Source organism: Juglans regia, chromosome 8 (assembly GCF_001411555.2).
Source record: "Juglans regia cultivar Chandler chromosome 8, Walnut 2.0, whole genome shotgun sequence".
Lineage (NCBI taxonomy): Eukaryota > Viridiplantae > Streptophyta > Magnoliopsida > Fagales > Juglandaceae > Juglans > Juglans regia.
The window spans coordinates 29,106,715-29,178,409 of record NC_049908.1 but is presented as its reverse complement, the minus strand read 5'-3'; the positions used below and the strand labels follow the sequence as shown (position 1 = coordinate 29,178,409).

At 34.8% G+C, this 71,695-nt stretch overlaps 8 protein-coding genes across 12 annotated transcripts in view; 7 read left to right on the top strand and 1 right to left on the bottom strand.

The window, feature by feature from the left end:
* The window catches only part of LOC109006822 (signal peptidase complex subunit 3B), a 5,402-nt gene extending 538 nt beyond the window's left edge, over positions 1-4,864 (top strand). Inside the window, exons 3-6 of the mRNA XM_018986226.2 lie at positions 3,702-3,764; positions 4,065-4,118; positions 4,362-4,448; positions 4,555-4,864. Of these exons, the coding sequence (XP_018841771.1) occupies positions 3,702-3,764; positions 4,065-4,118; positions 4,362-4,448; positions 4,555-4,680 (330 nt within the window). The 3' untranslated portion in view covers positions 4,681-4,864. The remainder of the gene's footprint in view (positions 1-3,701; positions 3,765-4,064; positions 4,119-4,361; positions 4,449-4,554) is intronic.
* Positions 4,865-6,291: 1,427 nt separating this feature from the next.
* LOC109006823 (nuclear transcription factor Y subunit C-3) lies at positions 6,292-9,518 on the top strand. Of its 3 annotated transcripts, none has more exons than XM_018986228.2 (3): positions 6,292-6,370; positions 6,570-6,610; positions 8,464-9,518. In XM_018986228.2, the coding sequence occupies exon 3, from the start codon at positions 8,474-8,476 to the stop codon at positions 9,233-9,235; it is 762 nt and encodes a 253-aa protein (XP_018841773.1). In that variant the 5' UTR covers positions 6,292-6,370; positions 6,570-6,610; positions 8,464-8,473; the 3' UTR covers positions 9,236-9,518. The 3 variants fall into 3 exon arrangements, with proteins under 3 accessions (XP_018841773.1, XP_018841772.1, XP_018841774.1); XM_018986227.2 differs by having other exon boundaries at positions 8,439-9,518; XM_018986229.2 differs by having other exon boundaries at positions 8,436-9,518.
* A 1,258-nt stretch (positions 9,519-10,776) lies between these two features.
* Positions 10,777-23,016, top strand: LOC109006825 (alpha-crystallin domain-containing protein 22.3). 2 transcript variants are annotated; one of them, XM_018986231.2, is made up of 3 exons: positions 10,777-11,010; positions 21,575-21,945; positions 22,416-23,016. In XM_018986231.2, exons 1-3 carry the CDS (start codon positions 10,994-10,996, stop codon positions 22,649-22,651), a joined length of 624 nt encoding a protein of 207 aa, XP_018841776.1. In that variant the 5' UTR covers positions 10,777-10,993; the 3' UTR covers positions 22,652-23,016. The 2 variants fall into 2 exon arrangements, with proteins under 2 accessions (XP_018841776.1, XP_018841775.1); XM_018986230.2 differs by having other exon boundaries at positions 21,575-21,969.
* Positions 23,017-25,846: 2,830 nt separating this feature from the next.
* Positions 25,847-27,501, top strand: LOC109006761. The gene is made up of 2 exons (XM_018986136.2): positions 25,847-27,261; positions 27,360-27,501. Exons 1-2 carry the CDS (start codon positions 26,094-26,096, stop codon positions 27,434-27,436), a joined length of 1,245 nt encoding a protein of 414 aa, XP_018841681.2. The 5' UTR covers positions 25,847-26,093; the 3' UTR covers positions 27,437-27,501.
* Positions 27,502-38,112: 10,611 nt separating this feature from the next.
* On the top strand, positions 38,113-40,146 carry LOC109006763. Of its 2 annotated transcripts, none has more exons than XM_018986137.2 (2): positions 38,113-38,181; positions 38,412-40,146. In XM_018986137.2, exon 2 carries the CDS (start codon positions 38,419-38,421, stop codon positions 39,943-39,945), a length of 1,527 nt encoding a protein of 508 aa, XP_018841682.2. In that variant the 5' UTR covers positions 38,113-38,181; positions 38,412-38,418; the 3' UTR covers positions 39,946-40,146. The 2 variants fall into 2 exon arrangements, with proteins under 2 accessions (XP_018841682.2, XP_018841683.2); XM_018986138.2 differs by lacking the exon at positions 38,113-38,181 and adding an exon at positions 38,215-38,288.
* Positions 40,147-46,673: 6,527 nt separating this feature from the next.
* Positions 46,674-47,866, top strand: LOC109006826 (uncharacterized GPI-anchored protein At5g19250-like). The gene is made up of 2 exons (XM_018986232.2): positions 46,674-46,932; positions 47,211-47,866. Exons 1-2 carry the CDS (start codon positions 46,848-46,850, stop codon positions 47,720-47,722), a joined length of 597 nt encoding a protein of 198 aa, XP_018841777.1. The 5' UTR covers positions 46,674-46,847; the 3' UTR covers positions 47,723-47,866.
* A 1,341-nt stretch (positions 47,867-49,207) lies between these two features.
* LOC109006764 (uncharacterized GPI-anchored protein At3g06035-like) lies at positions 49,208-50,402 on the top strand. Its single transcript, XM_018986139.2, has 2 exons — positions 49,208-49,408; positions 49,665-50,402. The coding sequence occupies exons 1-2, from the start codon at positions 49,321-49,323 to the stop codon at positions 50,162-50,164; spliced, it is 588 nt and encodes a 195-aa protein (XP_018841684.1). The 5' UTR covers positions 49,208-49,320; the 3' UTR covers positions 50,165-50,402.
* A 1,473-nt stretch (positions 50,403-51,875) lies between these two features.
* LOC109006827 (heat shock cognate 70 kDa protein 2-like) lies at positions 51,876-55,016 on the bottom strand. The gene is made up of 2 exons (XM_018986233.2): positions 54,682-55,016; positions 51,876-54,317 (listed from the first exon to the last, which is right to left on the bottom strand). The coding sequence occupies exons 1-2, from the start codon at positions 54,893-54,895 to the stop codon at positions 52,174-52,176; spliced, it is 2,358 nt and encodes a 785-aa protein (XP_018841778.2). The 5' UTR covers positions 54,896-55,016; the 3' UTR covers positions 51,876-52,173.
* Positions 55,017-71,695: the final 16,679 nt, after the last annotated feature.

The following is a 71,695-nucleotide window of genomic DNA, read 5'->3' as shown; positions in this document are numbered from 1 at the left end:
GAAAATTTGCGTTAAAGATGCCTCAGATGTTTAAGGGAATTTTGTGGGATTGGGTTCTTTTTTACTTTTTGTTGTTAATTGGTGAGTAAAGCTTTCAAATTTGCCCAAAATATGATGTAGTTTATAATCGATTTTGAGAATCCCAGCTTTTGATCCTAACTGTTACTTTTCTTCATTTTTGGTTGATTTATCCGGTAGTGTCAGATTTGTTTTTCTTTTAATAAGTAAAACAACAATTTTTAGAAGTAAATAGGCATAGCCCAAGTACGCAAGAGGTATACAAACAGCATATACCTAGTTAAATAAAAAGGGGCTAGAAAGATATACAAGAAAGTCATTGAAGCAAGCTCCATAACAAGAGGATGCCCATATAAATAAAGTATGGAATAAGAAACTTCTTAGCTCATCCGGAGAACGCTCCTTTATTTTTGGTCAGATTTGTTTTAGTGTAATGGGCGTTAATGGGTTTCATGGGATTTGACTATTTGAGTCATATTCATGTGAATTGATCGTGTAATATATGGTTGAATCCAGCTACATTGTATTGTCTGTGGTGTTTATGTACATGTTAATAAGATCTCTCTCTCTCTCTCTCCCATAAGCTTCAAGGGAGAATGCCATAGAGGTTGGCTGTTTCGCTGGGCATACCTACATAATATAAACAACCTCGCAAGGAAGGATGAGCTGATTTATTATAGTTTCTCCCACATTTGGTATTGATGCATATGTGAAAATATAATCACAGTGGACTTGTTTGTTTGCAACTTTTTAGACCAGGGATTTCACATATGGCAATGCTTTATTTGACCATACAATCTAAACAGATTTACTGGAAGCAACTGGGAAAAAATTATTTTGATGAGTTTGAAAGCAAAGAATCATAATATTTAGAGATCAAGGATTTAAATTGAGGAAGAAAGAAGGTTTGAGAGATTTTTGGAGGATTTTAGAAGAGATGGGATTCTTTTGCTGCTTGTTAGGCTTATGATATGTTGGTCAATCCTGTTGTAACTACTGGAGGATTTTATTGTTTAGTGCAGTTATTGACAATGTCAAATTTAGGCCCAATGATTTTGATGGATTCAATGAATTCTTTCATTGTATTTCTGATAGAAAGACAACTTTATACATTTTTTTATTTTTTATTTATAATTAATAAGAATTTTATTATCACGAATAGGCATAGTCCAAGTACACAAGAAGTATACAAAGGAAATACCTACTACACTCTATAAAGCAGGAAAACTAAAACAGAAACAGGTTCAGTACATTCTCATCATTCCTTACAAAGATCTTAGCCCACAAACTCAAAGTAGAAAATAAAAAGTTTCGAAGATATTCAAAAGAGCGCTCCTTGTCTTCAAAACATCTCCCATTTCTTTCTAGCCATAGACACCACATTAAACACAAAGGAATCATTCTCCACCTGGCAGCAACATCTTTCCTCACCTCACAATCACGCCAACATGCAAGAAGCTCCACAACTTCCTTAGGCATCACCCAAAATAAACTTGTCTGACCAATAACCTCATACCACAAAGAGTTTGCCACCTCACAATGTAAAAACAAATGATTTACAGATTCTCTACCCTTCTTGCACATGACACACCAATTGGCTATACACAAACCACATTTTCTAAGATTATCTGTAGTCAATACTTTCCCTAGAGCAACCACCCAACTGAGGACGCCACCTTAGAGCATTGGCATTGGATTATGCAAATCCAAAAAAAATGAAGAGTTTGGATAATAGAGTCTAAAAATACACTGCATTGGATTATGCAAATGTAAAAAAAATAACTTTTAGCTACAGTAAATTAGTGTTGTGGGTCGTATTTGGATTTAACTGTAGCTTGACCAAATGAAATAAAAAAATACTTTCTCTCTCCCGATTCTCCCTCTCCCTAACTCATTTCTCTCCCGCAGGTTTTCCCCTCCATTTCTCCTTTCTTCCTTTCTGGGTTTCTTTCATTTCTCATCACCAATTAAAATCACTGCCTTTCCTTTCGGTTTCTCTTCCGTAGTCTTTCATTTTTTTTTTCGATCCCTCCTTTTTTTGATCCCCTCCTGAGTGTTCCAAGTCCATAATACAAATCACGCTTGAACTCAAGGAAATCTTCAGGTACTTTCCTTTTCGGCTTTTCCTGATTTCCACTGTCCTTTGGTTGAGATAGTTGATTCTAGGTTTTTCTTTTATTGGATTATGCTGGTGATTTGTGTTTTTTTTTTTTTTTTTGTTTCGAGTTTTGGGTTTATTTTGTGTTGAGGTAATGCAACCCTTTTGTTTGGTTGGGTGAAAAAACAAAGGAAAGAGCGGAAAATCGGTTGCATTTTCCAGGCCAAAGGGTATTTTCTTGCATTTTCTGAGGACCCAAATTGAGAGATAATGGGTTGACTTCGTATGAAACTTGAATCTTCGTGTGTTTCGTTTATAGTTTATTGAGTTATTGGTGGAAGTGAAAATTTTCTTTCGGTGGAAAGGAAAAAGAAAAGGAAAAGAAAAATGTGGGCAGCAGCTTCATTTGGAATATCAGCTAATTGTAAAGGATTAAAATGTTTACTGAGTTACTGAGTTATTAGTCAGCAGCTAATTGTAAAGGATTAAAATGGAATATTAGTTGTTATCTTGAATTACATGCTTGTTCCCAAATTTTGAACTCAATGATTCTGCTGTTTTGGAAGGAAGAGAATTGCAACCAAAATATATAACTTGATAATGGCTAGTTGTAGCAATGAGATTGATAATGGAAAAAGCAGACCCGAGAGCTTGAACTAAACTGATTTATGAACAACTGCAGATTTTCTTCTTGATTTTTCTGTTTTGCTGTTTGTGTGCTTCAATTACAACTGTTGTGGTGGCTGAGATACCCTTTTGAGTGGTCTAAAACAAGGTTAATCAGTGACTAAGTTGGTGAGAGTTGAGAAGAAGGAAGGTTGAATATTTTCCTTGCTGCTACAACAAGATTTTCTGCACTGGTTTGGGAGTCATGTGCATGTTGATCTATTGCTCTTTGTATATTTCTGAATAAGTTTTAAGTGGAATAGCCAAATGTAAAATCATGTCATATTATGCAAATTTTGCATTTGCATTTGCATAATCCAATGCCAATGCTCTTAGTAGGTACCTTCACCCTCCAAATGCTTTTCCATGGAAATATACTGCCAGAACGACAATTAAGCACCTTATAATAAGAACTGACTGAAAACCTGAAATTTCCAGCATAGTCCCACAATAGCCTATCCTCTCTTCCCTGCATCACTTTTGAATTATAAATCCTTCCAAAAAATCTGAAACAACATAATGTGATGGAATAGGGGAGGAGGTGAGGAACTTTAAATCCTCTAGACCAAGATTTCTTCTATGGCAGATGACCTTTACCTTGAGAGATCAAAACTATATATGATCTGGAATTAGAAGTAGGTGCATTTTTGTGTTTGTCCCATTCTCTTTAATTACACCCTGTTATCCTGCTAATTTATATTTTGGCAGTTTCCTTTTAAATCTATTGCTATTACTTATAAAAATGTAAATAATTAAATGTCTATATTCTCTCTCTCTCACACACACACGCGCGCGCGTATGTGTATAAATATGTTAAACATACAAGTCCGCATCTAGGTCTGACATGTATACTCTGGATTGTCAATTCATTTGTTTGCTTTTGGCTGTATTTGATGTGATGTGTCTTCATTTCATGCAGGTCAGCATGCAATTGAATATATCAGCGGACTTACAGTCATTGTTCACATGGAATACAAAGCAGGTTAATTATTTGAAAAATTCTTGTATTTCAATTTGTTGATGATCCTTATTACACCATGGACTCTGATGATGCTATTGTGAGAATTATGAATATTTTTCCGTCTAAGAGGATTGGGGCATGCCGTTCTAGGTGTCCCATGAATTTTCTTAAAACACTCGGTAAAATACAACAAAATAATTTATGTAAGTAGGATCCTCTATTATTTTTTAATCTTCAGTGATTTTTCATCGAATTATTCTTAAATATTAAGGTGATAAGTTTAAAGATGATTTAGGTTTTTAATTTGCTACATATTGGCAGGTTTTCGTATTTGTAGCCGCTGAGTATGGAACTCCAAAGAATTCCTTAAATCAGGTAAGCTTAGGCTTTTTGTTGTATTGAATGTTTTAAGTTCCTCCATATCTTGTAGTGCTGAAAATTTGCTTCGTAATATTTTCATTTTGGATTCGTTGGTCTCTTACCTGTTCCTCATAAAATATATCTATGCTATTACAGATTGTATATAATGTGCCTTTGCTAGTGTCTCGTATTCCAGCTTTTTGCTGCACATAAGTTGTGTCCAATCAATTTAACTGTTTTTGAGATTTCATTTTGCAGATCTCCCTTTGGGATGGCATCATTCCTTCTAGAGAGCATGCAAAGTTTTGGATTCATACCTCAAACAAGTACCATTTCATTGATCAGGTATGCCGTTTTCATATAGCAGTCTTAACAGTTACATTTATTGCATGAAAGTTACTCAACCATTTGTTGGCTTAAAACAGAGTTAATATTTCCCCCCTCTGAACAGGGAAGCAATCTCCGTGGTAAAGAGTTTAACCTGACATTGCATTGGCATGTCATGCCCAAGACTGGCAAAATGTTTGCTGATAAAATAGTCATGACCGGATACCGCTTGCCAGAAGAATACAGATGAGATTTTGTCTTGTGTATGTTATTGTTATAACTTCTGCCCTTTTTTTATATGGACCTTTAATGTTCAGCTGAATTAGTAGGCCAAAGCAGGCAAAGTTACATGTTTTTTAGAAAACGAATATTGCTGGAAATTTTAGACCCACAAAAATATTATTGGTAGTTATAGATTTCTTGTTCTTGCTTGAGAGGACTTCTTCCCTATTTCCCATCAGACATACCCACAAACCTTAGATGCTGGAGAGGCTTTTTATATATAAACCAAGATTGGTTAAGCGTTACGAAATTTGAAGCCAGAAAGAACAAAAATTAGCAAAGCAAAATTTAGAAACCCATGTACAAGTTTGTTTCTGCAGACCTTTATAGCCATATAAAACCTCCATTGCTATTTAAAACATGGTATTTTAATTGGCAGACTTATGGTTTGGATAGCTGTCTGGTGCTGGCTTTCTTCTGTAAGCCAAGTTTCGCTAATGGTTCCAATGTGAAACTGTTCCAACGAGTGAAGTTGCTGTTGCAAACTACTATCACAGTGGATTGGTCCCGGCCATTGTGACACGAATTATGTGAGAGAAGATGAGAGATGCTGACGTGGATGAAAACAAACTATATATTATAAATAGATAAGCAATTAAAATACAATAAAAAGTAGTAAAATATATTGAAATTGTAGACCAAGTTTTGAAGCAAATGTTACCTTTAAAAATTGAGTGAATAGAACATGGTAGGAATAAGAAATTGACAAATGTACACATGCTAGCCGGATTGGTTTTTCCTCAGAAAATATACGGTCGAGGAATATTATGTATCAGTTACTATTCATTCTCACACTTCACACTTATAATTTTATTCTGAATAGTGGTGTGAGAGTGAATAATGGCTGATGAGAATAATTTTTTTAAATATAATGGATTAAGACATAAAATGCCTAGAATCATAAATTTTTGGCCATTGATTGGTTGTACTCAAATGGTAATTACTGGCCTATGCTTTCATGCTTATCCGAGCTTAGTTTGGTTGGTTTGCCAAACTGGTCACTAACTTAGCCTAATATATGACCATTATATTGTTATTTAACCTTTATCACGTCTTAGTAATAAAATAAGAGTGAATGTGATATATAACATATCCAATCAAGAAATCCCATTCCAAGTATTTGAAAAACTTTTGGATAAACAAAACTTTCACCTTTAAATTATACATAAGTTCTTCATTTTGCATTAAAAAAATATAAAAATTGACATATTACATCTTCAAACTATCACAAACTAACATTTCAGACTTACCTTCAATTATAACCATTGAGATAAATGAAAAATAAATAAAATGATACAGTCGAGTAATGTTATTTGAAGGTTTTTATACTATACACTATATAAATTTATTTTTAAAATTAAATTATATTACGTGAACGGTATGTAGTGTAAAGATTTTCAAATAAAATTATTAATTGGATTTATAGTTTGATTCTCAAATGCTATTTGAAACAAAAAACATCCTGTCAAAAACTAATAGCAATAAAAACCAATGGTAAATTAAAAAAAAAAAAAAAAACCAATGGTAAAATGGAATTTTAACGAAGGGCAACATTGTCAGAAAGGCACCCATAAAAGTTAATGGATTCCGACTCCCGACAATGCAACTCAGAATCGCAAAAACAGACCTTTTCGTTTCTTTGTTCCTTCCTCTCCTAGGTTCGTTCGTACCCAGGAAACAATCTAAACATTTCTAGGATTTCAATTATTTTTTTTCACGAACACTATATTTCAGATAAAGAAATTTGTGATCGTTTGGCTACGGAAAAATCCCCAAAACTAGCTTCGACTTGAATGCATACATAGAACGGATCTCTGTGAAGCTTTTCTGATGTACTTTTTTTCTTTGTCCTTTCAGGCCTCATTCTTGCAAAGCAGAGGAACGCCCGTCTGAAAAGGGTATCGAATTTCTCTCTTTCTATATATACATTATACATGCACATATATATAGCGTATGCATGTTTGCTTGTGCATATTCTTTGCGACACGCTCTTTTTCTCACATTTATTAGGAATATCTATTTTTATTACTTTTTTTTTGGGAGGGAAAGAAAGAGGGGGGGTGGGGGGGTGTTGCACTGCTAAATCTTGTAGCTTTGTGTTGCTGGATTCAATAGCTATGTAATTACTAATTATCAGCGTTAATTTCATCATAAAATCGTCTGCTTCTCTTTGTTGTCTAGTTACTCTGCCTTTTTTTTTTTTTCCTTTTCATTATTATTTTTTGTTATAATATGTTTTTCTTCTTACAACTTAGCTTGGAGACGATATGGTAATTGTGCCTAGTGTTTACCCTTTCGATTCGGTTTCTTCCCTCTGAAATTTTAACATGATGATACTAATGCTATTTTTTATAGTCATTTTGATAAGTAGACAGGAAAAGAGTCCTAGTCATTTTGAAAACAAGTTTCTTGATTATGGTGAACTTTTTGGTTGAAAGAACAAAACTTGGTCTTCTTTTAGAGAAAAATCTGTGCGTGAGAGCAAAAATTGGGCTTACAAGAACATATAAACGTCTTATTAAATTACATAGCTGTCAAACATTTAGGTCTCGTTTGTTTTCGCAGATAAGATAAGATGAATTGAGATAAAAGTTAGAAGTTGAATAAAATATTGTTAGAATATATTTTTTTAATATTATTTTTGTTTTGAGATTTAAAAAAGTTGATTGTTTATTATATTTTGTGTGAGAATTTGAGAAAGTTGTAATGATTAGATGAGATAAGATGAAAAGTTTTGTGAAAGTTGTAAAATGCAGGGATGGAAAATCCTCATTGATGGAGCTGTTTGCTCTATATCAGATCTCGAGAAATTTTGGGGTGGTACCAAGTGCCTTTAAATATGTGGGTGTTCAGATATATAAGAATTTAATCAAGTTGTAAGGCTACTGGTTTGGGCCTTGGCTTTGTGATGAGCAAGGAATCATTTAGCATTACTCCTGGAATTCTGCATGATTTTTTTTGGCGAGTGTTTCAACTGGGTTTGCTTGAGTTTGTATTCCTCAAAATATCCAACAGGGCTGCCTATGGCTATACCATCAAGCTACTTATTTTCATGTTCTATTTGTTATCATTAGGACATTCTTTCAATTGACGTGAACTTTCATATGTGTGCAGAAGTTTCTAGGGCCCAGATTATCAAACTAGAATCTTGGTCTTGTCATGTGAGAAAACTTGATGCAAGGCTTTCATAGGTTCTTATTAGAGAATAAACTGTTCTGGAACCAATGTTATAATATGTGCTTGAAGCATACCTCATGTGAAGCTGGTGTAAGACATAGATTTTCTGAGGGAAGTTCATCCTGGTCTGAAATGAAGGTGTAGAAAGGCCCTTTTTATATCATGTTTTTGCTCGTTGGGGATGAATTTCTGACTCGTTATTGCCCTTTGTATGATATAATTGGTGTTTATTTCCCTGATCTGAAGAGCTTGTTTCTTTTAATTCTACCTTTAATTATTACTGGGTTCAGAATTATAAAGCAAGAGGTTCTGCTTTAGTTTGACGATTTTTCTTATAATTTGATGAACCCTAATCAAATCTTAGGTTGTTCTTTCTCAGACATATTTGGTAGCATAAAATTAGACTTTATGTGCTCTGTTACTGTGTTGACTTGTAGTTGATGGTGCAATAATCATTCATGCATTTTATATTGAATAACAACTGCAGTATACTTTCTATGTGTTACAAAAGATGTGCCTGACTCTTACCTTCTATGCAATTTAAAGCAGAGGCATAAACTTTTTTGTTATTTAGTTGGATCAGAATGGATCAGCAAGGGCATAGCCAGCCCCCACCAATGGGAGCAGTTGGTGGTGGATCCCAATTGCCATATGCCATTAACCCATATCAGACGAACCAAATGACCGGGCAGCTGACTCATCCATCTGTTGGGGCTCAGCCTGCTGGAGTTCAGCTTGCACAACACCAACTTGCTTATCAGCATATCCACCAGCAACAACAACAGCAACTTCAGCAACAACTCCAATCTTTTTGGGCAAATCAGTACCAAGAAATCGAGAAGGTAACCGATTTCAAGAACCATAGCCTTCCTTTAGCAAGGATAAAGAAGATTATGAAAGCTGATGAGGATGTAAGAATGATATCAGCTGAGGCACCAGTAATATTTGCCAGGGCATGCGAAATGTTCATCTTGGAGTTGACATTGCGATCTTGGAATCACACAGAAGAGAACAAAAGGAGGACACTTCAAAAGAATGACATTGCAGCGGCAATCACTAGGACTGATATATTTGATTTCTTAGTTGACATTGTGCCAAGGGAGGATCTGAAAGATGAAGTACTTGCATCAATCCCTAGAGGAACAATGCCTGTTGGGGGGCATGCTGATGCTCTCCCTTATTGCTATATGCCACCTCATCATGCACCACCAGTTGGGACTCCTGGGATGATCATGGGTAAGCCTGCAATGGACCCAGCTATGTACGCTCAACAGCCACATCCCTATATGGCTCAACAGATGTGGCAACAGGCACCAGAGCAACAGCAATCGCCTTCAGATCATTAGTAGCTGCAGCATAGAAGTTGAGAAGTGTAAATTTGCTTCTTTTTAATTTGTCGCTGGGTGCTTGTTGAAAACTAGAATGGTGAAGGTGGCCATTTAAATGTTTTATAGGAAAAGATCAGTGTAGTTGCTTGACTTTCACTTTTCCTGCCTTCTCTTCTCAAAGTTTGTATCTTCTGTTTTATATTTAGTTTGTTCTGGTTAAAGTAGGTGATGATGTAGATAACCAAAGCTAATGCTTTACCCACTTATTCTTTGTGGTATATATGCCTTTTCATTGATTTTAGCATTAGCATCATGGCTGATTCCATGTCCAATTCCTATTCTTTTCATTGATGTTTTTCTTATGAGAGAGATGCTAGTCATAAGAAAGTGCAATCAATATTTGAGCTCAAGATAAGCAGTCTTTCTTTATATGGCATGCTTGAAATGTCAGAGAATCTTGATTGAGCTGGTGTTCTTTCTTGTTTACAAACCTCTTTTTTTCTGGTTTCTTCCACCTTCGATGAGCACAAATGAAACAGTAGTTTTTATGCGTATTATGGAGATGATGTCTCCTTCTTCCCCAGCTTTACCCATGCAATCTAATCTCATATCTGGTGAATAGCAGTGGTTCAGTTTGTTACTTGTATTAGTAAAAAAGAACAGTTGCTCAAGTTGTTAATATTAGGAGTATTGTCATCTGAATGAAAGAAACATTATTAAAGTTGTGGACGATCCCGGTAGAGTGCATACAAGGGGCCTCGTATCTTTTAAGATGTGCTGGCATCTTTTAGATCACCACAATCCGTGAGAGAGGAGGTGTTCTTATTCCAAACCATTATACAAATCAATTACTTATTTTCCATTAATTCCGTTTAGTTGTTAAATTTATATGAGTTCAACTCAATTGAGTCTAATTTTAAATTAAATCTAACATTTAAATATCTAACTCTCAAATTATTAAATTTATCTTAACTCAAAATTTCTTTACGCGTGGGACATATAAATTTTTTCAATTCAATACTTCTTTATACGTGGAATTTATATTTTTTTTTTAACTTTCTATAAATACATCTAAATTCATCTTATTATTCAAATGTATTTAAACTCATCTTAGGTAGACCTCACAAAATTTACTCTATCATCTCAATTCACTACTATTAATTAAGAGCTCAATTCAACTCAACATCTAAACACACTCTAAAATTATTTTCTCCCTCGAGTGAAAACATATTCTATATTAAAAATTAAAACAAAATATTGTACGTACACGTTCTTTTTCTTAACGAATCTTTAAATATCCACTCTTAATTATTTTGTTTATAGAAGACTATTCTAGATGATATGAGATGGGAGTAATTATTTCATTATTTAAAATATGATACAATGAATGAAGGTCTGAATTAATTTTGAAAGCACAATTTGAGTTGTGAAAAAAAAATTAAAATTAATTAATCTCCTTGAAAAATATATTTTTGAGACATGCCAAAACTAATATAGTACCATGATCGTGACGCGTGGCAAAATTTTGTCTAACCCTCAAAGGTCAAAGACTCAAAACTTCACGGTGTCTTCACCACCCGGACCGAACATTTGAAGTTTTGAACCCAGAAGTAGCGTTCTAGTGACCAGTTCCAAGTTCCAACCCCAGCTCTTTATCCATAACAAAAGCCAGCCTCGTGAAAAAGAAAATCCCCTAGATTTTCTGGTTGTAGAATCTTTCAGAACCGCCGAGAAGATCGCCAGTGCAGCTAACAATCTCCGCTCCGTACATCTCTTATGGCTTCCCCTATTAAGTAAGAGCATACATAATTATACATATACCTCGATAAAAGAATATGCTTTTGAATGCCCAACTTTATTCTATATGATTTGGGGTTGGATTTTTGGGTCTTCTCAGTGAATGCTTGGTCTGTGGTACTGATTTCAGTGATGGGTTTTATTTTGTTGTTCTTAATAATTACAGTCGCTGCACTTGATGGGTTCTTTCCTTTTTATCCCAATTTTTATGTTGTTCTTGTTAAGAAAGCATCTATATCTCGAAGATCTCAATATTTAGTATTGTTATTTTACTGTTGATGTTGTTGATTCTATACAGAGCAATTTTCAAAAATTTTATTTAGATAAAAAAAATTGATTTTATTAGTGTTGTTATTACTCGTAAGGGGATTAGTAAATGATGCCATAAGTGTTTTTGGCGGGTCAAATTCGGAAATTGATTTTTATAGTTATGCAAATGGTGCCCATTTTCGGGGAGACTTGGGGCTTTTTTAGCATTTTAAAAGAAAATGAAGAATCCTCCTTACCTGGTGGAAATAAATTTTACATCATCATGTCATTTTTGGATCCAATGCTTTGGTTAGTCGGACATAACATGCAATCCTGGTAGAGAATACAATCTTGAAAGAAGAACAGCAGGCTACACGATGTGAGATTTCCTTACAATTAGTAAAGAGTAAATTTACATGTTTTTCTTGTTTCCACTACTGTAACCTAGATAGGTCTTATCTCTTGTATATCATCTTGTGTACTTGGGCTATGCCTATCCTATTAATACTATTGTTTACTCATAAAAAAAAAAAATTAGTAAAGAGTTGCGGCCCACACTCATAATCAGTCTGTAGAAAAGAAATTAGGTGCCAGATTTTCCAGATGGGTGGTGCTACTATGCCTCCCAAGTTTGCTCACTTGGTGCGTCCCCTAGTGCAAATTGCATTTTTTTTTTTGCTTTTTATTTCGAACATTTTTTAAATATGTTTAAACATTTTTAGAAAATAAAAAAATACCAATACAGTAATAGTCACTTCCTTAAGTATTAAGTACAAACAAATATTAAAAATAAAATAAATTACATGAGGGATCAAATTGGGGGGGCAAACTCAGGGGGCATAGTATCATTTTCCTTTACAGAATACATGGTTCAAGCTGTAGCTTCCGTGTTCTTGGACCAATACATTGAATGATGCGTTGAAGATTCAACTAGTGATTTTACAGCTCTGGTTGAAAGAGTGATTTGTGTGGGCTGTTGGCTTCCTGCTAGCTTATGTGACGGTTTGAATAAAATTTTAACATTAGATGGATCATTGCATGCATTGTGTTTTATAAAGTTTTTAACCCCTTAGGTGTTAATGAAAGGGGTTCATTTGAGTTCTTCATCTCGTGGATTCCATGTACCCAGTTCGAAATCAGATGATCCTGCTACTTTGCCATCATCTGAACATCTTCTTTGTTGTTATTTCTTTTTTTAAATACACAAATAAGTACATGTTTTTTTTTCCATTGCATCTAAATGGAATGGCTGCTTCATTTTGTGTCGTTTATGCTGCATGCCATGATAATAGAAGATTTGAAGCCTAATGGATGAGCAAATAAGGCATTGTATGTTTCCTATATATTGGTAGGTTTCCTTCACAATGTTTTGTTGGAGATGGAGTTCCTTAAATTTTTCATATCAATCAATTTGATCAGGTAACTAATTAGGAAATTGCCAATCAAGGATGTGCTTGGAACTATGAGTAACTTCCATGGACTTCAAAAATTCCATATGTAGTTTCCATGGTGATTACTTGTCTGAGGTAATTACTAAAACAGTAAGATTGACGTGAAACCAAGATGGATCAAGCACTAGTTGCCTTTTTTAATGAGCAAGATAATTAGTATTACTAGTGGAAAGGTTAGTACATAAGGAGTGGCTTTGGATCCCCCAACATACACCCCAAATAGTAGATATAACGCAAGAAACTAAAACAAACTGGTAGATGGTACTAATTAAAAGTTCCAGTATAGTTGGCTGCTTTGAAGATGCTTATATGTGGAATAATGGATTGCTTTGAGTCATCTATTTTGGGTGGATCCAACAATAGGAAGGTGCACACTGATTTTGATTGCGTTGAGACGATTGTTGAAAATCTTCAATCAATATGTCCTATGTATTCTTGGATCTACTCTCTCTTCCATAGCCACGGGGTGGAGTTGCTACAGTCAGAGGACATTAGTGGATCTACCTTCCAGACACCCTCCAAAACCTGCACAAAAGCTATGGAATAAAAGAATGAAGAAAAGAGCGACTATAAGAAAAATGAAGGGAAGGAAGATGAAAAAGGGTTGATAGAGAAAAGGGCTGCTTTCAGTGGGGCCAATGGCTTACAGTGCCGGTGGAAATGATGGAAGCTAATGGTTTTTGGCTGATCGGGAGGAGATGATTCTGATGGTATGAGATGTGTACGTTGGTAAGGATGGGTGACAACAAATCTTAAGAACCAATTTCAACAAAAAATGAGAGCAAAACCCATGAAATGAGGAAGGAAAGCTGAAAAGAGAAGAGGGAGGGATTGTAGTCGGGCTTGGCAGTGGGGGAGGGGTCAGAATGGAGGAGCTGGAGCTCCTTACTCCACCCTGGAGTTGACTGCCTGAGGTGATCAGGCGGTTGAACTTTTTGGCCGATAGAGAAGCTTACAGGAGATCAGGAGAGCTTCTCCCTCTGGGATGAAGGGCATAGACACTACTCACCTTTAGAAGGAGTAGAAATGTTATAGCTCCATCTTAGAGCATTGACATTGGATTGGCTATTTTATTCTTCAAATTTTGAAGAATATGTAACTTTTTCACTTTTAGCTAACCATTCAAAACTTAAAGTCTATATTGGATTAGTCATCACACTCTATAATAATAAAATATTATTATTTTATATTTTTATATTTTTCTAATTAATTTTTATTTTTTAATTAATTCTATTTTCATAACCTCCTATAATCTCCAACAATCATATTCATTTTCACAATCCAATAAACAAAATTTCATCACACGATATCAATATTATCAAAATAATTATATCGATCTTCAATGCAACCAAGTCAATTCTCACAAACATCATCACCAACTAATGCAAAATAAGAGTAATGAATAGGGTGGTAACCAACATATAAAACTATGAACATCACACCCATATTTGTAATCCAAAATAACAAAAAATCACAAAATAGCATAGGTTACAACCCCAAAACTCCCCACCAACAAAAGGCTACACATCTTCAAAAGATGAAGATTGAGATGGAGATGAAAATCGCTTCTTTGATTTCTCAAAAACCTCTTTTTGAAGATTCAAGAAATACTTTCGTTGCATTCCATTCATGCCAGCAAGATCCATCTTCATTATATCCATATCGATCTTTCTATTCTCTGCATCATTTCTCCTTTTTTTCTCCACTAGTAATTGAGCCCTATCAACTTCCAATTTACTAGTCACTTGTCTTCTTTCAGACATGAAAACAGCTCTATCATTTGCCATGCAAGTTAAGGCCTCAACAAATTCTGCATTGTAAGATTCTGCAGCCTTTCTTTTTCTCTCCCTTTCTTTCTCAATCTTCTTGCCTGGAGGCCTCTAAAAAATGACGTCTATGTTGTCATCTATTGTGTCGTCTCCTAGTGGAGTCGACTCCGCCATAGCAGGGCGTTTCCCATGCGGTTTCCTTCTAGTTGACAACATGGACACGTGTTGCTGCCATTTTAGTTGGTGTCTCAATAGACACCAACAATGTTCCATGTTGTATGTGGCCTTCTCAGTCTCTCTGTACATGATTTTAGCTCCTTCATTATTTGTGCATTTTTGGATCACCGACCATTGATTGGTCAATGACCCCCCAGAATGATTTGCCATGCTAGTATTTTTATGCTCATTGTAATAATTGCTAATTCTCTCCCACATTTGAGAATATTTTTGATCCGTCCCCCGTATAGCATCCATGCTAATATTGAGCCAAGCCGACACGAGGAGATTGTCCTCCTCTACTGTGAAAGACACACCTCGTTGTGTTTTCTTATTAAGTGGCCTTTTTTCACCTTCCAATAGTGTTGCTTGGAGTCCTACATTATCATGGCTTCTAGTCATTACGGTTGTGGATCTCCCTTGTTCACCACTTTGCAATAGAGTGGTAAAGAAGGGGTCTTCATTAAATGTGGTGGCCATCCTTGATTCAAGTATAATTGTAAAAAATCAGGACTAGACTCAAGCACATACTGCTATTGAACAGCAACCACAATCTCAAGTATTCACACATAATCTCATGCAAGCAGGTCTAATCAAACCATTGCTTAAAGACAATACTTGATTTAAAAAAAAAAACAGGTATATTAAACATTACAAGCAGGGCTAACATTTACAAACAAGAAATACGTTCGAATGAGCTGACCAACTATTCAGAAAAATGGAACTGATCATTGAAGGATTCACTTAGCACTGTGGTACATGTGTTGGCATGCTTAGCTTCATTTATTGTTTAGATGGAAGTAAATTGAATCTAGTGCTATTTTGCTCCTCGATAATTTATTCTCATGAACTTATTTTTCTGATTTGATGATTTTATCGAGGTATATAATCAGTTGGGTATATAATCATTTTATGGCATAAATATATCTGAAACTATAGGCTTAAGCTTTTGAGTTGAAATGATGTTCCAATATTTTATATCAGCCTGAAGGATTTCCCATATATCAGCCTGAAGGATTTCCAATATGTTCCAATATGTTCCAATATGTTATATCTGAAACAACATGACTTGTACCTAAAGGATTTCCCATATATTTTGTTTTCATTTTTTTTTTTTAGATTGTAGCTTTTTAAAGGTCATTTCATGCACTTCAACTATACTTGACTTTCCCTTTTCAATAGAGCAAATCCATTACCGATGCCATTTAGTTTTCCCTATATGGGTTGAGATTAAGCTCCTCAAAAAGAATTTTGATTAGATGACTACATCCAATGGGCAGATTTCATTTTCCCTCTTTTTTGGGTCTCTTTTCCTCCTCTTCCCTTTCTGTTTGTAACTATGTTGTAGCTATTTGGTAATATTTTTTGGTGCTTACTTTTGAGCATCTCTCTGTTTCAATCCCACTTTCTTGGTCTCTATACTGCATCTTCCTAATTAGTTTTTTCTTTTGTTCATCTTCTTAGATTTTCATAGTTTCAGTGCTACACAAACACAATCATAGCAGAGAGAGAGAGACTTGTTTCCCTAAGAAAGGACCAGCAAATGATCCGACAATACATGGTGGAGAGAAGGGAAATTCTGGATGGAATGCCTGCGTATTTCAGCATCCAATTTTTTTTCCTTGCTTCTTTTAACACACTCCTCACATTTTGGTATCCTATTCTTTACAAACATGAAGACAAACGAGATCTCAGAAAGTACCCGAGACCATAATTACAAACATGTTTCAAACTACCCGAGACCATGTTTCAAACTTCAGGGGAATTAAGAAGCTCAGCCCACACTCCAAATAATTCAATCGACAGTTCGGGGAACTCAAACAACATCAACAAAATCAAACCCAAACATCAACAAAATCAAACCCAAACAATAAAATCAAGAGTAGAATCAAGGCTAGGATTTCGAATAAAACCCAAACAACATCAACAAAATCAAACCCAAACAATAAAAATCAAGAGGGAAAATTCGGCTAGGGTTTCGAATCTTACCGTGTGCTTGTCGTGCTGGAGAAAAGCTGCCACTGTACCATGCTGGAGAGTGCCGTTGCGGGAGAGAATGGTTGCGGAAGAAGAGAAATGGGGAAGAAGAGAAAGAGGGAAGAAGAGAAAAAAAAACTAGAAGAAGAGAAAGAAGGAAGAGACGCGGGAGAGGAAAGAAGAGAAGAAGAGAAAAAAAAAATTAGAAGAAGAGAACGGAGCGCGAGAGAGAAATAGGGAAGAAGAGAAGGAAGAAGAGAAGAAGAAACGCGGGAGAGGAAGAGGGAAGAAGAAAGAGAAAGAATCGCGGGAGAGAGATAACCGAAATTAATAAACAATGAATTTGGAGGTGAAACAGTGCTTTTCATCTTTGAAGAAAAATATGAAATTACTGTAGATAATATTTAAGATGAAAAGTGTTTGGCTAATTCAATGTGGGCCAACTATTGATAAAATTAGTTAAATTTTGAGATGAAATGTTATTTGAAGAAGCCAATGTGGATGCTCTTAGAGGTTAAAAGATATTTGTTTTTGGATCCTGGGACGTATATATGCTACCATTATCATTTCATAGTCATTGCACCACTTTCAAGCATGTATGGACATGAGTGCAAACACAGGCGCACGCAAAGAATTGGAGGTTCTTGCTTCTACCTACCTCTCTAATGTGTGCACAAGCAGACTAAAATTCACTTGCATGCTTACAAGTTACAACTTGACCTCCTAGGGGCTGTAGCTTTTGATTTTAATGGACTTAATTTGCACAATTTTTGGATCTATTTTTACTTCCTAATTAGATGTTTCCTCTTCACTTCATCAATAAAATTGTTAGTTGCATAAAAAAAAAAAACCTTCCTAGGCATGTGTCCTACGCACATTGACCCTTTTGGCTACAATGAATCAAGGTATTCGTTAATATGCTGGTCCAACTCTTTTAAGGTTAGAAAGCTGAGAACCTTTAATAAGGCACTTTTAGGAAAATGGTTGTGGCAGTTTCACCAGGAGGGGGATGCTCTTTGGAAGATTGTCATTCACGCCAAATTTGGGAGCATTTTTTTTTTTTTGAGGGGGGGGGGGGGGTTTCTCTAAATAATGCTTTCCCTTCTCTTTTTAGGATATTGGATAATGGTCTACTGTGGTTGACGATATGGACAATTCCAATGGCTTTTTATAGTGGAATGTGAGGTTCATTAGAGCTGTACAGGATTTGGAGGTAGGGGATATCTCAGACTTTTACAGCATGTTGTATGTCCTCAATATGGAGTGTGGTGGGGAGGATAGATTGCTTTGGATTCATCCTGGGAATAAGAACTTCTCGGTCAGATCATTGTACAAGGTTATGTCGACCCAATCATCTAATGATTTTCCTTGGAAGTGCATTTGAAGAAGCAAAGTGTCCCTCAAGGTTGCTTTCTTTGCTTGGTTGGTCTTTCATGGGAAAACTCTGAGTATTGATAAGCTGAGAAAGCGTGGTCTACTTATTATGGTTTGGTGCTTTATGTGCAAAAAGAATGGTGAATCGGTGGACCACCTGATTCTCCATTGTGAGGTGGTAAAGGTTTCGTTGGATGAGATTTTTGATAGGCTTGGTATTTGCCTGGGTGATGCTTAGGAGAGCGGTGGATCTATTAACTTGTTGGAGAGGAACTCAGGGCAATTGTCAAATTGTGGCTGTTTGGAAGATGGTGCCATTATGTCTTATGTGGTGTATATGGAATGAAAGTAACGGAAGTTTCGATAATAGAGAACATTCATTGGGAGTGATTAGAGATTTTTTCTTCCAGCCGTCGTTACTCTGGGCATCAGCTATTGTATTGCATGAGACTAATTTTAATAATTTCTATGCTGCCTTTTCCAGCTCTTAGCTTGTAATTAGGTCTTTTCTCTTGGGCTATGCCCAATTATTTGGATTAATAAATTTTCTTACTTAATAAAAAAATAGTTTTTTCTTCTTTTAATAAGAAAATTTTAAAAATTTAGTTTTATTCAGTCTCAATTGCTGAAATTGGACGCAATCTTACACAAGATTTATTTGAATCATTTATTTGAGCAAAACCTAATGGCATGTTTGGTTTGCCCCTTCTCTCAAAATTTTTTCTCAACTTTTCAAATCAAAGTCAAACTAAACATCTTTAAATCTAAAAATAACACTATTTTAACTTTTCAACTTTTCATCCAATAATTACCCAACCACTATCCAAACACAAAACTCAAAACAACTTTTACATACTCCAAAACAAAAACTATGCTTAAAAATTATATTCAAACAATTTTTCAACCCCACCAAACACCTTCACTAACACCAATACAAAAAAAATTCAAAAACAAAAATTCCAAATTTTTTCTCCTTTCACAAAATCCTATAGACAACACATCTCAATTGTTTTTTGGATAAGGAAGAAAATTTATTTAACCACATAATTAGGTATAGCTCAAGTACATAGGGAGTATACAAGAGAAAACACCTAATTACTAGCTAGGAGCTGGAAAGAGCAGCATAGAAATGAAACACATTAGACGCGGGTGGGGGGACTTTATTTCTCATTCTAAATTGGTGTTGGGGAGGGGGTCTCATATTAAGTTTTGGGAGGACATTTGGTGTGGGAATGTGGCTCTAAAGGATGCCTTTCCAGCTGTTTTTCGAGTGGCTCGCAATCAGGAAGCATCCATTGAGGACCTCATGCTTATATCAGGGGACCAATTGCAGTGGAACGTCACATTTAGTAGAGCGGCGCAAGATTGGGAAGTAGACATCTTTGAGGCTTTTTTCAGCCTCTTATATTTTGTGAAGCCGAATAGACAGCAAACTGACAGTTTATGGTGGAACCCTGTGGGTAAGGGCATCTTCTCAGTTCGATCTTTCTATAAGGCCCTTTCTCAAGCTGCAACTATTCAGTTCCCATGGAAGAGACTTTGGAGAAATAAGGCGCCTTCGAAAGCAATCTTCTTTACATGGACAGCAGCATGGGGGAAGATTCTGACTATTGACAACCTGAGGAAGCGACGGATAGTTATACTAGACTGGTGTTGCATGTGTAAGAGATCCGGTGAGACAGTGGAACACCTCTTGTTACATTGCGAGATAACTAGAGCCTTGTGGGTGGAAGTCTTTAGCCGAGTAGAGTTATCCTTTGTTATGCTGACAATTGTGGTTGATCTATTGGCCAGTTGGACACTTTCGAGAGGAGTTCAACAAATTAAGGAGGTGTGGAAAATGATCTCAATCTGTATCATGTGGTGCATATGGCAAGAGCGCAATGATCGGACTTTTGAAAACAAGTAGCGGTCGCCGGAGGAACTTAGAGCTTTATTTTTCTGTACTTTATTGCTATGGGCCATTGCTTTAGATTTTAATGGCCTGAATGTTCATGACTTTCTAGCTTCCCTTTCGTTGACTTAGATAGGTCTTATCTCTTGTATACCATCTTGTGCACTTGGGCTTTGCCTATCTCTATTTATAATATTATTGATTACTTATAAAAAAAAAAAAAGAGCAGCATAGAAATCATGAATATAATCCTGTCTAATATAATAGCCGATGCCCAAAGTAACAATGTATGGGAAAAAAACACTCTAATCTCTCCCAATGATCATTTTCTATTTTCAAAACAACGTCTGTTCCTTTCATTCCATATAGACCACATAAGACATAATGACACCATCTTCCAAACAACCTCAATTTGACAATTACCCTGGATTCCTCTCTAAAAAGCCAAGAGATCCACCACCCTCCTAGACATACCCAGGCAATACCAAGCCTACCAAAAATCTTATCCCACAGAACTTTTACCACTCCACAATGGATAAGAAGGTGATCCGCCGATTCACCATTCCTTTTGCACATAAAGCATCAATCCATGATAAGTATACCACGCTTTCTCAACCCCTAAGGGTTGGCTCAAGTGGTAAAAGGCCTTGGTCTTGGTGGTATACTCCCTCCAAGGTCTAAGGTTTAAATCCTCTTGGGTGAAAACAATCTCTAGGGGCCATCGGATTGAAGGATTTTTTCTTTGAATTATCTGAGGTGCACTTGCAGGAAATTCCTTGCCGAGGGCTTATGCACCCTGGGATTAGTTGGGAAGTTGTTCTTGGACACCCGGTGCCAATAAAAAAAAAATATACCATGCTTTCTCAAATTATCTGTAGTCAGAATTTTCCCATGAGCTGCCAACCAACTAAAAAGCATCCTTGAGGGGCACTTTGCTTCTCCAAATGCACCTCCAAGGAAAATCATTAAATGATTGGTTCAACATAACCTTGTACAATGATCTGACTGAGAAGTTCTTATTCCTAGGATGAATTCAAAGCAATCTATTCCACCCCCCGCTCTCCATATTCAGGGCATACGACATGCTTAAAAAGTCTGAGATACCCCCCATCTCCCAATCCTGAACAGCTCTAATATACCTAAAAAATTTCTAAAAAATTATTAAAATTTTCTCAGAAGTTGTGAAACCAAACGTGCCCTAAGACTTCTAATATTCATGTTAAGTTGGGAATCTTATTCTATATTTGCTATTGGGGAATTAATGATGGATGTTGGAGTTAAATTATGGTGTAAGCTTATTTCATACAAGTTGGTAATTCTAACTTTGAGTCCTAGAAATAAAAGTAGTTATTCACAGTAATTCCTATGTTTTAACTTTGCAGAACTCAGCGTCATCTAAACAATTCATGGGTCGTGCACATTTTGATATTTGGGTCTCTCTAATATCTTGTCTTTTTTTTTTTTTTGGGGGGGGTGGGGGGGGTTCAATTTTGAATTTTGTAGCTCGTTTTTCTCTTTTGAAATTAATGCTGGAGAGTCAAAAGGTTTGGTCGAAGTTATCCTACATTTTTCAATGGGAACATATTACACCTTATTTACTGTTCCTGATGGACTAAATATCTTCTTTCAGGCGTGGGGGATCAAGAAAAGAAAACAATGAGTCAGAGCACTTAAATTCCCAGCAAGCCATTCTTGATGTGGCACCTCTCAACAGTGTTCCATACATTGGTCCGCCTACTCCTCATAGCTATACTGCATCATCTTCAACCAAAAGGTCTGGTGAGACCGTGGAAAAAGTTGGGTCAGCTCTAATATTTCTGCCTTCACTTTCCACTCAGGAAGGGTGGAATAATGTTGTTGCTGCCACAAGAGTTAGGGTTGAATTGACTGGGAGTGCAGCTATGGGAAAGATTGGACCAGCAATAGGACTAATGGACATTGGTGAATCCAAAGATTCTTACTGTTTTCGTGTCTCGTTGCCAGGGGTAGCAAGGAATGAGAGTGAGTTTCAATCATCCCGTGAAGGTCCATTAACTATTGGACTCTCAATCTCTTTACCTGCTAGTAAAATCACTTATGGATACATATTTTAATGCTAAATATGTTGCTGGAACTTTATGGTTGTTAGTTTAGTCTTTTCTGGTTAGTTTATGATATATATTTTATGATATATATGAAGGAGATCATTGTTGATCCTGCGATTGTGGCATTAACTCAAGCGCAGCTGCTGGCATAGGGGGTTCATTTGAACCGCTGAAAATGGAATCAATCTACAGCTGTTCTATGTGACATCAGTTCATTTGTTTCAATAATCCTTCACTTCAGGCTTTCTAGAATTAGCTGATTTACTTGTTATAGACATTGAGTTTCATATGCTACCAAATCATGATTTAGTTATACCATAGTACTACGAGCTTCCAGTATTCATCTTTCTACAGTTACTGAGTCTGGTCCTCTATGTTTTACTTCAGATGATTTCAATTGTGACGTGGAACCTAGTGGAAAAATAGTAATAAAGGGAGTAACAACGACTGGTGAAACAATAGTGTGCAAGAACTCTCAAATCTTTCAGATGCAGACACAAAATTTGTGCCCACCAGGGCACTTCTCTATCTCATTCCAGCTGCCAGGTCCAGTTGATCACCAACAATGTTCTGGTTCCTTCGGAATTGATGGGATTTTGGAAGGAGTTGTGAAGAAGAGGTGACTAACAAGACCTACTCTTTTAGTCGAGAGCTTAAGAAGGACGAGGAGCTTTAAAAAGAACGTGATTCCGAGTGATGTTTTGCCTGAGATTTTGCAGATATATGACCCTAGATGGAGCCATGCACAGAAAAATGAATTGTGCCGTTTGCCCCAAATGTACAGATTTCCTAGTTTTTGTTGAGTTGAGTGTCTTCCATGATAATGTATAATCATGTGTTACTCTCAGGATATGCTCAGATCTCTATTTTGGACATTATTAGGAAATCTGTTTTTGTTTGTGAGAACCATATTCACTTCCTAAAGCTGAGGTATGGCGTGCTTTCAGAAATTTTCTGCATGAATTGAGGCCATTTCTTCCATTATCTACATATTCAACTCCACCTCCATACACATTCACAATAACTACACTTATCTCTACTCATGCTCGTGACCAGCAAGGATGGAGCTGTTGGAAAGCAAACCACGTTGGAGAGAAGGATGAACTCAAGTTCATCACAATAGAATGAGAAGCCATTACGCAGATAACCGCAAATAGCAAATGGGAATGTGCCTACCTTGGATCAGTGAGTGTTCCGCCGTGTGGTGAAATGATTGCCTTTTTCTTTTCTTGCAATTCAACACAGAATTTGTAAAGAAAACGACTGCACGAAAGGTAACTTTAAACTGTAAAATGGAAGAGAAGATTGGACTTACACACGCATCACATTTTTTCATCATTCTTGATCATTCTTTGTTTTATCCAGGAAGGAACACCAGTATTAAGGATTTTGGGCTTTTCATGTGCTGTATGTGTGGTATGTATTTTAAATCTCGTTCAGTTTTAAATTTGTTCTTTATTAACAGACGAGAGAGAGAAGATGGAGAGTGGAGATGAAGGTGGCTGGGCAGAGGAAAGGGCTTTGAAAGCAAAAAATATCTTGGTGTTTAATCAGATGAACACGATTTTGTCGTATAAATTTTTAATTGGTGGGTGTAATAATAATAATAATAATAATAAATACTTTGAATTTCGGACTTCGTGATGTCTGATGATGATGATCTGAATTGGAAACACTACAAGAAAAACAATCTTTCTTGGCGCCAATAATCGCCGGAAATAACTCATAATATCGCTGCATTTAATCTTTTCTAGCGATTCCTACTGCGCTGAACGGTCGTCGCAATTTGTTACTCAATTATAAGTTAAGCCAGCAAACTGCAAAAATCGTCGCAATAAGTGATTATTTTCAGCGATTTGTTGTCAATGTAGATATCATTCCCTAGAAAGCTACCGAACTCTGTGAAATCATAATGTTTTCATATTTGCCATGAAACGGGTCAACAAAGAATAAGATAGTGCCTCCTCCAGTCTTGTGATATGATTATAATTAATCACCGCATCATGAAAATTCTCAGCAATCCAATTTGTTTTTTATTTTTATTTTCTTTGAGGCATTTTATTGAATGGGTGCCTTGCATAGCTGAAAAGGCTGGGAGGGAGCTTCCCAATTAGGTATGACCATAATAGTATCTTATTTGCTGATAATTGAAAATAGTGGTCTAAATGACGGGAAGCCACATGCACTCCCTTAAATCGAATTTGAGTTATAACTTAGAACCCAACCCAATTAGAGAGTTCAATGAACTTAAGTGGTTACTACCATTAGTTGAATGTGACTCTATATTCGAATTTAATTAGAATGTAGTACATGCCAAACCATTTGTGAGTAAGTTAAAGATCATTGAGAAACACTCTTGATATCTATATTTAGAGAAATAATACTTGTAGTTGTGAGTGTGCAAATGCAGTACAATCGCTTTGAAAAAAGTGAATAAATATGAGATCCACATGAAAAGAAATTAATTTTTTAATAGTGGACCACACTCTTTTTCAAAGCAACTGCACGACGTTTACGCATTTCACGACTGTATGTAACATTACTCCTATATTTATACTATTTGCAATTCCTCAACAATTGCGACGAAGTTTTGACGTAGCATAAATCGCTGCAAAAGAACATTTGCAGCGATTTTAGAGATTATTAACAGCGAATTTTAGCGCTGCAAAAGGTCATGTTTCTTGTAGTGAAGGCTCTACATTCCAAAACTTTCTTGTTTTTTGAGTTCTAAACATTGCTATGGTCTTGGTAGGACATCCACCATTGAGGTGGCCTAAGAACAAACGAATAAATTGCATAAAAGTAAGATTCATCCCTTGATTACAAGACGAGTATTTACTTTAATTGGTTCTTTAATTAAAAGGGAAAGCAATTATCTAGTTCCTTGGATGGCATCATGGCAGCACGTCTCCTCCAATTTTACTTATGGAGAAAAGGTACACGCAAGAAATCAGCTCAACAAGGCACCACAACAATTACTATTTTATTAAAATATTAATTTAGACATTTTTATTTATTTTAATTTTAATTGTAATTAAAATATTTATTTGTTATTAAAAAAATATACAATAATTTTTTAACATTCATATTATTCTAACGGATATAATTTTTTGACTATCCTTTTTTTACATCGTTCATATTCTTCTCACGAATATATTTTTCCAACTGTCATATAAGTTATATTAAAAATAAATAGATAGGTAGAGAAATCGACATTTATTAAGTTGTACGTATTCGAATTTTGCCTGCGAGCTGGGACTTTGGATCAGCAATGGTATGATCATGAATATGATCTGATTCATATTAATTTACTATTTTAATTATAAATATAAATAAGAATAAAAGATTTTATAAAATTAATATGTTAGTTTTGAAGTGTTTTGACAGAGTGGCCTCGCATGCATATATATTAGTCTTTCCTTCCATATATATATATATATATATATATATATATATAGCAGCATTAATAATACGTGAGTTTTGTGCCAATATATAATCTTCCCTCCCTTTATCAGAAACGAAATTGGAAGCTTTCATTTAAATTCTGAAGCCAAAATCTGATTTGTGTATGATTTCTTTCCCCTTAATTTATTTTCTGTCCGATCTTTCTTATATTCTCTGTGAATTATTGGAATATATGCTGAAACATACTGCATGTTGGAAGTCATATTCTGTAAGATGTTGCAGGGGTTCTGTTTAGCTATATATTATTCAAACTTTAATTTGAACTCAAAGCATGTGCAAGATTTTTAGTTTAAAATGATCGTCTTCTTTTGATCATGTAGGGAATTAATGGAGCTTGGACCTTGAGGGATGCAACATCCGTTGCACCCGGAACATACCCTTGAGATCACTAAAGGATTATGGGAAAATTGCCATGACTGCGGTGAAAAATGCAAGCAGGGCTACGTATATCATTGTTCTAGCTGCGAATTTTACCTTCATCCAAAATGCGCTTTGCTAGAGCTCACCATAAAAGCTGAAAGTCATGACCATCCTTTGAGCCTCCTTCGGAGATCATTGTCGTTCACTTGCGATACTTGTGGTGAAAAAAGAAATCCATGCATGTCCTACTTTTGTATCACCTGCTCATTCATGATTCACACGCAATGTGCTCTCTTTCCATTGAATCTCAAAGTAACACGTCACAACCACCCTCTGAGTCTGAACCTCAAATACTTTCCTCGGCTCAACCAATCGGAGAATCGGGAAATTTGCCAACTCTGTGTTAGAAAGGTGGACACAAAATACAAAGCTTATTATTGCTCTAGTTGTGATTTTGCTGCACATCCTCGTTGTGCTACAAAAATTATGGTCATCAGGAATGAAACATTTGACCCGGAATTGAAAGATGATCAGCCTAATGAGACCCACCTTCTTGGGCCAGATGAATCGACTGAACCGTTGTTTCAAATTGTCGACAAGATCAACCCGGGAAACGGAAAAGCTGAAATCGTCACAGAGATCAAACATATATGGCATGAACATCACTTACAGCTTGCAGTGGAGCTAGAGAACAATGAAAAATGCAACGGGTGTGCGCAGTATCTCTCCTCTCCGCATTATTTTTGTTTACAATGCAAGTTCTTTCTTCACAAATCTTGTGCTGATTTACCCAGAAAAAAATTACACCCACTCCATAACCATCCGCTCACCCTCCTCCCAAACAAATCTCAGGATGAATATGGCCCTGAAATCTTTCGTTGTAATGCTTGTGAAAGTTTGTGTAATGGGTTCGTATACAGTTGTGATGGCTGCCGCTTTCAGCTCGATGTCCCTTGTAGTTTGATTCCAACCAAATTTACTCATGAGGGTCATGACCACCCACTTTTTCTTTTGAGCTCAGGCAATGCAGATTCCGGCGAATGTACCTCCTGTGGCAAATTTGGAAGTCTGTTGATCATACGTTGTGCTGATTGTGAATTTTCTATGGACTTGGAATGCGCTACACTACCGCGTACCACAAAATATGGGCCCTATAAGCAACCCTTCATACTCTCATACACCGTTGAGGATGACTCTGGTGAGTATTACTGTGATATTTGCGAGAAAAAGCGAGATCCGAAGCATTGGTTCTACTATTGTGCAGATCTCTTTTTTGCTGCTCACCCAAAATGTATTCTGGGGGACCATCCACATATCAAGTTTGGGCGCACTTTCACATACGACGTCCACGAGCATCCTCTCACTTTGGTTGAGAGGACCACGGATCATCCTAAATGTCACTCTTGTGGTAAATCTTCCCTTTCATTGATCTTCGTATGTGTCAAGTGTGATTTCATTCTCGATCATGATTGTTTGAGGATATTAAGGAAACACCTTCCAAAACAGATGACAACAAGAGTAAGTCAACAGATGACAGCAAGAGTAAGTCAACAGATGACAGCAAGCTCGCCTCCAGTCCGTGATACGAGGAAATGCATTCATTCTCTTCTTTTCTTTTTTGTACTCATTGTAATTATAGCTATATGGTTGTCTTTCCTATAATTATGTCAATTCCTGTAATTACTCTAGGACACAAGTTTGGTAATTCTTACAACATCTGTAAATTGCTATATATATATATATAAATAAATCCTCTCGACAGAAGTGGATAACACAGTTTCCATCATTTGAGTATTGTTTTATGGTAATCAGAGCCAAATTGTGACCTCTGTCCATTTTTTTTTCACAGCTCGATCCCATGGCCTCCCTCAATACTCCTACTATCCCTACAAGTGTCCATAGCCTGGTTACAATCAAACTCACCAAAGACAACTATCTCCTTTGGAAAACACAAATCGTTCCCTACTTGCGTGGTCAGCGCTTGTTTGGATATTTTGATGGAACCATATCTGCACCCCCACCAATCATACCCAACCCCGATACAACCACTTCCACCTCTGCGCCCAAAGAAATTCCTAACCCAAAATTCCACTCCTGGTATGACCAAGACCAGGTTGTTCTCAGTACCTTGGTTTCCTCTTTGTCCGAGGGAATCTTAGCTCAGATGGTAGGTCTCTCAACTTCTAGAGAAGTATGGGTTTCCCTTGAGAAAATGTTCTCCTCCATCTCTTCGGCTCGAGCGATTCAGACTTGCCAATTCTTGGCTCTCACCAAGAAAGGAAATATGTCCATCTCTGACTATTTCTAGAAAATGAATTCATACTCAGACACTCTTGCTGCTATTGGACAGCCTCTACAAAGTCATGAGTTCACTGCCTACCTTCTTGGAGGACTTGACACATCATATGATGCCATTGTGACTTCCATTCCAACTCAAGTCGACAAAATGACTTCCGAAGAGATGTTCAACCATCTACTCAGTTTCGAGTTACGCCTAGAGCAACAACAATCTGCTCTTGAGGCCACAGTAAGTTCGGTGAATATGGCCAATCGGAATGATCCACGCCATCGTGGGTGGAAAACCCCAACAAAACCAGCGTTCATCACAACCTCAACACTCCTACAACACTTCCAACTCCCGAAGCAGAGGTCGTGGTGGATGTGGGCGAGGAAGCTCACACTCGAGTAATACACCCAACTCAAGACCATCTTGCCAAGTGTGTGGCAAAACTGGTCACACTGCCATACAATGCTACTACCGCTTCGATCATGCGTACCAAGGTGCCCCTCCAACCATGATAGCATACATGACCTCGTCTTCCTCAACTTCGGACACGAATTGGTACCCTTATACTGGCTCAACGAATCATCTCACCAATAATTTACAAAATCTCAACTTACACTCGGAGCCATACCATGGAAGTGATCAGATTCACGTCAGCAATGGAGCAGGTTTGCCTATAAAGAATATTGGTTCTGCCACTATATCTACTCCAACTCACTCTTTCACTTTATCTCAATTATTACATGTTCCACAGATTAAAAAAAATTTGATATCTGTGAGTCAATTAACGAGTGAAAATAATGTTTATATTGAGTTTCACCCATCTTGTTTTTTGGTGAAGGATGGAGCCACGGGGAGAATTCTACTGCACGGCAAAACTAAAGACGGCCTCTACTCTTTCTCACCGCCAACTACACCAACAAATTCTCATCAATCCTTCCTCTCCCAACGTGCTCCTCTTGATGTCTGGCATTGTCGGCTAGGTCACCCATCTTATCAAACCGTTTGGCAAATCGTCTCCAAGTTTTCTCTACCAATCTCATCAAATAAAACAACGATTGTGTGTTCGGCTTGTCAACAAGGGAAGAGTCATCGTCTTCCATTTTTTGATTCCAAGTCTATTTCCCATTATCCTCTTGAATTAATTTTCTCTGATGTTTGGGGTCCATCACCTATTATGTCAACCAGTGGAAATAAATATTATATCTCATTTGTTGATCATTTTAGTAAATTCGCATGGCTCTTTCCCATACCCAACAAATCGGATGTAATGCAAATATTTCATTCTTTCCAAAAACTTGTTGAACGCCAACTTGAAAGGAAAATAAAAGCAGTACAAACAGATTGGGGAGGAGAATATCGCACTCTCCACAAATACTTTGACAAAATTGGCATTCGACATCGTGTAACCTGTCCTCACACATCACAACAAAACGGGTCCGTTGAGAGGAAACACCGTCACATCGTTGAAACAGGTCTCTCTCTTCTCTCTCATGGCAGTGTTCCTCATGTCCATTGGGATCATGCCTTTTTAATGGTAACGCATCTCATAAATCGTCTTCCAACAACTCCTCTTGCTATTTCACCATTTGAAAAACTCTATAAACAAGCCCCCGATTTCTCACTCCTTAAAATTTTCGGATGTGCTTGTTTTCCATACCCGTCCCTTCAACCAATACAAACTTGATTTTCGCTCAAGGTGATGTGTTTTCATTGGTCTCAGCAACATGCATCGTGGATACAAGTGCCTGGACATTTCAAGTGGCAAAATATTCATATCTCGACATGTTATATTCGATGAAACCACTTTTCCTTTTGCCAGCACCTCACACACGGCCCCTAACACCCAGCCCGTGCACAACTCAATCGTTACTCTCCCATTTCCACTCCCCATCACCAACAACTACTCACCCTCCCACGAAACCTCTCCTCCTGCCAACGATACATCCCATATTAATACAACGACATCGTCCATTTCCACTCTTCACACTCACACGTCGTCTCCCACCTCACATGACTCCCTTGTATCTAGTTCGTCTGCACCTTCCCCTGCTTTTCCCTCAAACACGTCCACCACCCAACCGTCAATAGAGCTTGCAGCTGCTGCAAAACCTCCGGCACTCCATTCACACCAAATGACCACACGGTCCCAGAACCAAATCGTGAAGCCGAAGACCTTCACTGATGGAACAGTTCGCAACCCACTTCCCCAGTCCTTTTTTGTTGCAGGTGGTGTTCCTGACTCTCCCATGAATTATACAGAAGCCAACAAATACAGTGAGTGGCGCAATGCAATGGCTGAGGAATTCACAGCTCTCATGAAGAATGGCACCTGGTCTCTAGTGCCATCACACCCGAACATGAACATTGTCGGCTCCAAGTGGATTTTCAAATCCAAACACAAAGCCGACGGCACCCTCGAATGCTGTAAAGCACGACTGTTTGCCAAGGGCTACCACCAACAACCCGGTATCAACTTCGCCGACACATTCAGTCCAGTGGTCAAGCCCACAACCATCCGTCTTATTCTAAGCATTGCAGTTTCCAAACACTGGCCAGTACATCAAATTGACATACAAAACATATTTCTTCATGGGAATCTATTGGAGGAGGTATATATGCATCAATCCCTTGGATATGTTCATCCCAACTTTCCAAATCATGTATGTCGATTGCACAAAGCACTTTACGGTTTGAAACAAGCCCCACGGGCTTGGTATCACCACCTGCAAGAGCACCTTCAATCACTTGGCTTTGTCAACTCAAGCTTCGATACTTCACTCTTTACATTTAGACAAGCTTCGGTTACTCTCTTTGTGCTAGTATACGTTGATGATATAATCATCACTGGCTCTACCTCGCAAGCTATATCTAAATTGATCTCTGCTCTCGACAGTGAGTTTGCTGTCAAGGACCTGGGTGTGTTAAGCTTCTTCATGGGCGTTGCAGCTCATCACCTGAAAGAGGGACTACTTTTATCTCAAAGTCAGTAAATATACAATCTCCTAAGCCGCACAAAAATGCTTGACGCCAAGCCTGTCTCTTCACCCATGTCTTCCTCCCAGAAGCTATTACTGTTTTCGGGTGCTCCATATTCTGATCCCTCTCACTACCAAATCATCGTTGGAGCTTTGCAGTACTTATCTTTGACATGGCCCGATATTTCCTTCGTCGTAAATAAAGTGTGCCAATTCATGCATAAACCCACTGATGAACATTGGACAGCAGTAAAGAGGATACTACGCTATCTCAAGTTTTCCATTAATTTTGGATTCCTCATTCGGCCTAGCATGTCTACACAGCTCTCAATTTACTCCGATGCCGACTGGGCTGGTTGCCCCGACGATCGAAAATCAACCTCAGGTTTTTGCATATTTTTTTATGACAATTTAATCTCCTGGAGCTCTAAAAAGCAGCCAACTATGGCTCGCTCAAGCACCGAAGCTGAGTACCGAGCAGTTGCTTATGCCACGGCTGAATCTATATGGCTCCAATCTCTACTACGTGAGCTTGGCATTTTTCTTTCCCAGCGCCCCACTCTTTGGTGTGATAACATAGGGGCGACTTATCTGACAGCAAACCCAGTGTTTCATGCACGCACAAAACATGTGAAAATCGACTATCACTTTGTTCGTGAAAGAGTTCAACAGAAATCATTGGATGTTCGCTTTATCTCAAGCAAGGATAAATTGGCAGACGGCCTCACGAAAGCTTTAGTCTCTACAAGGTTTTCCCATCTTCGGTCCAAGCTCAACGTGCAGCCTTCCCCGATGAGCTTGCAGGGGCGTATTAAGGAAATACCTTCCAAAATAGATGATAGCAAGAGTAAGTCAACAGATGACAGCAAGCTCGCCTCTAGTCCGTGATATGAGGAATTGCATTCATTCTCTTCTTTCCTTTTATGTACTCATTGTAATTATAGCTATATGGTTGTATTTTCTATAATTATGTCAATTCCTGTAATTACTCTAGGAGACAAGTTTAGTAATTCTTACAACATCTGTAAATTGCTATATATATATATATATATATATATAAATCCTCTCGACAGGAGGATAACACAGTTTCCATCATTTGAGTATTGTTTTAGAGGAAAATGAAGAAATGACATGTATAGCTGCGCACAAGCATCTACCAGATTGAAATTGGACGCATGCATGCAGCTAGCAGCTGCTGCCATCCACACTCCGTCTTGGGGTGAATAAAATCCTCCATGGGGTTATTCATGATCAGGCGCTGAAAGACTGCAATATGGATTTTAGACATTAATTCAATCGTACGTCATGATGCTCTCATGCATGGATGGTTTATTTGCTGAAACGTACTACTGGTATTTATTTGTTTAATTATTGTGTTTTAATTACCTTTTCACGATGATCTCGGTATCAGTCTTCATGTTGATCTCATAATTATATATTATATTAATATAGAATTATGTTACTTACGGCTGTACTTGATATATTACGATTGGTTACCAAATTTATCTCAACTCATCTCAATTTATCATTATAATTTTTTTAAATCTCAATATAAAATATAATAAACAATTTAACTTTTTCAAATCTTAAAATAATAATAATATTAAAAAATAATATTCTAATAATATTTTATCAACTCAACTCAACTCACTTTAACATCCAAACACACAAGTTTTACTGTCCTAGTTAGTTTTTGGGGGAATTCATTACCATATATGGACGTGCTTCGATTACTTCTTTCTCTTCTCTTGATAATGTGCAGCCAATTTTTTCTATATTTTGATCCAACTTATATATATCTTGCATGTCATCAACTGATTTGAGGAGTACTATTATTCATCATTCTTCTTATTATTATTTTTTATTATTTACTCATGATGTAATTATTTATTATCTATATATATTATTTAGCTAATTTATTATTCATCCATTGATAATGATATGGCCATGATGATAAATAATATTATTTTTTTAATTAAGAATTATTAAAAAAGAATGACATTTCGATCTTTTTTATATTGACTCTGATTTAACAATCGAATATTAAATCCATATTATATATATATATATATATATATATAGCGTTCACATGATACAGTACTGTTTTTTCTTTTTAGTTTCTTTGTTGATTATGTGATCACCCACAAATATATAAGATGGTTTTTTATTTTTAAATAACGATCCAAGCTAATTAGTTGTAATTTAGTGAAAACAAAATTAATCCCTAATTTATATATAAACAATGCGATTTTGTTGCTTTTTTAGATGGAGCTAGAGATCAGTGGTGACATCGACATGCCTAGCTAATATATAGAGGAGAGTGAAAACTTAATTTTATTATTGAAGTCTGAAAAAAATGCACGTTAAAAATTAAAGGAAAAAATGATCTGATTGTTTTCCTAGCGATCTTGAAAAAACAAATTGTACGACTAGAAGAAAAATGAACGACATCATTTTATATCACTACAAAAGAAAAAAAAAAAAAAAAGAAGCTTTTTGCGTCATCTAAAAATGTCACAACCCAACAAAACGTTGAGATTATTTTTTAATGTCGCTTAAAAACCGACGCAAGATGGTCAATAATACTGAGTCCCAAAATGTTTTTTTTTTTGTTTAAAAATGAAATATCAATGCAAATAATTCTTTTGCGATGATATTTGTCGACTCTAAAGGATGATAACTTCAATGCAAAAGATATTCCAATGGTTGGAAAATGCCCTATTAGCGACTAGAGTTCAGTGTCGCAAAAATAAAATAGCACTGCAAATAATTTCATTTTTTGAGAATACCTTGACGCCCAAACTAGGCATAAATGTTAGAGTCATCCTTTGATTATCGTTTCTTTGGAAGGTGAGATCAAAAGTTTTTCTAGTTTTTTTTTTTTTTAAAAGCATCACTTAAATATAAATATTTTTTAATTTTAAATTTTAAATTTTTTTTCATCTAATTATTATTTAGTTATTACAACTTTCCTAAAATTTTAAACAAAACAAAAAAATAATACTATTTTTTTAAAATTTCAAAATAAAAATAATATTAAAAAATTGTGTTATAATAATATTTTAACTTTATAATATTTTTATTCAATTTTTTATCTTTCATCTCACAGAACTAATAAAACATCTTAACTTAAATTATTTTACTATTATTTACAAATCATATCATTACGATTTATAGAATTCACATCTAGTCTATGTCTCATTTGAATAGTGAGATGAAATAATTTTAGATGAGTTGAATAAAATATTGTTAGAATTATTATTTTTAATATTATTATTATTTTAGAATTTGAAAAAGTTGAATAGTATATTATATTTTGTATAAAAAATTAAGAAAATTGTAATGATGAAATCAGATGAGATTAAATGATTTCTGTATCCAAATGAGCTCTTATTATTCAAAGAGAAAAGATATTTGTAACCGTGAATTATGTAACCGCCACGTAATTATTTTGAAAAAAATAAATAAAATTTAGAATCTACTTAAAAAAAATAATTTTTTAATAATAATTTTTATTTTTTTTAAATAATTATATAATTCCGCCACGCCAACCACTTTGTCTCTTATTTTTATTTTTCTTTTTCTCACAAGGTACACGACAGGACACCTCTTTCTCTTTCTCTCTCTTTTTCTTTTTCGTTGGTCCCTTAATATTGGGCTGGTCTGGTATCATTGGAAAAAGGAATCAGCGAAAGGAAAATCATTGGAAAAAGTTACACGCAATGCCAAAGACAAAGCAGAGATACATAGAGGAATCCATCATCTTGACAAGCACTTTTTTATTTATTTTTTTCTCTCGTCCTCTTGAAGTGTTTTGATAGAGTGGCCACGTAGTCATGATAAAAGGATTCTTGGGCAGGGATCTCGCATTTAACGTCTGAAGCCAAAATCTGATTTATGTTGCTCATATGATGATTTTGTATATGATTTATTTCCCCTTTCAATATTTCTGCATGTCTCTCTTATGTTCTGTGTAATAATGGGGTGGCTGCCTTTGTATATATGCTGAAACATGCATGCTGGAAGCCAAATTCAGTAAGATGTTGGGTCCTCTTAATTTGTTATTATTTATACTTTGTATGGGGTTGGAGAGTTATTGCATTTCACTTAAAATCATATCTTACAATACAAGTGTAAACTCCAATTTCTCAATTTCACATATATCTCATTATTTTAAACCGAGTACCACAATAATTAAAGAAAGACACCACCAAATTTCAAAATAAACGTCAACTTCTCAAAATATTAAATCGACAAAGCAAAACAAAACTACTAAATAAACTCTCCAATAATCGAAAATACCATCTTTGTACTTAATCTGCTATATTGACATAGTCTTACCCATGCTTTCTATTCTTGATCTCCAGTTGAAACTTCTAAAACATCTGAAAATATTGTGGACATAAGGGGGTGAGTTATCAACAACTCAATAAGTAAAGAACATATGCTAGTATGTAAACATGAGTCTTTTCAGAAAGTTCGGTATGCAGAAACGAAACATTTCATTTTCATATGCACATCTCAAAACGTGTTATCAGAAAAATCAGAGCGACTTGTCAAATCGTTCATATTCAAAGATCATTTTCATATTCAAAAATACTTTGGCATAACATAACTAAACATCTTCTTCTTATCATATCATATCGTATTGTATCATATCATATCACCATATCATATCATATATCATGTTTAACTCTCGTGGTTGGGTTGTGCTATCATTAGTGGCCAAACCAGGTAGTATCATATTGTGAGACTTTCTCTTATTTATTATTGGAGTCTCAAGTGTGCACAAAAAAAAAAACACATAAAAGACTATTTTGTTTCTAAAGTGATGCGCTCATATTATATCATGTTGATACCAACTATGTTACATAAACTAATATCATCATAACAGAACCAGAACCAGAATCAGAATAAAAATAAATAAGTCATGTCAAAATTTTTTTAGATACATATCATATCAAATCACGTACGAAATATATTCATATCATTTTTATGTGATTAAAAATAGATCCAAAACATTTTCAAAGGTCTATGCTACCTTCGAGATAGCCAGCCAATAAAATGAGACTTCGGTTCAATGGTCTTAATGACGGATTAATTAAGCGGGAATAATTAAAATATCTTACATCTTTTGTTAAATTAATAGATAAAGTATGATAAGTATTATTAAGTGTCAGTCGACACACTGCAATAAAAGACACGACATAGATTGCTGCGACAAAAACAACAGTAATAAAGACAAAACAAGACTACAGGCTGATCATAAGAGAAAGAAAATGGATAGCTGAAAGGAAAGATGTAAGCTTGATATGTTAAAACTAATAAAGAGCATTCTCGGTTGGTTAGATATATTTTTAAAATTTAATCCATATCATATTTTTTTATATTTATCTATTTCATTTAAATTCAATCTCTATTGAATTAACTATTTACTTTCTATATAATAATAAAATATTATTATTTTATTAATTAATTAATTAAATTTATTTTTATGACATTTTATAATTCTACTAATTAAATGTTAATAATAATTATATTCTAAGTAAATTAATATTAAAAAAGTATTATTAAATGTTAATAATAACTATATTCTAAAAGTTAAATGTTAATTATATTCTAATTAATTTAATTTGTTTCGTGGAGTGAGACACTAATATTTTAATGTTTGATGAAGTAATTGTAGTTAGCTATATTTGGTGAAGCACTGTAACTGAAATTCAAATTGTTTTAGAGATGCCCAATCCAATGTGGGGTCTTTTTGACACAGATTATCTAAATTTTAACCATCTTTTAACTTTAAACAAGCCAATGAGAATGCTCTAATAGAATAAAGTACCTGAAAGCAACCATGAAGAAGTGGGGCTTTTGTAACAAGTGGACAAAATTAATTATTAACCTCAAATGGGGTTTGAGTTAAAGCTTAGAATCCAGCGCAATTAGAGAGTTGAATGAACTTTAAAGTGGTTACTACGATTAATTTAGGGTGAATTCATATTTTGTATTCGAATTTAATTAGGAGAAAAATTCTATTTACAGTTTTGAGTAAGAGATTGTGTGTGTAATCTTATAGATGAATGGGGTAAAAATGAGAAAACATCGTATTAAAAATGATATTATTGTAATTTTTAATTTTTTTTAAATATACTGTATGGACTTGAATGAGCAGTTTCTATTTAAAAATTGTATGTAGACTAACTTTAATTAGAATATAGTACATGCCAAACTATTTGTAGTAAGTTAGAGATGGGTGAGCCACCACCCCTGATATCTATATCTATACTATGATCAGCGAAGGCAACTAAAGCATTGATCAATATGATCACATGATTATTAGGCTCTACATTCCGAAACTTCCATGTCTCTTGAGTCTAAAACACTGCTATTGCCTTGGTAGGCCATGGCCATCCACCATAGAAGTGTGGCCTAAGAACAAACGAATAAATGACATAAAAGTAAGATTCAACCCTTGATCATTCTTAAGCTCGCCCAAGACAAGTATTTACTTTAGTAGGTTCCTTACTTAAAAGAGAAAGTAATTCTTTAATGGGTATGGCTACTGTGCCGCTTAGCATGTACCGTTGATGCCGTCCAAGCATTTTTTTTTTCATATTATTTTAATATATTTAAATATTTTTAAAAAATAAAAAAATATATCAATATATTTAAAATCACTTCCTTAATATAGTGGCAAAAAGCTTTTTCCTTCTTTAATTGGTTCCTAATATTTAAAATCTCATCTCATTATTATAATTTTTTTAAATTTTTACATAAAATAAAATAAATAATTTAACTTTTTTAAATCTCAAAATAAAAATAATATTAAAAATATACTCTAATAATATTTTATTCAACTTTTTAATTTTAATCTCAACTCATCTCATCTCATATAATTTCTGAAAACAAACGAGCACTCTTTCCTTCCATATATATATATATATATATATATGTATGTATGTATATAGCAGCATTAATAATATGTGAGTTTTGTGCCAATCTTCCCTCCCTTTATCAGAAACGAAATTGGAAGCTTTCATTTAAATTCTGAAGCCAAAATCTGATTTGTGTATGATTTCTTTCCCCTTAATTTCTTTTCTGTCCGATCTTTCTCATATTCTCTGTGAATTATTGTAATATATGCTGAAACATACTGCATGTTGGAAGTCATATTCTGTAAGATGTTGCATGGGTTCTGTTTAGCTATATATTATTTAAATTTCAAACTTTAATTTGTACTCAAAGCATGCATGTGCAAGATTTTTAGTTTAAAATGATTGTCTTCTTTTGATCATGTAGGGAATTAATGGAGCTTGGACCCCGAGGGATGCAACATCCGTTGCACCCGGAACATACCCTTGAGATCACTAAAGGATTATGGGAAAATTGCCATGACTGCGGTGAAAACTGCAAGCAGGGCTACGTATATCATTGTTCTAGCTGCGAATTTTACCTTCATCCAAAATGCGCTTTGCTAGAGCTCACCATAAAAGCTGAAAGTCATGACCATCCTTTGAGCCTCCTTCGAAGATCATTGTCGTTCACTTGCGATACTTGTGGTGAAAAAAGAAATCCATGCATGTCCTACTTTTGTATCACCTGCTCATTCATGATTCACACGCAATGTGCTCTCTTTCCATTGAATCTCAAAGTAACACGTCACAACCACCCTCTGAGTCTGAACCTCAAATACTTTCCTCGGCTCAACCAATCGGAGAATCGGGAAATTTGCCAACTCTGTGTTAGAAAGGTGGACACAAAATACAAAGCTTATTATTGCTCTAGTTGTGATTTTGCTGCACATCCTCGTTGTGCTACAAAAATCATGGTCATCAGGAATGAAACATTTGACCCGGAATTGAAAGATGATCAGCCTAATGAGACCCACCTTCTTGGGCCAGATGAATCGACTGAACCATTGTTTCAAATTGTCGACAAGATCAACCCGGGAAACGGAAAAGCTGAAATCGTCACAGAGATCAAACATATATGGCATGAACATCACTTAAAGCTTGCAGTGGAGCTAGAGAACAATGAAAAATGCAACGGGTGTGCGCAGTATCTCTCCTCTCCGCATTATTGTTGTTTACAATGCAAGTTCTTTCTTCACAAATCTTGTGCTGATTTACCCAGAAAAAAATTACACCCACTCCATAACCATCCGCTCACCCTCCTCCCAAACAAATCTCAGGATGAATATGGCCCTGAAATCTTTCGTTGTAATGCTTGTGAAAGTTTGTGTAATGGGTTCGTATACAGTTGTGATGGCTGCCGCTTTCAGCTCGATGTCCCTTGTAGTTTGATTCCAACCAAATTTACTCATGAGGGTCATGACCACCCACTTTTTCTTTTGAGCTCAGGCAATGCAGATTCCGGCGAATGTACCTCCTGTGGAAAATTTAGAAGTCTGTTGATCATACGTTGTGCTGATTGTGAATTTTCTATGGACTTGGAATGCGCTACACTACCGCGTACCACAAAATATGGGCCCTATGAGCAACCCTTCATACTCTCTTACACCGTTGAGGATGACTCTGGTGAGTATTACTGTGATATTTGCGAGAAAAACCGAGATCCGAAGCATTGGTTCTACTATTGTGCAGATCTCCGCTTTGCTGCTCACCCAAAATGTATTCTGGGGGACCATCCACGTATCAAGTTTGGGCGCACTTTCACATACGACGTCCACGAGCATCCTCTCACTTTGGTTGAGAGGACCACGGATCATCCTAAATGTCACTCTTGTGGTGAATCTTCCGATTCATTGATCTTCGTATGTGTCAAGTGTGATTTCATTCTCGATCATGATTGTTTGAGGAAAATGAAGAAATGACATATATATATAGCTGCGCACAAGCATCTACCAGATTGAAATTGGACGCATGCATGCAGCTAGCATCCGCCATCTACACTCTGTCTTGGGGTGAATAAAATCCTCCATGAGGTTATTCATGATCAGGCGCTGAAAGACTGCAATTTGGATTTTAGACATTAATTCAATCGTAAGTCATGATGATCTCATGCATGGATGGTTCTAAATCAATATATAGTACTATTTATTTAATTATTGTGTTTTAATTACCTTTTCATGATGATCTTGGTCTCAGTCTTGTTGATCTCATAATTATATATTATATTAATATTGAATTATGTTACTTACGGCTGTCTTTGATTCTTAATTTCTGATTTGAGGAGTACTATTATTCATCATTCTTCTCATTATTATTTTTTATTATTTACTCATGATGTAATTATTTATTATCTATATATTATATATTTAGCTAATTTATTATACATCCATTGATAATGATATGGCCGTGATGATAAATAATATTATTTTTTCAATTAAGAATTATTACTTCTTTCGTAATCAACGTAATAAATATTTGATGGGCGCCAATAAACTGATATAGAAAAAAGAATGTCACTTCGATCTTTTTTATATTGACTCTGATTTTATCAATCGATGAATATTAAATCCATATATATTAATTATATGTGTGTGTGTATATATATAAATAAATATATATATATATATATATATAGCGTTCACATACAGTACTCTTTTTTCTTTTTAGGTTCTTTGTTGATTATATCACCCAAAATATATATGATATGTTGTTTTTTATTTTTAAATAATGATCCAAGTTAGTTGTAATTTAGTGAAAACAAAATTAATCCTTAATTTATATAAACAATGCGCTATTTTGTTGCTTTTTTAGATGGAGCTAAGAGATCAGTGGTGACATCATGCCTAGCTAATATATAGAGGAGAGTGAAAAATTAATTTTATTATTGAAGTCTGAAAAAATGCTCATAAAAAATTAAAGGAAAAAATGATCTGATTGTTTTCCTAGCGATCTTGAAGAAACAAATTGTACGACTAGAAGAAAAATGAACGACAAAATTTTATATCACTACCAAAAAAAAAAAAGCTTTTTGCATCATTTAAAATGTTGCAAAACACCCACAAAATTATTTTTTAGTGTCGCTTGAAAATCGACGCAAGATGGTCAATAATATTGAGTTTCAAAAATTTTTTCGCTTAAAAATAAAATATCAATGCAAATAATTCTTTTGTGACGATATTTGTCAATACTAAAGGCTGATAACTTCGACGCAAAAGATACTCCAATGGTAGGAGAATGCCCTCTTAGCGACTAGAGTCCAGTGTCGCAAAAAGAAAATAGTGTTGCAAATAATCTTATTTCCTAAAAATACTTAAGAATACCTTAACTCCCAAACTAGACGTAAAGGTTAGAGTCATCCGTTGATTATCGTTTCTTTGGGAGGTGAGATAAAGAATCACTCAAATAAAAATACTTTTAAATTTCAAATCTTCAATATTTTCATCTAATTATTACTTAATTATTAAAAATTTCATAAAATTTTAAACAAAACAAAAAAATAATACTATTTTTTTAAATTTCAAAATAAAAGTAATATTAAAAAATTATATTCTAACAATATTTTAACTTTATAGTATTTTTATTCAATTTTTTACATCTCATCCCTAGAATTAATAAAATATTTTAACTCAAACTATTTTACTATTATTCACAAATCATATCATTACTATTTATAATATTCACATCTAGTCTAGGGCTCGTTTAGATAGTGACATGAGATGAGATAAGATGAGATGTGATGATTTTAAATAAGTTAAATAAAATATTATTTTTTAATATTATTATTATTTAGAATTTGAAAAAGTTGAATTGTATATTATATTTTGTATGAAAATTTAAAAAAATTGTAATAATATGATGAGATGAAGCGATTTCTACATCCAAATCATATCATTACTATTTATAAAATTTTCATCTACTTTGGATAGTGAGATAAATTTTTTTTTTATTTTATTTTAGATGAAGTTTGAAATATTATTTTTTAATATTATTATTATTTTAAAATTTAAAAAAATTAAATTATTTATTATATTTTATATAAAAATTTTAAAAAAATTATAATAATAAGATAAAATATTTCATCCCACTTTCCAAACCTATCAAATTATCCAAACATACAAACTCGTCAAAGACCAAGTATTTATTTAATTGGTTCCTTATTTAAAGGGGAAAGCAAGTCTTTGGTTCCTTCCATGGCAGCACGTCACCTCCAATTCTATTAATGAATGCAGTTAGCTATGCTCACTGATGGGAGATCCCGTAGGTATTTTTTTTTTTAGTTTTTTTATTTTTTTTAATTTCATGATTAAGTAAATATTTTTTTAAAAATGTTGTAATTTTTTTTAAATATATTTAAAAATATTAAAAAAATCATGTACAAAAAAGTAAAAAAAATAAAAAAACAGAAAATGAGCTGGAGCTCCCAGCGATGCGCATAAACCCACCCATTCTATTAAGAATAATGTCAGAGAGAAGTCGTTATAATAGTATAAATTTTATATTTACTGTGTGACTATTTCGATTTAATTATTTTTAACCCTCATTTAAAAAGATGCGTAGTTTATATAATATCACATTATATATATAAAATAAATACTTTTATTTTACAAACAACCATGCAAACCCAGCCTCACCTCCACTGCCGTTGTTCGTCCTCTACGGTAGAACCTCCACGCCGCATCACCACGGACCCAGACGAACCACAAGCAACCAGGACGACAATCTCTGCTCAATCGCCACAGCCACGATGCGAACCACCATACCTGCACCACACTCATGATGCCAACCATTGGGAACCACGTTGAAGTTAGCCCCTGTTTTGTTAAAAAAAACAGAGCAAGTTCTTGCTCAAATCCTCCACCAAGCCACCCCTCCATCGGCATCTCACGAGGTTCTGCACCTTGTTATCACCGTTGTGCTCCACCGTCGACCCCGGCCAACCCCTACCATCACCTTTTCTGCACGGGCCAAGCCCCCCCCCCCCCCCAACATACGCATGGTGCATTCTCAGCCCCCTGCCCATCTCTCGAACTCTATCTCCTTTTTTCAAACACACACTCTCTCTCTCTCAGTGCTCTTCAGCCACGTCGTACACCGTCGATACAGCCAGCCACCACTTCCGTCGTCCCTGGCCTCCTCTGTAGGGGAGTATGCCTCTGTGTTGCACATTTTTATTTTGGTCCAGGGTTCTTTCTTTTGTTTATTTCACGTACATTACTTCTTGTACCCAACCTTACTAAGCCATGCTCATGTTTATTTTTCAAAATGTCCTTATATATTGATTTTTATATTAAAATTGTTTTAAGTGGTCTTTGTTTGAAGTATAAGAATTTACATTTATGCATTTAAATTAAATTATTAAATATTTCACAGCTAATTTCATTAATAAATGATTAGATTTTAAGTTTATTCTAAATGCTTTAAAACCGATTTAAGTTTATCTTACTTAAGGAGACGTTTGGATTCGAAGATGAGTTGAGATGACTTGAGATGAGTTGAGATGGATTATGAATAGTAATGAGATGAGTTGTGAATAGTAGTGAGATTTGTTAGTTAAAGTTGTTGAATAGTAATGAATAGTAATGAGATGAGTTGAGATGAGCTGAGATGAGATGAGTTGAATAGTAGTGATTTTCTGTTGTTTATATTATTTGAATTTGATATAAGTATTTTATTATGTTATAAATTGTAATTGTAGACTGGCTATTATATTTAAGAAATTGTTGGAATATTTTTAATAAGCTGACTTCATATGAGCGTTTCTGTTTAAATTGGTTTTGTTGTATTTTACAAAAAATTATATTAACCATATTTAACGGACTTTATTTTATTGAATTAAATTATCGTTTGAATAATAGTTTACAACGATTCGAGCTTTAAATATGATTAAGTTAATTTTCAGAATCCACTTAGGTTGTTTTTCCATATTTGATAAATATTATATCATAATAGAATATATATATATATATATATTTAATAATAATAGTATTTATTAGATTTTAGATAGTTATGAAAGCTTTTTCTGTAGTATGAATTTAAGTAGATAGAGAGTTTTAGCAATTATTTTAAAAGTTTAGTAACGCTTAGTATTCTATATAGGTGATGATTGGTATTCATTCGGTACGATTGTGGAAAGATTCAGAAAAATTAAAAAGTCTAGGTGAGCGGAATTCTTATGCTAAGTTTTATATGAATTGTTTAGACTGAGGTTGATTTCTAAAAAATTTGCATGTTTTGTTATGAAATGAGAACTTGAGAAAAACAACATCAGTCGTTTATTTACATTATTCATGAAATCTATATGAGAGAGAGAAAATGTTTTCTGATATGTATTGTGTAGATATGAGCTTTATTTTGTCATGCTGTCTCTAAAATGTGAAAAAGAGCAATATTGAAAATCTAAAAATCTATACATTGGTTAGAAAGATGCTCTGACTTTTATTTTGAGTATGTGAGAATGATCTGAATATGTTTCGATAATCTGTTTTGTTTTGATATGGCATCTGAAAATCTTTGACATGGTGTACTGATTTTGTATCTGACTATGTATCTGCTATATTCTACTCTGCTCTGCTCTGTTTGGATTGGTACCAACTTCTGTCTCTGAGTGCACCCACTTCGGAAACAAAGTAATTTTATGTATTATTTCTTATGTGCACACTCGGAGTTTTGAGAATAATAAGGAGAATATTCACCTTTGTCTCTATCTGGTTTGGCCACCAGGGATAGCACAACCTTACCACGGGGGTAGACATGGTCTCTACTTTGTGAGATGCTCTGTTTTGATGTGATGATGATGCTTAATTTCATTATGCCAAAGTACTATAGGTTTTATGTGTTTTAAAATCATCGCTCCATTACATTTCAAAACATGTCTGGTTCTGCATGCTAATTCTGAAAGATGTTTTTATTCTACATATTGTACTCTGTAAAGGCTCATGTTTGCATATTGGTACATGTTATCTGCTTACTGAGTTATTGAAAACTCTCACATTATTTTCATAATATTTTTCAAATGATTTAGACGATATGCTTAGTGATCAGGAATAGAAGTTTTGGCAAGATTGGCTGGTTGTGAGAAGTTGAATACCTAAGGGTACTTTCATTATTAGAGAGTCATCTTATGAATATTTGGATTTTAGTATGTGTAATGTTTTGTATGAAGACTTACGAATTTTGGTTTTTATGTTATGATTAATTAAGGAAGACCTTGTAAAGGAATTTATATGGTTGAACTCAATGGATAAGTTTGTGTTTTGTTTGGGAATTGGTAGAGATATGATTTGCATTATAAGAGATGGATTGAATTTTATGTTTATGGAGTATTTAGAAATATCATTTATATTGTGAGGACATGATTTTAAGTGATAAAAAGTAACTGTCAAACCCATCAGAAACCAGGACATTACATGAAAGCACTTTGAACTTTGACTTAGAATACATGCCAGTACATGGCCTGTTAATTAATGTCTTAGGCTGCGTTTAGATGTTGAGCTGAGTTAAGTTGAGTTCAATTCTTTATAATTAGTAGTGAGTTGAGTAGTGGAGGGAGTGATTTATGTGGAGCCCATCTAAACTGAGTTTAAAGTATGTTTGGATGTTAAGATGAGTTTCGTACTTTTTATGAGAAGTTGAAAAAGGTTGTGGGTCTCACGTATAAAGATGTGTTAACTTGAAAAAAATTGTGGGTCACATGTGTAAGAAGGTTTTGAGTTGAAATGAGTTTAGTAATTTAAGAATTGAGTATTTGGATTAGATTCAGGTTAAAATTAAACTGAGCACAGCTGAGTCTTGCAACCAAAGGCAATCTTAGTTTCATCCACAAAGACAGTCTTCTGATCCATTCTATAATATTTCTGATCTACAGGCTCGTCAATTCGTGTCTGAGACCTCGTCCGGACACCATCAAAATCAGGTGCCAATTTTCTTAAGAATTCAAAGGCAACTTGACCTGCATCATTCTGATCTCCACTCTCCAGATTTGTAGAAAACTCAGCCTCGAATTCAATCCCCATCTCATGAATATCTATCCCATCAATGGGACAACAAAACTTTGGAAGTTGTACACATTGGACATTTGAATACGACTTGGGAAGCTTCAATCGATAGTTATTGGATTGAACGTTTCAATAATGTCTAGCAGCGGAATCTTCCTAGCTACCCCATTCAAACTCATCATCTTTTGTTGCCATTAACATTATACTTGGCCACAAGATTTTACCACTTTCAAAGATCCACCATCAAGCTTCTAAGTAAAGCTCTCAACCTCCATATTTCCATTAGTTTAAGGTTTCTTTGTGTCACCAAGGATTAGAATATTATTGTGCCTATTCATCGGATCTGGGGCTCGAATCCAATATTAATTCCTGGTTTGTTTTCTGTTTTTGTTGGTCAAAACTGTTCGATCTCCCCCTACCCTGATATATATATATATATATATATATATATATATATATGCTCTTTTCACTTTTTCTCGGTGCGTCTTTTACGAAACTTTCTTCTCACTGAACACTTCAGACGAGGAAAAATACACGGAAATACAGGATCCCTACTTATCCCACGACTTATCAAACATACATGATATGGGTAGTGGCGCTTTGCATGCCGGCCACGTGCCATACGAAGCAATTTATAGCTGTCAAATTGGCCATTATGTATCAGGCACACGAAGTGGCACCTGGAACCTCTTTCAAAAACTAGGCAATCCACGCTCAATTCATTCAATACCTCAACGAAGAGACCATCTATACACTTAACCACAAGCCTAGCTATCTCTTCTTTCTCCCTTCTCTACTGCACTCTTCTGATCTTTTTCGGCTCTGAACCCATGGCCTCTCCCAAACTAATTAGTCTTCTCCTCTTTGTGCTTGTTCATGTCTTTGCTTTGCTTTCTCGCCCAGTGCACTGTAATGGTATTTACTCTCTCTTTCTCTCAGCTTCTGGGTTAGTAGTTGTTATGATATTAATTGAGTTGTTATGAGGATCTTATATAACTTCCTTCTTGATATAATCTGAGTAATTAAAACTACCCCTTCTTCATATACAATTATGTTTATTATGTTCAGACTAGACTTCTTTACTTTTTCATTTTATTAAAGCTCAGATCAACAAATTAAGTGCATGACAATAATAGTTTACATGCATGCCTTCTAATTGCCTGAGGTCTTCTATTATCATTTTATTTGCACAGAGAATGAAGACAATCTTCTTCAGGGCATTAACAGTTTCAGGCAAGCGGCAAAACAGCCGCCCCTCGTAAAAAATGGGAAAGCAGATTGCCTCGCCGATGAAATTGCCGACGAATTAGAGGATGAGTCTTGCACCAGCACCACCAATGGCGCCAGCATTGTTCCAAGCTCCAACACTCGACTTTCCGATCTCCCCAAGCACTTAGACAAGTGCAAAATCAACGCCAACTCCACGGCAGACGCAACCATAATGCCCGTTTGTGTGCCCGATTTGGTCCCAACTCTTGTGCTTACTAACTATACGCACACAGCATTAGCAAAGTATCTAAACAATTCCAAGTATACTGGAGTCGGGGTTGGTTCTGAGGATAATTGGATGGTGGTCGTTTTGACAACAAACACCCCGACAGGAAGTTTTTCTGGGGCTCTCTCTTTGGTTCCAAAGGTCGGTTTTGGTCACTACATGGTGTCTTCGTTGTTGGGGTTGGGGTTGTTTTTCCTCTTTGCAAACTGAAATTGCTCTGTTCACTCCCCGCGGGGGGTTATATGTTTATGCGGTTTCTGGTTGTGTAAATTGTGATTTGCTACATTCTCTTGTGACTATTTTCCCTTATGAGGTGTGTCGGAAAGTGATCAAGCTAGATGTGTGAGATAAGCAGCACAGTATTATATACGTTGCAGGGCATGTCGGTGTGGATTCTCGTGTCACAGTCGTGGATTTCGTTGGTCAATGGCGAACTGGTTAATTTCCAGGGAGAAAACATAGAAAATACTAAGATGGCTTGGTTTTAATTTGGGCTATTTTAGTTTAGATGAAAAACATCAAACAGTGGATGAAATGCAAATGGAGTGTTTAAAGCTTAAGAAATTTCGCTCTGAGATGGGGTGTTTTGAGGTGATTGATGTTACTCAGTTGATTTCAACTGAGCGAGTGCTCTGCCCATCATGTTATTTGTCTTGGGCAAATTGGGATTCTGTTTTTTCAAAGAATTATGAAATTTTATAAATAAAGTGAATAAATTTAATTCCTTGTAATTACGAAATTCAGGATATAAATATATTCGATGATCATACGATCAGTAGTTGAATTCAAAAACAACAGGGTGCCTGGCATTCACTCACACAGGGCTCCATCGTTATGAAAGGACCGTGTCCACCGGAAATTAACCCCAATATAATTCACTTACTGTGGCCATGCATATGAATGCTTTCCAAACACGTTTCGGATTTTCAAGGTTTGAATTTAGAGAAATGAAAGTTGTAGTCGTGAGTACGTACAATCATTTTGAAAAAAAGTAAAAAAATATAGAATTCACATAAAAAAAATTTTAATCTTTATTTCAAAATGACTGTACGGTGCTTGTGATGCTTGTGTACTTCACGATTGTACGTAATATTACTCTTAAATTTATTCTATTTAATTCGATTAAAAGCAGTGAAAAAACCTTGGATATAATAGGCCGTAGGAATTCTGTTGAAAGGGGAATAGTTTGGAGAATACTATGAATTTTGTTGAAAGAGGTGATGGCTTTTGAGAAGGCAACAAACAGTACGGACGGACGTCGCAGGTAGTGTAGTGCATAGCTGTCGCCTGACATATGGCTCCTGCTAGAAGTCTCTCTATGCACAAGTGTGCAGCACTTTACGCTCAACTTGAAGAATCTATCCATGAAGTATGCAACACTTCATCTCGTGAGTGAGGTTGGCTTAGGATGCGTTGATGATGAACTGAGTTGACATGATAAAATATTATTAAAATATAATTGATATCGCTTTGATAACCCGATATTTTTTCGCATTTGGTTGCTATTGTTGTCAAAGCTACTTCAGTTCAGTCTTTACCAAAGAACAACGATATACAGCAAAAGTTTCCGAGTCGAGATAGCTTCCGCCTTGAAAACTCTCACTTTGGCCTGCAATTATACATGACGAAACAAAAAAGATATAGCACCAGGAGAACCACCTTGACACGCAATTAAAGCAACCCAGAAAAGGCAGACATAAGACATTCCAATACCAATCATCTCCAACACTCATCTTTTGTTTATTCTCTTCTTGAGTTTGTATAAATCGCCCTCGTCAGGCTAGCTCTTTCGTTGACACTACTGAACCATGGCCTTCGTTAAACTTGGCCTCTCCCTCCTTTTGCTCGTCCTAATTCATGGCGTTATCTTTCTTTCTGATCCAGTACTTTGTGATGGTAATCTCTGATCTCTCGCTCAATAGCTTTTCTAAAGTTTAATAAATGTTCGAAGATTTCCATTTGTTCTGTCAATTAGTACTAATTGCACCAGAATTGATTACCTCGTGAAAGTAATAAAGTTGGTAGGTAGTTTAAGAGCCACAAAGAAAATTATAATACCAATTAAATTGCTAGAGTCTGATGTATTATTACTCATCATCTTTGCTTTAACGTTGGGCTATAATCAATGCAATTTCTACACATCTGCATGCAGATGAAGACGACACACTCTTCCAAGGCATTAACAGTTACAGGCAATCACTAAATCTCCCCGAATTCACTGAGAACGACAATGCAGGGTGCCTAGCTGATGAAATCGCCGATCAATTAGAGGATCTACCTTGCGACAACGCCTCTGATTACAGCTTTGCTCCCGGCACCACCCCCAAGTTCAGCAACTTCAACAAGCTCCTGCACTCGTGCCACATAAATGTCAACAACACTGTAGATGGGGTCCTAATGCCTGTTTGTGTACCCAAATTAGACCCAACTTTAGTACTTTCCAACTACACGAATTCTCAATATGCAAAGTATCTTAATGATTCCAGCTACACCGGTGCCGGGATTGCCTCTGAGGATGACTGGATAGTGGTGATCTTGAGCACCAACACATCGACTGGAAACTTTTCTGGTGTTGCTTCTTTGGTTCCCAACATCATGGTTAACTACATGGTTGCTTTGTTATTCAGCTTGCTGCTTGTTTTTTTGAGCTGAAGTGTTCCGGCCGGGTGTGTTCATGTCATATAAATAAATGTACCTTGTTTTTTTTTTGGTACCCTGTTTGTTTTTGTTCTTGCTTTTTTCTTTTTTGGCATGAGTTTCTTAATGTTCTCTCTGTGAGAGTAAAGCTGTAAAATTGGCAGCGATTGTCTTCGATTCTTGCTGGAGATGTATAAGATCTGCAAAACAAAATTATGTAGTTGATTAATACGTTTTTGTGTTTGATTCTGATGATCTCGTAGATCGACTAGTACTTACTCTTCTCGTTTGATTTTATGCATCTACTTTGGCTGGTGCTTTCCAATATTCGGATTTGTGTCACGTATCTAGTAGATTGATAAAGTCAAAATTTCTTACCAACGCATTGATATGGGTACTGATCTACAAATGATTTTTCTTTTTACAATTTTTCAGGATTCTGTTTTGTTTTGTTTTATTTTATAAGTAAATTGTATTAAATTAAAAACAAAAATACAAAAGGAGGAGGTGGGATTTTCCGAACAAATGCCTATTTAAAGTGCTTGTAGCAGTTAAAAGAGAGGAAAATGAACCAAGAGTGATCCGAGCCCTTGTTTTTTGGTAGAAAGAAGAGATCGCATTAAGTGGTTTGGTGTCAACAAGAGGTTATGTTCAATGGCTACAATTGGAGCATTACAGGCAAACTATTTTGACGCATTTATTGGAAATTCTCATGTCCACTACTTTATATATGAAGCATAAATAATTGAATTATCCATAGATCCATCCATACATGCTTTATATTTACTTGCAACTTAGGTATTTTACAAAAAAATTATCTAATAACTTTAATTAAATCATAGATGTATATGTTAGTAATTAATTAATGGTGAATTAAATCTTACATAAGTTTTTTTTTTTTTTTTTTTTTTTTTTTTTTTTTTTTTTTTTTTTAGAAGAGGAAGGTAATCTAATTTTATTAATAGCCCACACTTATGACGGAAGAATACAATGGTTACAACCAAACACCTGGTGGTTATATCATACATTAGTTAATTATAATTTACAATAATATTTGTAATTACTTTATATTTACTTACAACTTAGGGATTTTACAAAAACTTTATCTAATAACTTTAATTAGATTGTAGATGTAGATGTTAGTAATTAGTTAATGGTAAATTAGTGATAAGTTAATTGATAATATACATTAGATAATTAATATAATATTAATTTGTAATTACATATTTAAAATTTTATATTGTTAATAGTGTAGGTTTGATGAAGATTATATAATTAATTATAAAATTATTATATAAAATAATATATATATAATATATATATATAAATTAAAAATATATATTTTCCTATTCCACTTGCTTATGGCACTACTTGAAAGTATATATCGGCTATTTCCCAAAAGAAAAAATTAAAAAACAAATCAATTTTTTTGACCATTTTAAAAAATCTTATGATTCTTAAAAAAAAAACAAAAAACACATTAAAAAAAACAATTATGGTCCTTTTGCTTTATAGTCACAGTGTTTAAAAGTGAAACTAATTTTGATGAGTTTTTTTTTTTTTTGTCGGAGCAAGTTTCAGAGGAACTATTGGCTATATATTTCTTGTTGAAATCTGATTTCTATCATTTTTTACAATATCACAACACAACATATAGTTTAAACAACCCAAGAACACACAATATACAACTGAGTTACAATGCTAATATACAAGTGCAATAAAAGTAACTAAAGCCTCACCCTTCAAGCCTCTACAACTTTCAATTACTCACAAACAAAGACCAGATTACAATACAAAGAAATCTATATTATTATTTTTTTATCACCACCAGCTCCTTGGTCCATTTTGGCAATGAACGGGTGACAGATGCCCTCCAGCTCCTTCATCTTATTCTCAAACTCCCCTGCCTCGGCATTCTGGTTCCTATCAAGCCAAAGGATAGTCTGCTCAATTGCATCTTTGGTCTTTGTCAAATCATTCTTCACAGCTCTGATTTTATACCTCATGTAGTAAGCACAACTTTCCTAAGCATTTTTTGCCTCAACCTCATTCACCTTATCTTCGGCCATGTTCTTCTTCTCAACCTTCTTCCCCTTCTCTGTCTCCTTCGTCTTATCCTCCTTTTCCTGATCCATATCCTTCTCAACCTCCTGCATTTTGGTTTTGGTCTCATTATTGGGTTCCTTATGCTTTTGCAAGGTTTCACCAATGTCACAATTAGCAACTTGATAAGTCCGGGCGATGACTGGGTTGCAGATGTTCTCCAGTTCCTTCATCCTGACCTTATATTCTTCTACCTCGGCATTGTGGTTCCCTTCAAGCCAATGGATAGCCTGCTCAATTACATCTTTGATCCTCTTTTTGTCAGCTGCAGGGACCTTAGCTGAAATCTTTTCATCTTTTAAAGTGTTCCTCATATTGTAAGCGTAGTTCTCCAGTGCATTCTTTGCCTCGACCTTGATATTACACTCCTTTTGCTGATCAATGCACTTCTCAGATTCCCCTTGCGTGGTTCCACTCGTGTCACTTTCAGCACCTTGATCAATTTTGGCAATGAAAGTGTCGCAGATGTTCATCAGCTCGCCCTTCTTGAACTCAAATTCTTCTGCCTCAGCAAGTTGGTTTCGGTCAAGCCAATGGATAGCCTGCTCAATTGCTTCTTCAATCTTCTTCTTTTTTGCAGCAGGGACCTTAGCTGCAATCTTTTCTTCTTTGAATGCGTTCATCATGTTGTAAGCATAGTTCTTGAGTTCATTCTTTGTATCAACTTTCATTTTATGTTCCTCTTCCTCAGCCTTGTACTTCTTAGCCTCCTGCACTAACTTCTCAATCTCTTCCTTGGAGAGCCTGCCCATGTGGGTGATTGTGATGCCAGTCTTCTGTCTAGTGGTTTTTTCCATGAAAGAGGCTTTCAAGATACCATCAGCATCGACATCAAATGAAACAGTGATTATTGAAACTCTACTAGGAGAAGCAGGAATACCAGAGAGTTTCAACTTGCCCAACAAGTTGTTGTCAAAAGTGCTGCTACCTTCACACTCATACACCTGAATCGGCACGTAAGGCTGGTTATCTTCCTTGGTTGAGAACTCCTCCTCCTTCTTGACGGGAATGGTGGTATTTCTTGGTATCAGCACACTCATGAACTCTCCAGCAATCTCTAGTCCAAGGGATAGAGGAGTGACATCTAGGCACAAGATATTCGGCACTTTCCTACCACCCTGACTGTTGAGAATTGCGGCCTGAACAGCAGCACCATAAGCAACAGCTTCATCAGGGTTAATCCTTTTGTAGAGCTCCTTCCCATCAAAGCATTCTTGCAACAATTCCCGAATCTTGGGAATCCTGGTAGACCCTCCAACTAGAACCACGTCATGGACACTGTTCTTATCGATCTTAGCATCCTTCAAACACTTCTTTAGGGGCTCCCTACACTTTCTGAACAAATCCATGTTAAGCTCCTCAAACCTTTCTCGGGTAATGCTTGTGTTGAAGTCAATACCATCAAATAGAGAATCAACCTCAATTGTGGTTTGAGTATTAAATGAGAGGATCCTCTTGGCCTTTTCACAAGCAGTCCACAACTTCCTAAGAGCCTTACCACAAGTAATCTCCCGCTTATACTTTTTTCTGAACTGTTGAAGGAAATAGTTCACCATTCTACGGACAAAATCCTCACCTCCCAAGTGGGTATCACCAGCCGTAGCTTTCACTTCAAAAAGATCCCCTTCAATGGTGAGAAGCGAGACATCCAAAGTGCCACCACCAAGATCAAAGATGAGCACATTCTTCTCACCAGCATTATTCTCCTTGTCAAGCCCATATGCAATAGCCGCAGCAGTTGGCTCGTTGATTATTCGCATCACATTCAGGCCTGCAATGACACCAGCATCCATTGTTGCTTGACGCTGTGAATGATTGAAACGAGCAGGGACAGAGATAACAGCATTTTTTATCTTCGAACCATAGTAAGCCTCAGCAATCTCCTTCATCTTTATGAGAATCATTGAAGAGATTTCCTCGGGCCAAAACCGCTTTTCCTCGTACTTGTATTCAACCACAATAAGTGGCCTCCCATCAGGGTCAGAAACCACCTTGAATGGCCACAATTTCATGTCATGTTGCACCGAGGCATCGTCGAATTTCCTTCCAATCAAACGTTTAGCGTCTTCATAACACAGGCAAGAACATCAACATACAAACAAATCATTACATTAAACATCCTTAGCTTCAGAAATCGAAACCATCAGAAAGCAAAAAAAAAATAAAAAAAAAAGGTTCAACAGGTCAACTTTTTTATGCAAAGATAGAGATTTCTCTAAAGCCAAACAAAGATCTATCTACAACTCGGACATTTTTCTTTAACATCATCTTAAAGAAAGAAAAACAATATATTTAAATGAACATAAAAAGAACCCAACTTCAACAGAACGCATCTATATATGCGTCCGAGAAATAATTAACCACTATTTTGAAAGCAAGACTCTAAAATCTGAACTCGTAACAGTACTACCAAAGAACAAGAAACATACCAAAAACAGTGTTGCTATGATTCATGGCAGCCTGGTCCATGGCCCCATTACCGATCAAACGGTGGGTCTCATTGAAAGCCACATAAGATGGAGTCTTTCGGTTCCCAAGCTCATTGGGTATGATCTCCACCCGGTTTTGTTTCCAAACTGCCGCACACGAATAGCACGTTCCCAAGTCAATCCCAATTGCCGGACCATTGCCTTTACCAGCCATAGTTAACAAAACTTAACCGGAAAAAGTTACATAAAACAAGGAAGAAAATATCTAGAACTTTATGATTTCTAAAGAGGAAGATCTGCACTACGTTTTGATGAGTCGAAGAGAGAGCGCAGTGTTTAAGCACGAAGTACCGGTTTTATAAGGAAGGTAACAGAAGAGTTACCTCACAATGGGTAGCGCTGCAACGACCGATACTCAACCGAAAATTCAACCGATAAGTGCAAATGCACTCTTTTTTTTTTTTTTTTTTCCTTCTTTTTTTTAATATTTTTTAATACTTTAAAAAAATATCAATTTATTAATATTCACTTTTTTTAGTGATTAAGTAAATAAAAAGTAAAAAAATCAATAAGTCATTTTTATCGATTACTTTTATAGGTTTAACTAGAATTTTCTTTTTATAATTTCTCTCAATTCATCTCATTTGATGATTTAATTATTATAATTTTTTTAAATTCTCATATAAAATAAAATAAACAATTCAATTTTTTTAAATTTTAAAATAAAAATAATATTAAAAAAATAAATTCTAACAATATTTTATTTAATTTTTAACTTTAATCTCATTTTATTTCATCTTATTTGTGAAAACAAATAAAGCTTGTTATGTACAGTGTTCAACGGGCAAACTTAAGAGCTCGTTTGAATAGTAAAATGAGATGAAATGATTTTAGATAAATTGAAATAAATATTGTTAGAATATTATTTTTTAATATTATTATTGTTTTGATATTAGAAAAAATTGAATTGTTTATTATATTTTATGTAAAAATTTAAAAAATTATAATGATAAGATGAAACGTTTGGATAGTAAGAATATGTGAATATTTGTGAATAGTAATAAAAAAATAATAAAAAATATTAATAAAATGTAATAAAAAAATATAAAAAAATAATGAAATATTTTAAATAAAATAAAACTATTTTTATATCCAAACAGTACCTAAGGTCCTTAGCCTGCAAGTCTCGAGCCTTAGCCTGCAAGTCTTCGTCGTCGTTCTCGTACGTTGTCCATCATCATCTTTGTTCTTTTATTTCTTTACCCCCGTAATTTATTGTCATATGATTCGGAAAAAGCATAAAGCATGACTGGCACAAAGAAAAAGCTAAAATCAAATATATAAATAAAGCATTAATAAAGATTTAAAAAAATTAAATTTTTATTATATTTTATATAAAACTTTATAAAAATTTATAAAAATTATATGAAATGAAATAGTTTGGTCCGTGTAACCAAACTAGACCTTATTTTGAAATGTCTTTTTAATGGCCAAGAGGAAAAGAAAAAAAAGCTTTCTAAATGCACGGACTCTTTAATTTTATTTTATTTTTTACAAAATGATTAAGGTTGATTTAGATAGTAAGATGAAATGAGATAGTTTTAAATGAGTTTAATAAAATATTATTTTTTAATATTATTATTATTTTATGATTTGAAAAAATTGAATTGTTTATTATATTTTATGTGAGAATTTAAAAAATTTATAATAATAAAATGAGGTGAGGTGAGATGGTTTCTGTATCCAAACGAGTTAAGATAAAATGACAAAATGTTACATATACGCTATCTAAAACATATATAAAAATGATTTTCAAATGTTTAAGAGAGAGTATATATATAAACATAGGTTACATATTTATACATATTCATTGGGTATGAGCTACGTTGGTGTGTAAAATTTCCTATGTAAAATTTGTGTATAGACCAAATATTTATCTTTCATTAAATGGATATAAAACAGAATTATATTACGTGAATTATGTGTGGTGTAAAAACGTTCAAGTAGAATTATTTTATAAAGTATGAAATTAAACTCAACATATAATCTGATTTGGTAACATGGTAAACCAAGACTTATCTAAAAAGCTAAAATAAAATGATTTAACTACAATAACCCTACCAAATTGTTTTTTTTTTTTTTTTTAATGTAGATTTCATCTAAATCTTGATGTAATTTATACTTTTATCTTGGAATTAATGAATTTTTTATTCATTCAGTTTTTAAACTAGCATCAATATTTGAAGAAAATGGTCACGCTTATCAGTAGTTGGCATTTTTCAACCTCCATTTAGATCAAGGTTTTATTCTTGTTTGAGATTTCGAGCTCCATAGGTTGCCTGGTCTAAGTGGGTGTGGCATCCTTCTTTACCAAAAAAAAATTCTGTTATGGTTTGGAAAGCTTTTCAAAATGCTTTGTGTGTGGATGATAATGTTTCTAAGTTGCAGATCCCTTTTGTGTCGAGATGCAATTGTTGTGATTTAGGGGCCTATGAGGATCTAAATCATGTCTTGGTGAATGGAGAGTTTGCTGAAATGATTTGGAAAAAAGTTTTTGATTGTGTGGGTTCGCAGTCCATGAGAGTAAGGAGATGGCGTGATAGAGTGAATTGTTGGATTCAAAAAGCAAAAAACTCCTCCAAGGTTGGTTCTTTGTTCGGCATAATTCCATGTATTGTTCTACAGTGTTTATGGAATACAAGATGTAAAATTAGAATGGAAGAGGTACACGAACCAGTGCAGTCGGTTAGGACGAGACTATTATTCAATATTTTATTATTACTTTTTTATTACTATTCACAAACATTCTTAACACTTCTCAACACTTCTCACTACCCAAACGTACCTTAAAGTCTCCATTCACAGGTCTGCTACAAAACTCAAAGATAAGCTGTGTTGTCGAGCCATGATGAAGACATCCTGAGATCACTCGTTGTGTCGTTTCAACATAGAATTTCGAAGAGGCCAATGTTTGTTCAATGGTGTCTGCCAACTACAGGGAGAGTTAAATTAAATATTGATGGCAGTTGTATCGGCAACCCATGTATCATGGGCACTGGTGGAGTCTTCCGAGATCACCATGGTAAATTTATGGCTACTTTTTCGAATCATTTTGGCGAAGGTATGAATAATAAAGCTGAATTATTAGGATTATTGCATGGTTTGCGATTTGCAAAATCCTTTGGTTTCTTGACTATTGATATTGAGATGGACTTCATGCTGGTTATCAAATGGTTGTTTGACAAAAGATGCTCGATTTGGTATTTGAAAGATTTTTGGGATAAAATTCAAGTCTTGTAGGGAGAGATGAATGTAAATTTTCAACATATTTTTTAGGAAGGGAACTCTTCGGCAGACTATCTTGCAAAAATTGGAGCGAAAGGCTTGTCTAATCACTAGGTTTTTTATGAGGATATTCCTAAGTTATTAAGAGGGTTTTTAAAAATTGAAAAATTGGATCTTCCTCAGTTATGGATTTAGTTGAGGCTTTGTATCGTTTTATTTTTCATGTTGAATGATGTTTATTGTTTGATTGATTTTTAATAAGTGGGTTTAAGATGTAATCACGGTTTTTCTCTGTCAAAAGTGAGGGTTTCAATAAAGTTTCGAACGTACCATCCTCCTTATAAAAAAAAGGATTAAAAAAAGAAATAGATATATAAATTATATTAATTTATTTCATTTTTCTTTTATTATTGTGAATATTTTAACAATATTAAAGACTTATTAAATATTGTGAAATCTATTTTAGATGTATAATAAAGTTCAAACAAAAGACACAAATCCAAAACTTTTATTCTTTTGGAAACTGATAATTGAGGAACAATAAAATTAACTTCTCTACTTGTGTTACTTTTATGTATGTAGCGAGTATTTACATGATAATCTATTAAAAATAAATAAAAGATACTATTCTTTTTCTTTTTCTACTTTTGTCAGTCTTGACACTCGTTACTTATCTCCAAGAATAATGATACACATAACATATTTTTATAATATATTTTATAATAATGTTATAAGATAAAAATAATTTTATGAAAAGATATTATTTTTATAAAATATCTCTCATTTAATACGTAATTTTATATTACAAAAAATGCTATGCGCATATCATTTTGCTTTTTCAAGTGTGAAGGAAAGATCCTGTTTGGATAGTAAGATGAGATGAAATGAGTTCAAATTATTTATAAATAATAATGAGATTATTGAGTTGAGATAAAATGAGATGATTTTTAAAAATTTTGTGTGTTTGGATTTGGAAGTGAAATGAAATGGTTTTAACTTTTTGAAGATTTAATATATGTGGATCCTATCAATTATTGCATACAATTTATAATAATTTTGTTTTATTTATAAATATATTTTTAAATAAGTAATAATAATTTATAAATTACCGTACTTTATAATATTTTTTATAAATACTTTATAAATTATCGTACTTAATAAGTAATAGTAATTTATAGATAAGTAGGTACATATAGAGTGTAAGTCCAAATTTAGAAGAAGCCAAGGCAGTCTTGATAGTAGTTACTGAAGCAAAAAGATTGGATTTGCAAAAAATTTTATTGGAAGGGGATTCAAGCACCACCATAGAGGCAATATCCAACCCTGTTGTTGTAAAAGATTGGACCATGATTCCAACTATGAGTGACATCAAGTATTATCTCACTTCTTTCAAAGAATGGAAGCTAGGAAAATATATCGTTTAATTAATCGATGCGCGCATAACTTGACCCAATGGACAGCGACGACGCAAGCCTAGGACAACATCCCACTAATCCAAATTTTTTCTTCTCTGTTATTATTTCATAATGGAAATGATCCACCTCTATAGAATTAAATTTCTTGATTTTTTGACAATTTCTTATGTATTGAGCTTCTGTTTTCATTTATAAAAATAGTAGTTTACTTAAAGAAAAAAAAAAGTAACTTCTAAAATATATTTTTTATAAAAACACCGTACTTTATGCAAGTGCTGATGATTGCAAAAGCAAAAAATGCCACTAAAATTGTCGTTAGCAAAAAAAAGTGTTCAATAATATATCCACTGGCGTGGTGGTACATTGGCCCAGAAGTTACAACTTTCGCTTTCAGAGCATTCTCATTGGATTAGCTAAAAGTTAAATCCAATGAGAATTTAGCTATTAGGTCAATAAATTGTTCACATTAAATTAGCTATATTCCAAATATTTGAAATATAGCTACAGTAATATCCAAACTAATTTCTAAATTTGGAACACACTATTCATTCATCAAATCTTTTTTATATTATTTCTTTCTCTCTCCTTTTAATATTAATTATTTTCCTCTCCATTTTAAATGACAATTAAAAAAATATAATTAGAATACAATTACAAATTAATATATAATATTATGAATAGTAAAATATGATAAAATAAAATAAATTCATAATTAAAAAAATTAAAAAATTTTCAAAATTATTAATTACTCATTACTATATAATGAATAAATGGATAATTCAATTTGGAGATTTGATGTGAATAGTCAAAATTAAATTCATCTTATATTATTTTATTGTCATATAATGAAAAAATAGCTATTCCAATATGGAGATTTATATAAATGGAATAGCTAAAAGTTAAATTCATCTTACATTCATCAAAAATAGACTTTAATTTAACTATTCCAATGAGAGTGCTCTCAGAAGACATATCCCTACGGAAAAAGGGCAGTGATGCCCTTACCACGCTATACTACCGATCTACTACTAATTTATATTTTTAATTTTTTTCTCTGCAGGCCAGCGCTTCTGATAAAAAAAAACTGATGAAATTCCTTTATATCAATATACAAATAAGAATGGTAGTAACTCCCACGAGTTTACTTTCTCATTTTCTTCATATATTTAATTTTTTTAATTAATTTTTTTTTATTTAATGATTAAATTGTGTTTAGTTTTCAAACTCAACTGAACTAAATTGAATTCAATCTAATTTTAAATTGAGTTTAACATCCAAATATTCAGGATGAGTTTAGATCTCAAACTCATTTTAACTTATTTCAATTCATCATTACAACTTTTTTAAATCCCAACACAAAATATAATAAATAATTTAATTTTTTTAAATCTCAAAATAATAATAATATTAAAAAATAATATTCTAACAATATTTTATCATCTCAACTCAACTCACTTCAACATCCAAACACACCCACAATTCTCAAATTATTAAACTCATCCCAATTCAAAATCTTCTTACATGTAGGACTCATAACTTTTTTCAACTTAAAACATCTTTATACGTGGAACCCATAATCTTTTTTAATTTCTCATAAAAAGTACTAAACTCATCTTAACATTTAAATACACTTTAAACTCAGTTTAAATAGACTCCACATAACTCCCTCCACTACTCAACTCACTATTATTCATAAAGAACTCAATTCAGCTAAACTCAACTCTACATCCAAATGCAGCCTAAAGAAGTAACTTTTAGTGTATTAATATATTTTTAATTTTTTTAAAATATTTAAAGGTATTATAAAAATATGGAAAAAAAAATAAAATATAAAATTTATACTAATAGGCACGCCCTGCAGTCGTCAAAGCTGGCCATCACACTAGCATTATTCATATTCAAATCGGTTCCCTTTCCACTCCTGCTTAAAAACACCCTGCATTTTTGTCCTCCTCGCATCCCCATCGATGGTTAGCCAGAGACCCAAACTCTCTCTTCAGCTCCCCCTGTTATTACATAATGAAGCTGCAGGTCGTCATTCACTCACACCCACAACAGCTACATGTCGTCTAGAACAGATACTAAAGTCTGAAGAAGGATGACCAAATACGTTGATTATTCTGTTACATTTGTTATTTTGTACATATTTCCATAATAAAGATTCTTTCTGTTTTTAGTATGTTAATTGGTTAGTTTGTTAGGAAACATGTGTATAAGAAGATGCTTGTATCGTGCACAGTAATCAATTGAAATCAGTGAATACTTTCCAGAATTCCATGCCTCATGCTCTTTGAGCATTTCCGTTCCTCTCCTCTATTCTGTTACATGGTATCAGGAGCCTGAGAGCATCCATCCATGGAAGATCCTCTGGAAAGTTCAGCCGATTCATCTCCAACCCATTCTGCGAACCACTCTGCTCATTCAACCCATTTGCCTACCAACCATTCGACAAAATACCTAAACCTAACAGACCCAAGCAACCCGTTTCGATTGGACAACGGCGACAACCCTGTAGTGATTTTAGTCACTGATTTGCTTACCTCCGATAATTATGCAACCTGGTCCCGCGCTATGCGGCGTTCCCTTCGTGCCAAAAATAAATTGGGATTTATCACCGGTGCCATCCCTCGACCCACCAAACCAGAGGACCCTCTTCTTGAAATCTGGGAACGTTGCAACGACATGGTCGTTTCATGGCTACAGAACTCCATCAGCCCAGCTATCAAGTCCAGCGTGGTCTTCGTTGATGTTGCTCGCGACATATGGCTCGATCTTCAGGACAGATTTTCTCATCAGAACGGGCCTCGCATCTACCAGCTCAAGCAGACCCTCGCTCGACTCCTCCAAGAAAATGATTCTGTAAGTATTTACTATGGTAAACTTAAGACGCTTTGGGATGAACTGTCTATTTACGATCCACTTCCCATCTGCACATGTGATTCTCTGAAATCATTTGTTGACCGATACCAACGAGATTGTGTTTTTCAATTCCTCATGGGATTAAACGACACTTACTCTCCTGCTCGGGATCAGATCATGCTCTTGGATCCATTGCCCTCCATCACAAAAGTTTTCTCACTTATCCATCAGCAGGAACGTCAACACCTACTCCTTCCAACTTCAAATCCCTCCCCTGATTCCATGGCCTTTGCCATCAAAAGGCCCTTCCACTTTACCCCTAAACCATCACTCCAATCCAAACCAAACCAAAAGAAGGAGCGGGTCTACTGCACACACTGCAAAATCACTGGACATTCTTTTGAGAATTGTTTCAAAGCCGGTAATGCTGAGCCCCCTGTGTGTTCTCACTGCCATTTATCTGGCCATACGATGGAGAAATGTTACAAGTTAAATGGGTACCCACCAGGCCACAAATTTTACAATAAAACTCCAAATCCTGCTGCTGCTGTGTTTGCCACTCAGACTACTCCTAGTTCTGTTTCTGACCTTGAGGATCTCAATGATGATCGAATTGGTTTAACTAAGTCCCAGTATCAACAATTAATGGCCCTACTCCAGCCAAGGGAGTCTCCCATTGCTGCTCAGCCATCTGCTAATCAGATTCAGTCCAACATTCATTCAGCTTCCGCTTCTAAGCTTTCTGGTATTTCCCTTTGTTTATCCACACACAAACTATTGCACACACGCGACACTCCTTGGATTATAGACACTGGTGCAACAGACCATATGGTCTGCTGCACCTCCTCCTTCACAAAGATCATTGCACAGGTATCTTATTCTGTCAAATTACCAAATGGGACTAAAGTCCCTGTCACTCACATAGGATGTGTCCAACTCACACCCTCCATTTTTCTCACGGATGTTTTATGTGTCCCTTCTTTTCAATTTAATCTTCTTTCAGCAAAAAAATTGACTGCTACACTCACATGTTGCCTAGTTTTCTTCTCTGATTTTTGTCTCATCCAGGACCTTTTATCTTGGATAACGATTGGGAAGGGTGAAGTGAGGAATGGTCTCTACTACCTGCTCAAAACTACAGTCTCTCCTTCAACTTTAGCTACCACTCTCTCACAGTTTTCCCTTGCCAAATCTTCAATTTCTGCATCTGTTTTGAGTCCTGTTAATGTCACTGACCTATGGCATTGTCGCCTAGGCCATCTTTCATTTCCTGTTTTGCATTTAATTTCAGATCCTATTGTAAAACAGCATATCACTTCTAATGAAAAGCCTTGTTGCATTTGTCCTTTGGCCAAGTTACATCGACTTCCTTTTTCTCACAGCATACACAAAACTTCAAAACCTTTTGAAATAGTGCACTGTGATCTATGGGGACCATGTTCGACTCCTGCCTATGATGGTTCCAAATTTTTTCTTACCTTAGTGGATGATTTCACTAGAAGTACATGGCTGTATCTTCTTCAAAATAAATCAGAAACAAGAAAAACCATTGAAGCTTTCTCAAATCTTGTTGAGACCCAATTTGAACTGAAAATAAAAATATTAAGGACTGACAATGGCAGTGAATTCCTTATGACAGATTTTTTTAACTCCAAAGGAATTGTGCATCACACCACTTGTGTTGCCACTCCTCAACAAAATGGCATTGTTGAGAGAAAGCACCAACACATACTTAATGTGGCTCGTGCTTTAAAACTCCAAGCTGGTCTTTCATTAGAATATTGGAATGATTGTGTGTTGACAGCAACTTACTTAATAAATAGAACCCCTAGTCCACTCCTCAAGAATAAAACTCCTTTTGAACTTTTGTTCCACACTCCACCCACCTATTCTCACCTCAAAATTTTTGGTTCCCTATGTTTTGCTTCCACCCTTTCCCATGGCAAAAAAAAATTTGATCCCCGAGGTCGCACGTGCATTTTTCTTGGTTACCCCTTTGGTACCAAAGGGTATAAACTACTTGACATTGAGTCCCACACCATTTTCATTTCTCGGGATGTAATTTTCCATGAGTCAATATTCCCTTTCCAATCCTTGCCCTTTCATACTTCCACCACATCCTCTAATCCCAGCCTTGTTTTCTCTCAACCTCTACCTAATAACATTGATTTTCCCACTTCAACTTCACCCTCCAATTCCACTGCCCTACCAGAAATTATATCTTCCTCTCTGCCTACTACATCCTCCCATATGTCTCCCATCAATTCTCCTCCATCTCCACCTCTACCAAATCCATCCAATACTCAGCTACGCAGGTCTACTAGATCAAGAAGAGCTCCCCAATATTTACAGGACTTCCACTGTGACCAGGCCTCATTTTCAGCCTTAGATCAATCGTTGTTCAAGATTCCTGCACCTCCTCATGGTAATCCCTGTTCACTCTCAAATTTTATTTCCTACCAGAAATTTTCACCCACTTTTAGTGCTTTCTCCACCTCTATTTCCACTGTGTTTGAACCTCAAACCTACAAGCAAGCCGTGGCACACCCTGGCTGGTGTCAGGCCATGAATAAAGAGCTGGAAGCTTTAGAACAGAACCAAACTTGGATTATCACTTATTTACCTCTTGGTAAAGATGTCATTGACTGCAAGTATGTCTACAAAACTAAGTTTAATTCTGATGGGTCAGTGGAGAGATTGAAAGCAAGACTTGTTGCCAAAGGTTTTACACAACAAGAGGGCGTAGATTACACGGAGACTTTTTCTCCGGTAGCTAAACTTGTGACAGTTCGGGTTTTGCTCTCTGTGGCAGCCATCCATGGATGGTTTCTTCATCAATTTGACGTCAATAACGCCTTTCTTCATGGTGACTTAGAAGAGGAGATTTACATGCGCAAACCCCCGGGATACAACAAAGGAGGACCTCAACAAGTATGCAAGTTACTTAAGAGCCTTTATGGCCTTAAGCAAGCATCACGACAATGGTACTCAAAATTCTCCTCCTCTCTTATTGCCTTTGGTTTTCAACAATCTAAAGCCGATTATAGTCTTTTTACCAAGCTTGATGGTACTGCATTTACTGTCTTATTAGTCTACGTAGACGATATCATTGTGGCTGGAAACTGTTCAGGCACTATCACAGCTCTTAAATCTTTCCTTAATAGCCATTTTAAGATCAAGGATCTTGGTCCTTTACGCTATTTTCTTGGCTTGGAAGTTGCTCGATCTTCTAAAGGAATTCACCTATGCCAACGCAAGTATGCATTGGATATTTTGGCTGACACAGGAACCCTTGGCAGCAAACCCACCAAGCTGCCACTTGACCAGAATTTTAAATTGAGCAAGGATTCTGGCGACCCCATTTCAGATCCAAGCTCGTATAGGAGGCTCATTGGTCGCCTATTGTATCTCACCCTCACTCGGCCTGATTTGTGCTACGTTGTGCAGCTCCTTAGTCAGTTTATGGACAACCCAAGGACTCAACATTCAGCCATTGCTCATAAAGTCTTGAGATATATCAAAGCTGCCCCGGGACAAGGTATTTTGCTGCCATCTACCTCTCAACTTCAGCTCAAAGCCTATTGCGACTCAGATTGGGCTTCATGCCCCGACACTCGTCGATCTACTACAGGATATTGTATCTTTCTTGGTGATTCCCTTGTTTCTTGGAAAACAAAAAAACAAACTGTGGTATCTCGTTCATCGGCTGAAGCCGAATACCGTTCCATGGCCTCAACTTGTTCCGAACTCACTTGGTTGCGCTACTTACTTTCTGATCTTAAAATTCCACATCCACAAGCTGCAGTCCTTTATTGTGACAACCAAGCCGCTCTTCACATAGCTGCTAATCCGGTCTTCCATGAACGGACGAAGCATATTGAGTTGGATTGTCACCTAATAAGGGATAAAATTCAAGAAGGAGCTGTCACCACAGCTCATATTGCATCTCAATACCAACTAGCTGACATTTTTACCAAGGCATTACCTTCTTATCTTTTGCAAAGACATTTGTTCAAGATGGGAGTAGTGAATCTCTATTCTCCATCTTGCGGGGGGCTATTACATAATGAAGCTGCAGGTCGTCATTCACTCACACCCACAACAGCTACATGTCGTCTAGAACAGATACTAAAGTCTGAAGAAGGATGACCAAATACGTTGATTATTCTGTTACATTTGTTATTTTGTACATATTTCCATAATAAAGATTCTTTCTGTTTTTAGTATGTTAATTGGTTAGTTTGTTAGGAAACATGTGTATAAGAAGATGCTTGTATCGTGCACAGTAATCAATTGAAATCAGTGAATACTTTCCAGAATTCCATGTCTCATGCTCTCTGAGCATTTCCGTTCCTCTCCTCTATTCTGTTACACCTGTCTTGTTAAAAAAGAAAGCTAATACAAAATTTAACAATTCAATTAAGAGTAATGTTACATGAAATTGTGATGTGTATAAGTATTACAAAATAATTTTAAAAAATAAGTGAGATTTATTATTAAAAAAATTATTTTTTTCATGTAAATTTTGTATTTACTTTTTTTTTTATAAAAACAATTACATAATACTTATAGACTCTACGAGTCAAATGTCATATATCTTTAATCAAATACTGGGACAAAGATAGTTATTGTGGCTGCAATATGCGAATAATTAATTAGAAAAAAATAAAATAAAATAAAATTTAAGCCCATTTATTTATGTCAAATCTTACAAAAAGTGTATAGACAGAAGAAATGCAAAGGCGAAAGAAATTATAAACATAAATCGGTAGTAGACCAGTAGTACGGCGTAGGCTATCATTTTCTTCTATTTATCTCTTCTATCCCCCGTACCAATATGTTATTTATTTTTTTATTTAAATAAAAAAATAAAAATAAAAAATCACATATTAATGTATAATATAAATATAATAAATTTATTTTTCATCTATACATTCTTGATTTTTTTTTAAATATTGGTGTGTGTGCAAAAATGACAAGTAAAAAATACTGTCAATAAACAATAAGGTCTATACAGCTTTAAAATAATTATAGTTTTGAAACTTTTAAAAATATCATCATAATTTTAAAAAAATTAAATAATCACCATTTCTATTTTAAAAAATATATTTTTATAAATTAACTAAGAGACAGTGATTGATAAGGTAAATTGCAAAGTGGAGATAGGAGTAATAGTGCGACATTGGGATAGCAAAACTTTGAGGTCAAACTGAGAAACATTTCCAGATGCATGCCTAATTGGAGAAGCTGTTGCTTTGAAAAAGAGTGAGGTCTATTATTAAAAAATTAATTTCTTTTTATGTGAATTTCATATTTATTCACTTTTTTCAAAACAACTGCACGGCGCTTGCACACTCACGACTGCAAGTATTATTTTTCTTACTATAAAGTGAATAAAGAAAGTTTTATATATTCCAAACAAATATAATATATTTAAAAGTGCTTTAAACATGTAGTTTCTAAACAAGAAATAACTTTTTAATAGTAAAAATTATTATTTAAGCTAAAGGGTCTTTTTCGGTTGGGGTATGAGTATTAAAAAATGCCTAAATATTCTTAAAAGATTTTTAATAGAAGAATTAAGTTATTTGGATGTTACATATTAAAATACTTTTAACTTCAAATAATCTAAAAAACACATTTGAGAAAAAACATCAATTTTGATACTTTTCTTTCAAACATGAATATGGTTATAATATTTAAAAATTCAAATAATTGTCATTTCTATCTTAGAAAACACTTTTTAATTTGTTTCCAAACAAACGTAACGTGTTTGAAAATATTTTAAACATATATTTACCAAACAGTAAATAACATTTTAATGGCAGAACTTATTACTTATTATAAGTTATAAGCCCTAAAGGTATAAATTATATTTCTCACCACAATCTCAAACATGGACATAATGATCTACAAATGATTTTTCTTTTTATAATTTTTCAAAATTTTGTTTTGCTTTGTTTTGTATTGTTTTACAAGTAAATTATATTAAATTAAAAATAAAAATACAAAATGAGAGGTTTGGATTCAAAACTCACCTCAACTCATCTCAACTCATCTCAACTCATCATTACAACTTTCTCAAATTCTCACATAAAATATAATAAACAATTTAACTTTTTCAAATCTCAAAACAATTTTTTCAAATTTCTACACTAAATATAATAAATAATTTAATTTTTATTTTATTATTTACAAACCATCTCAACCCATCTCAACTTATCACTGAGTCCTTGTTCTTTGGTAGAAAGGAGAGATCGCATTAAGGCCTCGTTTGTTTTGGGAAAACATCTCATCTCATCTCATTTCATCTAATCATTACAACTTTTCTAACTTCTAATATAAAATAAAATAAAAAATTCAACTTTTTCAAATCTTAAAATAAAAATAATATTAAAAAATATATTTTAACAATATTTTATTTAATTTTTTAACTTTAATTTCATCTCATCTCCGAAAACAAACGAGGCCACCTGGCCAGAACGGTTATGGTCAATGGCTACAAATGGAGCATTACAGGCAACTATTTTGACGCATTTATTGGAAATTCTCATGCCAACTACTTCCATATCCTCGTTCAAAGAAAGTGAGAATATAGTCAGATATCTAGAGTTAGAATGACTGGATCGTTGGCCGCTCACCAGTCACCAGTGGCACACGACATTGTACCCAAACAATACGTGTGTACCATTTACGTGCTGCTTCATTTTGAATGTTGCTCGTGGAGGTTATAGATGATCAGTTGTCCCCTTTAAATTTATCGTGAAAATTGGTATTGATTTCATTAAATTTATCTTTAAAATTTGATAAAAAATATATATTTTTCATAAATTTAAAATTTTCTTATCCATAACCACACTTTAGATTAGTCATTAGATTCATTAAAATAATAATATTTTTAATTTTTTTTTCATATTTTATAATTATACTAACCATATATTAATTAAAGTATCATTGCCATAATTGACTTATTCTACGCAGTTGAGGAATTGGTTCTCTTTCCTATTTAGACAAGAAAATTGGCTTGGACAACAAGGAACACATTCTCTTTGACAAACAAGTTTTAAAGGTATTCTCTCAGTTAGACCAACTAGTCTAAACATTTATAGCACATTTTATTGAACAATGGCAACCAAAGCAATTATGAAAATTCAATTGAGAAACTAGTCTCATTAGTCATATAAGTGAGAACTTTGCAGATAATCAACAAAAGAACTACAACTGTTATAGCCCAAGACATCATTTTATACCTCATTCTTGTGTACAGACCTCGAAAGTTTTTAATGCCTAGATACCCTTTTCATTACATACCAAAAAGAAATGTCCACAACTAAACTCAAGGAGACGAATTACAAGGAGGCACCAAGACTTGAAAATCCCATGCTTTCTTGACTGATAATCTAAAACATCATATTAAAGGTCGCCCCTAAGACGAATCAAGTAAGGAAACCAAGATGAATTAACAAGTTGTTAACAAGAGAGGAAGCACTAGCTAACCAAAACAAGAATAAAAAATAAAAAATAAAAGAGAGAGAGAAAAGAAAAAAATAAAAAAGAAACTTAATATGATTTTTCCCAAATGGCGCCCAAAGTGGACGGCTGCAAGATCAGCAGGTGAGGGTTCTCCCGATGGTGTGCGTGTCAAAAGATGGTCACCGGAGAAGCTTGGATTGACTACCCTTCCCTTATTCGGCCGAAAAATATAAATATAAATATTTATATATATATATATATATATACACAATTGAGTTACAATGCTAATATACAATGGCAATAAAAGTAACTAAAGCCTCACCCTTCAAGCCTCTATAGCTTTTAATTACTCGCAAACAAAGACCAGATTATAGTACAAAGAAATCTATATTTTTTAAAAAAAAAATGTCTAAATGCAGGCGTGAGGGGGCTGCCCCGGACAGTCTCGTACATGGACTAAAACTCAGCATTTGGATTAAGTGATGAAACAGTCCCCTTTTCATTTGACAGATTTCTGAAATGAAATTAAAAGTGATGGAACGGTGCATTTTTTATTTCCCCCACTTCTTCACCATCCACTCGAGACACCGGCACGAAGCCCTTCCCTCCCCACTTCCATCCGCTCAAGATCACCCACCAAGCCCTTCCCTCCTCATTACTTGGTTCGACGTAACCCCAAAGAGTGCAGTCTCTCTAAGGCTCGACGCACATTCCCATTACCGAACCTAACCCACCCTATCGCCCTCTCTCTAAATCTCTGTAATGCTCGGAAATCTCTGTGTTGCTTGGATTTCTCTATCGGTTCAATTTGATCCTAGGTAACGACTCCAATCCCGCATATTTTACTTCTATAAAAATGTGTGTGCAGACTGATCCATCAATCCCACATCTTGTTTTTTTTTTTATTGTGGGTTAATTTCTCTTTTCTAGAATTAGAATCGTCATTTATTCCCCATTTTTTTAGCGGTATTGTAAAGAATTATTTTGTGAATATTTTTGTGAAATATTCAGATTTGTTTGGATTATGAGATTTTTTTGTTTGATATGGTTTCAAAGGTCTCTTTCTATTGGTGCCCTTTATGTCTCAGTAATTCCAGAAGAAATTTTTATTACCCAAAATCATGTTAACTCTTATTACCATAATTTCATCTTCTACTGTTGTAAGTTGCCTTGGACTTTAATTTATACGCTTCCAAACACTTAAATGTCAATAAGTTTGTGATATTTGTTTCCAAAATATTAGAAACTTACTCTATTATGGTGACGACCCACACCAATATCATTGCTTTATCTAGATTGATAGTTGCTGCTCCATTGGGTTGTATTTGGTTGCAATATGGGGTGGGAATGGAGTAACTTAGAGAAGGGAACGTTACCTTTCTTTTAGGTGTTATGTTGTCTAGGAAAAAAATTGTATTGAGGGAAAATATGTAATGTGCCCTATAGAGGTTAAAGATTGGAAATGCATCCTTTCTCTTGCCTAAAGATAAGTCTGCATACTACCTAACTGATCAGTTGATGGAAAAACAGGTCCGAAGTTGTAGCTTTACATGAATATGAGTTCTATTTCTTATGGTTTTTCATGAATGAATGTTCTTAGGCAGTAATCAACAACACCAATGCCACCACTAGAATATTCTATCACTACAGGTACCATCTTTGTCAATTATCACACAGTTATTCTCATTGTGTGGAGAGCAATCATTCCACCATCACATAGGTAGCCCTAAATTATCACACAGTTACTCTCATTGCGACTTCAAGCCAAACCACTTACCTGTTCCACCATTGCAATCGTTGTTGCTTGCCTTGCATCTACTTATTTAAATTTCTGAAGGCATAATGTTTTATTTAAATTTTTGACATCAAACATATTTTATGATTTGTGTATAATTAGGGAATGCCATACTGCAAATATTTCAAGTAGGTAAATAGTAGTGATGTCAGAGAGAAAGCCCTTGTAAAAAGAGAAGCATAATTGT

Bases quoted from the DNA above. Each gene is read 5' to 3' on its own strand.
- LOC109006823 (XM_018986228.2), top strand. From the start codon at position 8,474: ATGGATCAGCAAGGGCATAGCCAGCCCCCACCAATGGGAGCAGTTGGT.
- LOC109006825 (XM_018986230.2), top strand. The intron at 21,970-22,415 runs GTCCATTAACTA...GTTTTACTTCAG, and splicing joins GTTTCAATCATCCCGTGAAG to ATGATTTCAATTGTGACGTG.
- LOC109006761 (XM_018986136.2), top strand. From the start codon at position 26,094: ATGTCCTACTTTTGTATCACCTGCTCATTCATGATTCACACGCAATGT. The intron at 27,262-27,359 runs GTAAATCTTCCC...CTTCCAAAACAG, and splicing joins TCCTAAATGTCACTCTTGTG to ATGACAACAAGAGTAAGTCA.
- LOC109006763 (XM_018986137.2), top strand. From the start codon at position 38,419: ATGGAGCTTGGACCCCGAGGGATGCAACATCCGTTGCACCCGGAACAT.
- LOC109006826 (XM_018986232.2), top strand. From the start codon at position 46,848: ATGGCCTCTCCCAAACTAATTAGTCTTCTCCTCTTTGTGCTTGTTCAT. The intron at 46,933-47,210 runs GTATTTACTCTC...TTATTTGCACAG, and splicing joins TCGCCCAGTGCACTGTAATG to AGAATGAAGACAATCTTCTT.
- LOC109006764 (XM_018986139.2), top strand. From the start codon at position 49,321: ATGGCCTTCGTTAAACTTGGCCTCTCCCTCCTTTTGCTCGTCCTAATT. The intron at 49,409-49,664 runs GTAATCTCTGAT...ATCTGCATGCAG, and splicing joins TGATCCAGTACTTTGTGATG to ATGAAGACGACACACTCTTC.
- LOC109006827 (XM_018986233.2), bottom strand. From the start codon at position 54,895: ATGGCTGGTAAAGGCAATGGTCCGGCAATTGGGATTGACTTGGGAACG. The intron at 54,318-54,681 runs GTATGTTTCTTG...TGTGTTATGAAG, and splicing joins TCATAGCAACACTGTTTTTG to ACGCTAAACGTTTGATTGGA.